The 60,948-nt window shown below is 53.5% G+C and overlaps 1 protein-coding gene and 2 long non-coding RNA genes across 6 annotated transcripts; 2 read left to right on the plus strand and 1 right to left on the minus strand.

The window, feature by feature from the left end:
* Window positions 1-22,674: 22,674 nt before the first annotated feature.
* LOC125087606 (uncharacterized) lies at window positions 22,675-27,965 on the minus strand. 2 transcript variants are annotated; one of them, XR_007123459.1, is made up of 3 exons: window positions 27,829-27,965; window positions 24,296-24,387; window positions 22,675-23,889 (listed from the first exon to the last, which is right to left on the minus strand). It is a non-coding gene; the product is annotated as an uncharacterized LOC125087606 (long non-coding RNA). The 2 variants fall into 2 exon arrangements; XR_007123460.1 differs by having other exon boundaries at window positions 24,296-24,427; window positions 27,829-27,898.
* Window positions 24,929-28,964, plus strand: LOC125087605 (uncharacterized). 2 transcript variants are annotated; one of them, XR_007123458.1, is made up of 3 exons: window positions 24,929-25,212; window positions 27,853-28,021; window positions 28,690-28,964. It is a non-coding gene; the product is annotated as an uncharacterized LOC125087605 (long non-coding RNA). The 2 variants fall into 2 exon arrangements; XR_007123457.1 differs by lacking the exon at window positions 28,690-28,964 and adding an exon at window positions 27,138-27,210 and having other exon boundaries at window positions 27,853-27,984.
* A 3,027-nt stretch (window positions 28,965-31,991) lies between these two features.
* On the plus strand, window positions 31,992-60,435 carry ITGA3 (integrin subunit alpha 3). Of its 2 annotated transcripts, none has more exons than XM_047708077.1 (27): window positions 31,992-32,122; window positions 32,554-32,761; window positions 40,512-40,639; window positions 40,957-41,036; window positions 42,745-42,994; window positions 44,704-44,790; window positions 45,175-45,382; window positions 45,831-46,027; window positions 47,674-47,762; window positions 47,890-48,026; window positions 48,190-48,276; window positions 49,423-49,490; window positions 49,561-49,697; window positions 50,318-50,467; window positions 50,565-50,662; window positions 51,014-51,161; window positions 51,425-51,493; window positions 52,323-52,402; window positions 52,513-52,590; window positions 53,122-53,224; window positions 53,364-53,546; window positions 53,749-53,871; window positions 54,629-54,742; window positions 55,728-55,826; window positions 58,839-58,964; window positions 59,356-59,497; window positions 60,232-60,435. In XM_047708077.1, the coding sequence occupies exons 2-26, from the start codon at window positions 32,556-32,558 to the stop codon at window positions 59,464-59,466; spliced, it is 3,156 nt and encodes a 1,051-aa protein (XP_047564033.1). In that variant the 5' UTR covers window positions 31,992-32,122; window positions 32,554-32,555; the 3' UTR covers window positions 59,467-59,497; window positions 60,232-60,435. The 2 variants fall into 2 exon arrangements, with proteins under 2 accessions (XP_047564033.1, XP_047564034.1); XM_047708078.1 differs by lacking the exon at window positions 31,992-32,122 and adding an exon at window positions 32,125-32,249.
* The last annotated feature ends 513 nt before the right edge of the window (window positions 60,436-60,948 follow it).

The following is a 60,948-nucleotide window of genomic DNA, read 5'->3' on the forward strand; positions in this document are numbered from 1 at the left end:
GCTTGCAGAATGACAGAAAGGGGAGGCGTGGAGCCGGCCCTGGCGTCAGGCTACCTCCCTCCAGGGTAGAAGTAGCAGCAGCTTCCCAGATAGGGCCATGTGTGACCTCAGAGGGGCCCCGTCAGGTCACTGGGACTGGGGCCACCTGCCTTCGCCCAGGACCCTGCAGGCTCAGAGTTGGCGAGGCAGTGGGAGGATGTAGTGGTATCAGTGCTGCCCAGTGCACCTGCTCTGGGCCAGCATGATGAGCAGGTGTCAGCCGGGCCAGAGTCCTGCCCCTGGTGCTGGGATGCTGTGGGGTGGTCTGTTGGGAGTCTTTGCGAGGCTGGCGGGACAGAGGAGCTGTGGTCCATCGTCCACCCTCTCCCTGGGCATGAAAAAAGGTAGACTGTTGAAGCAAGCTGCTTCTTGGAACCCAGGTATCGTGCTCTCTGGGCATGGCCACAGCAACTGGGCTCAGGAGGTGCAGGATCCCAGGGGAGGAACTTAGGAGGAAGGCTGGAGGCAGAGGGGTAAGCGGTCCAGCCCTTGCTCTCTCCTTTGCCTGGGGAGCGGACGCCATCTAGTGGTCGGTATTAGGAGGCCGGAGTCCAGCTCCACCAGGGAGACCTGGGAAGGGAGTTTCGTGCAAAAGCCCCACCATCATACTCAGAAAGAATATTGTCTTCACTGATTTTAGGAGCCCTATCTGCACTAAATATTCACTTTTCCTTTTTTGTTTTTAAAGATTTTATTTATTTATTCACGAGAGACAGAGAGGCAGAGGGAGAAGCGAGCTCCCTGTGGGACCTGATCCCAGGAACCTGGGATCCTAAACTGAGCCAAAGGCAGACGCTTAACGACTGAGCCACCCAGGCGCCCCTAAATATTCATTTCTCATCACCACCTTGCCTTACTCTGCAGCTGCCATTTTCCTCCCCTGCACCCATCCTTGTCCAGCCAGTGAGTCTTTCTCTTAAGTTTGTCATTTGTAAATCAGAAAGTCGATTATTACGGGGCACCCAGGTGGCTCAGTTGGTTGAGGGTCCGACTCTTGATTTTGGCTCAGGTCATGATCCTGGGATCGTGAGATCGAACCCCATGTCCAGCTCCTCACTCAGCGGAGAGTCCGCTTCCTCTCTTCCTGTCCTTCTGTCCTTCCCCTGACCCTGCACTCTCTCTTTCTGCAATAAATAAATAAATCTTTTTAAAAAGTGGACTATTAGATGGTCTCTAAGTTCCCTTCTAACTCTGATTCTAAATTCTCGGACTCTTGTCATTCAAGGGGGAACTCGCCTTCACCGTCTCACCAACCCCCTTGGACATATACCCCAGACCTCCAGTCCTTGGCCATCTGGATGTCTCCTGGAGTCCTTCATCTACCCAATAAATCCCTCCTGACCCTCTACTGTTCTTGGTGCTCGGGACAGAGTGATGAACAAAACAGACACAATACCCTCTCCATGAAGTCCAAGGTCAACAGGGGGAGTGGACACAAAAGCAGCCAGTTTTGCTATCATGTGACATGTACTGGGACAGGTGTGGCACATTCTGCTGTGACACGGTGACATGGAGGCAGGAAGATATCTGTGCTGAGACCTGAAGGATGTGTGAGATTCATCCAGAAAAAGCAAGGATAGGGGGGAAGAAGGGAATTCTGGAAAAAGTCTTTGCAAAGACTCATGGGACTGCCTGGGGCACAGTGTAGGGGAAGGATTGGATAAAGGGAAAGCTGGGATGGACCTGGAGACCCAGAGCACAGAGATCTTAGAACCCCAGAGCAAAAGAATGGGCTTTATCTAGTGGCGACAGGGAACCACTGGAAGATTTTAATCAGGGGAGAGACATGATTGGGTGTTGGTTGTAGAAGGGTCCCTCTGGCTGCTGTGTGGGGATGAATCATAATGGACAAGAATAGAACCTGGGGGGACAGCCTGGAGGCTACTGAAGGAGCCTAAGCAAGAGAGTTATTGGGTCCAGGGTAAGGAGGAGGCAGTGAGGATGGAGAGAAGCAGATGGGTTTGAGAGACAGCAAGGAGAAGGAACAGTAGTGCTTGGAAATGGACTGGAGGTGAGTGACCAGGAAGAGGGGACAGTGGGAACTAGTGGCAGCTAAGTGGAAAGTTAAGGCCATTCTCAGTGAGAGAGGGAGTAGAACAAAAAGAAGAGGGGCTGCTTGACAAGCAGCCCTTTTTGTTTTGTTTTGCTCTTTTAAACCTTTTTGCAGAAAAGTGCACAAATCATAAATAACGAATTTGTGCAACCCAAACACAGCCATGTAACTGACAGCCAGGGTGAGAAGCGATGGTACCAGCCCTCAGAAGCCCCCTCAGGCTTCCTTCTGGTTATGACACCCCAAGGCTAAAGTCCTAGCTCCTAGTACTAAAAGTCAGTTTTGCAAGATTTTGAACTTTGAAATAAATGGAAGTATACAGTGTATACTCTTTTATGTCTGACTTCTTTTGTTCAAGATTATGTTTGTGTGAGTTTGATATTATAGGATATATTGTAGATCATTCATTTTCGCTGTTGTATGCAGGTTTCTATCATGTGAATATACCACCATTTATTTATCTGTGCTGCTGTCGGTGGGCATTTGAGTAGTTTCCTGTTTGGGACCATCGTGAGCAGCGCTACGAGCATTCTTGTACATGCCTTTTGGCGCGCACTGCTGTTGGGTACCCAACGGTGGACTTGTGAGGCCACAGGATGTATGTTTGGCTTTTAAAGATACTCCCGGGTGGGGGGGGCACCTGGGTGGCTCAGTCAGTTAAGCGTCTGCCTTTAGCTCAGGTCATGATCCCAGAGTCCTGGGATCGAGTCCTGCATCTCCCGCTCCTCTCTTGTCTCTCTCTCAAACAAATAAGTAACATCTTAAAAAAACATTTTTTTTAAAAGAAGATATTGCCGGGGCCCCTGGGTGGCTCAGTCAGTTGGGTGTCCAGCTCTTGATTTCAGCTCAGATCATGATCTCTGGGTTCAGGGTTGAGCCCCACATCAAGCTCTGTACTCAGTGTGGAGTCTGCTTGAGATTTTTTTCTATCCCTCTCCTTCTGTCTCTCCCCTGGCCCTCCCTCTCTCTTTCTCTCTCTCTCTCAAAGAAATAAAATCTTTAAAAAAAAGAAGAAGAAGATTCTGCCTAATCATTGTCCCAAGTGGTTAGGCTCAGTCAGCTCAGCTCTGACCATGCGGAGTATGACCGGCTTTGCGGGAGCTGTCCAGCAGGCAGTTGGCTCTATGGGTCTGAAAAATCAGAGTCTGGGATGGGAGATGCAAGTTGGGGGTTTGGGGCATCTTGTGGTAAGTGAAGCCACAGGCATGGATGAGATGTTTCTGGAAGGGAGGGAGAGAAGAGAGCCAAAGAGGGTTCTAGGGCGACACCTGGGAGAGAGTGGCCAGACTGGTGTCAGGCAGTGCAGAGGGCAGTGTCTGGGTGGCCCTGGGTGTGTCTGCGGGTGCTGCTGTTGCTGCTGAGGGTTTCGAGGAGGAGGGAGTGGTCAGCAAGGTCAAATCCCGCTGGGGACTTGCGGTTCAGGCAAGATGAGGACGGAGATGTGCCCTTTGGGTGACATTTCAAGGGGGGCAGTCAGTAATACCTGGAAGAGCGGGTTCGGTGGAGGGGAAGTGGGAAGGTTGTTTACAGCTGGTTGAGGGGCGGTAGGAGGGGAGGAGATGGAGAGAACAAGTGCAGGCAACGCTTGCCGCTTGCCGAGGAAAGGCAGGAGGGAGCGGAAAGCGCGGTCGCTGGAGGGTATTTGGCACGTTAGGGTGTGCGTGTGTGCGTGCATGTGTGTGTGTGTGTGTGCGTGCGTGCGTGTGTGTGTGTGTGTGTGTGTGTGTGTTTTAAATGGAAGCAAGCTTGTTTAGATGTCAATTACAGCAGCCAGCAGAGAGAGGTTCATCAAAAGATCCATCCTTGAGTAGGTGGGAGGGGAAGGATCTGGAGCCCCACCCAAGGGGGTAGACTCACAGCAATTTCTCCCTGCCCTTGAGTCAAGAGGGAAGATGCAATGACAAGGGCTGGCTTTCATGCAGCACTGACCGTGACGGGCACTGGTCAAATCTTCTACACCCGAGTTCCTGCCCCACCACTCTATAAGGTGGCCACTCTCCTTTCCACCTTTCGACAGGGGGGAAACTGAGGCACAGAGGGGCTAAGTAATTGGCACATTCAAGATTTGGACCCAGGCAATCTGCCTTTTTTTTTTTTTTTTTTTTAAAGGAAGCAGGCTCCTTGCTGAGCAGAGAGGCTGACGCAGGACTCGATCTCAGGACCCTGAGATCATGACCTGAGTCAAAGGCAGAGGCTTTAACCCACTGAGCCACCCAGGCGCCCCGGCAGTCTGACTTTTAACCCCTCTGGGATGGAGGTACGTTTGCAGGTTTGGAGTCAGAAGTAAATGGAAAAGACTTTAACTATTTTAAAGACTTTTAAGTATTTTCTTTCTTTCTTTTTTTTGACACAGAAGTTGCGGGGAGAGAGCACAAGCAGGCAGAGCAGCAGGCAAAGGGAGAGGGAGAAGCAGGCTTCTGCTGAGCCGGGAGGCCTACCTGGGGCTCGATCCCAGGACACTGGGATCATGACCCAAGCCAAAGGCAGATTTTGCTTAACCGACTGAGGCACCCAGGAGCCCCCATAACAAACATTCTTAGTCATGTTTCAGTTTCCTTGAAATGTACAGAAAGATACATGTGAAAGCACAGTGAGATTACTGATCTTATACACGTGGAAGGAGATTCTCCTTAGACACCTGCCTACAAGATGACTGTCAGGGTTGCTGTCCACGGCACAGATGTCAGAATGTTGACCTGTGAAGTCATTCTTTAGGGTGAGAGAAGAGGAATGTCCTTCTCTAATTTGGAAGCATATGAAAGACCAAAATGAAGCAAGGAGGGGTGCCTGGGTGACTCAGTTGGTTAAGCTTTTGATTTTGGCTCAGGTCGTGATCTCAGGGTCTTAGGATCGGGTCTGGGGCTGGCTTCACGCTCAGCGGGGTGTCTGCTTCTCCCTCTCCCTTTGCCCCTCCCCCCATCTCGCTCTCTCTGTCTCAAATAAATACATAAAATCTTTTGAAAAGTGAAACGGTTATCTGGTGGCTCAGTTGGTTAAGCGACTGCCTTCAGCTCAGGTCATGATCCTGGAGTCCTGGATCGAGTCCCGCATTGGGCTCCCAGCTCCATAGGGAGTCTGCTTCTCCCTCTGACCTCCTCCCCTCTCATGCTCTCTCTTGCTCTGGTGGCTCTCTCTCAAATAAAGAAATGAAATCTATTAAAAAATGAAATGAATCAGAGCAAAATGGAAATCTATATGCTATTTCTCCAAAACTGTTTGATGATCCTTGGACAGGCCATGGAGAACCTACAGAAGGATGAACTGACTGCCTTGGAATCATTCCGTATCATGTATAGGCTGTGCTAAAACTCATGCAGTAAAAAAAAAAAAAAAAAAAAAAAAAAAAAAGACTCACATTTAGGAAATGAGTGCTTCAGAACTCAAAAAAAAAACAAAAAACAAACACAAGACTTTCTTAAATTTTTTTAATAGAAACTGTAACTTATTTGAAATCAACCTTAGTCTGGGTTCTCCAGAGAACAGAACCAATATGATATCCATCCATCCATCTATCTATCTATCATCTAACTGTTTAAGGAATTGACTCATGTAGTTATGGAAGATGGAATTTCAAGATCTCTAGTTAGCAAGCTGCAGACCCTTGAGAGCTGACTGTGAGGTTTCAGCCTGAGTTCCAAGGCCTGAGACCTGGGACCATGGATGGTGTAAGTTCCAGTGTGAAGGCAAGCAAAGACGGGTGTCCCAACATGAAGATAGCCAGAAGCGAGAGTGTCTTCTCTACTACTCAGCCTTTTATCCCATGCAGGACTTCAACAGATTGGATGCAAGGACCTCCCTCCGCCCCACCCCCGTCTGCCAACCACGAGGATGGGGACAGTAATCTTTACTCAGTCTACTGATTCAAATGCTAATCTCATTCATAAACACCCACATGGACACACCAGAATAGTGTTTCGCCAAACACCTGGGCGCCCTTGACCCAATTCAGCCCACAGAAAATTAACCATCACAGAATCCAATTTGGATTTCACACTACAGATCACCTCTGTGGGTTTTATTAAAGATTTACCTATTATTTGAGAAGGGTAGAGACAGAGGGAAAGAACCTCAAGCAGACTACCCACTGATTGTGAGCCCCACACGGGGACTCAAACTCACAATCCTGGGATCATGACCTGAGCCCAAATCAAGACAGACGCTTTAACTGACTGACCTACCCAAGTGCCCCAAGATCACCTCTGTGTTTTAAAACCATTTTTCCTAAGAAAGAAGTCAACCAGGGCACCTGGGTGGCTCAGTCATTAAGCATCTGCCTTGATGACCTGAGGATCCTGGGATAGAGCCCGCATCAGGCACCCTGCTCAGCAGGGAGCCTGCTTCTCCCTCTCCCACTCCCCCTGCTTGTGCTCCTGCTCTCGCTGTTTCTCTCTGTCAAATAAATAAATAAAATCTTTAAAAAAATGATGGACATTTTAGTCGTGGCTAGTCTATATGATTAACTCATAGACACAAAGGACCAGTTGATAAACAGCAGATCTACAAAAAATAGGATTGTAGATGCAAAGTAGCTGGGCATTTTTGAGGAGCCGTAATATATTCCCAGAAGTCTAAAATCCCGCTGTTGCGAGTAAGTAGAATCCTAAGTGTTCCATGCCCATATATGTTTTTGTTGAGGACAGATTTAGTTGGAAGTTATCACACTGGAGGGACACAAGGAATCCTATCTTGAGGGCTTATTAAGCACAGAGCTGTGGGTCCAAGTGACTTTGACATTTGACTGTGAAGTTTCAGCACTACATATAAAAGGAAAGGAGGCCGTCCTGAAAAAAGGTGCAGGAAGTTCAAAGAAGTATTATTGGAATAGAAAACTGAGAGTCACATTATCCTACCATGTCATGAGTCAGACAGAAACATGCCACTGTTGTATTATTATTATTATTATTATTATTATTATTATTATTACTAAATATGAACAGTATCTGCTCCATTTGTGCTACCACATGTATGTTCTCCTTTTTAAAGTCTTAAACTTCTGTATCTTGAGAATAGGCCATCAGGGATGCCTGGCTGTCTCCGTTGGAAGTCTCTTGATCTCAGGGTTGTAAGTTCGAGCCCCACATTGGGCATAGAGATTACTTAAATAAATGAATAAACCTAAATTTTTAAAAAAGATTTTATTTATTTATTTGACAGACAGAGATCACAAGTAGGCAGAGAGGCAGGCAGAGAGAGAGGGGAGAAAGCAGGCTCCTCAAGGAGCAGAGAGCCCAATGTGGGGCTCGATCCCAGGACCCTGGGATCATGACCTGAGCTGAAGGCAGAGGCTTTAACCCACTGAGCCACCCAGGCACCCCTATAAACCTAAATTTTTTAAAAAAGAATACACTATCATATAGCTCATAGAATTTAAATGTCCAGCAAAGAGTTCTTAAAGAGTTCAAATAAATTTTCCTATATCAGATAAAAAGAGATGTCCTAAAAATATTGTTATATTTTTGTCACACATATTATTTAATTGGTCCTATTATCATTCAGCGCTAATTGCCTCTTTTAACTAGTCATATTATTTCATTTAAATAACAGCATTGGGGTGCCTGGGTGGCTCAGTGGGTTAAAGCCTCTGCCTTCGGCTCAGGTCATGATCCCAGAGTCCTGGAATCGAGACCCACCTGCATCGGGCTCTCTGCTCAGCGGGGAGCCTGCTTCCCTCTCTCTCTCTGCCTGCCTCTCTGCCTACTTGTGATCTCTCCCTCTGCCAAATAAATAAATTAAAATAAATAAATAACAGCATTTATGGACCAGGAAAGAAAATAATAAGAAAAAACATAATTTCAAATAACTCCATACTTTTATGTTAAAGACATAAAACATGCTTAGATCAAATTTTCCAAGTTTTCTTTTTTTTTCTGGTATGGCTGCATTCTTCTAGAAAGATTGGCCCTCTGAAAAGCTAGTCACTGTGGTTGAGGGCCTTCACTGCCTTCTGGAAGCCCGGAGCTTCACAGAGCTCAAATGAGGTCTACTCATCTCTCTCTCTCCATCTGCTTTCTATGGGGTTCCCCTCGCCCAGGCTTCTTCACATAAAAATCCTAGCCAGGAAAGCGCTTCTCCAGACACAGTCTTGGGATTGGGTCTCAGTCGGGGCCCTGAGTTCACACGCCTGTCCCTGAACCCCTTACTGTGTCCAAAAGAGCCTGGGTTATCAGCTCTCCCCAGAGCGGGAGGGAGCCTGTAGGAAGCCAGCTCCCTCAAAGACAGCTAGGGGATAGAGAAGTGGCAAAGGGAAACCGGGGACTCTTCCCAGAAGAGGGGAGAGATGCCGTGCAGGCAAAAGCATCTTTAGCTATCCATTACCCTGCTGGTGGCCAGCCAAAGTGCTTTCTCCTAAATCACTTTGGGCCAGCTCCCCGAAGCCAAACAAACATGCATCCTTTTTATCACTTACCATATTATATTGAGATGATCTGTCACTGTGTCTCTCTTACTGATTGGACAGTGAGTTTCTCAAGGACAGGGGCCACCCCTGATTCCCGCTCTGTCCCCTACACCTTGCACCCACCCGGGCACGTCACGAATGTCCTGGGATCCCATTCTTGGCTCTGTTCTCAGCCCTCGGCTCACTTGTGCCTGACATGATCTCTTCCGCTCCTACGGCTTTCGATGACAGTTCCAGCACAGGTCTCCCTGGGTGCAGGGCTGGGTCTCCTGCTGCCTTCCGGATGGTCTAAGTTGGACATCTCACAGACAGCTCAAACTCTTTTGGAAATGGAACCTCCCATCTTTATCCCTAAACACTAAGCATTCTCCTCCTCCATTGCTCCCTTTCTCAGGGACCATCGGTCACTCAATTTACTTTGCTCTCACCTGCCACCATCAGTCTATCCCCATGTGCTTGTTGGTTGTTTTTGTTTAAAGATTTTATTTATTTATTTGTCAGAGAGAGAGAGAGCACAAGCGGGGGAAGCAGCAGGCAGAGGGAGAAGCAGGCTCCCTGTTGAGCAAGGAGACCAATGCGGGACTCGATCCCCGGATCCCAAGATCGTGACCTGAGCCAAATGCAGATTAACTGACTGAGCCACCCAGGACTCCCTCCCTTACATGTTTTTGATCCTGCCTCCCAGATATCTCTCAATGTCCCGTCTCTCTTCATCCCACTGCCCAACCTCAGGACGCCTCCCCTGATGGTACAGTAGGCCTTCTGCTCCAGACCTCCCCCAGCCTGTCCCTCGGTGCTCAACACCTGTCACCTTCACCTCCCAGCCGCACCAGCAGCACCTGCAGGCTCTGGGCCAGGGGCTCTGCTGGTTCTCTGAGGCTCTAGCCCTGCCAAGGGGTCTGTCCTCCTTCTCCAGGTGGCTCGCTCCTTCTTATCCTGGGAGATCAGTCCAAGGAGAAGCCCTCTATGTGGCCTCAGCCCTCAGCCGAGAGCCCTGTGCCTTGCTCTTCCGTGCTTTCCAACCCCTTATTCATTCAGTCCTCCTTTCAGTGGTGCATTTGACTGTGTGGCCACTGTGGGACTTGACAGCAGTTCGACAGCCTGTGGTAAAGCCTCTGCTTAGACAGGTGGTCTCTTTGCTGGCCGGTTTCTCCCTGTAGATTGTGAGTGTCCAGGGAGCAGCCTCCGTGTCCCTTATCTCTGTGACTCCAGCCAGAGTTTATCCCGGGACTGGCACGTAGTAGGTGCTTAGCAATTGCTCCATGAGTGAATCAGCAGGGTGGCTCCCACAGAGGTTGGCAGACTTGAAAAGGGCCAGGTAGAAAGTATTTCAGCTTCTGTAGGCAGTGTGTTCTCCGTTACAACGTTACAACGAGAAAGCCATAGAGGATATGCAAATATAACACTGTATTTACAAAATCAGATGGGCCACCCTGCCTCAGGCTGGCCTTCCAGTCTGGGTGAGGGGAGGGGAGCCTTCTGATTCTTCCTCTGCCTTGAGGACAAAAGGGAAAAGAGGAAAACATGAAGGTCAGCCATAAGTAGGATTTTCTAAGAAACAAAGGTCAGGGAGGAATTTCTTTCCTTGGAAGTTTTATTTTTTTTTTTGAAGATTTTATTTATTTATTTGAGGGAGAGAGATTAGGGGGTTGCAGAGGGAGAGGGAGAAGTAAGCTCCTTGCTTGCTGAGCTGGGAGCCTGATGTGGGGCTCCATTCCAGGACCCCAAGATCATGACCTGAGCCGACTGAGCCACCCAGGCAGCCTGGAGGTTTTAAAAACAAGAGAAAACTACTGGATTATAGCTGAAAAACAAGGTGGTGAGGCCTGGGGAGGTGCGAGGAAAGTGTTAGAATCCAGGCTTGTGCCGTTGAGCGAGGGCGCTGCTGCAGTTAGCACAGTCGCCACCAGGTGGCAGGCCTGTCCATTTCTAAATACTGAGGACTCTGGCTGCTGGGAACTCAAATTGGTTGATAAATTTATTTATCCATCATTTATTCATTCATGATTTGTATTCCCTAAGCACTTTGGACTCCTCCTATGTGCCATCAGGCATTGTGCTAAGTGTGGGGAGGAAGCAAGTGGCAAGACTAAGACTGTGTTCAAGGCATCTGCCTAATGCCTCCCTACCCAGCGGCAGGTCAAATGCCCAGATGAGGGTCCGTAGTGGGGGTTAGATGTCTGTGGGGCAGGCCTGCTGCCGGGGTCTGTTCCCACTGAAGCCTCGTGGAATTGTGCCCCTTGCCCTCCGTTCTCATTCAGCAAGAGCCAATGGGCAACAGGCCCTGAGCGAGGTTTGGATTGCCTCCCACCCCGATCTCAGGTCGCCCACAACGGGTCTCAGGTGCAGCCACACACTGGTCCCTGGGGCTGAGGTTTTCTCCATCTCTGTTCCTCTTCCAACCAGGCCCAACCTCAAACCACCAGTTCCTCCCCTCCCCCGTCCCTCCCTTCCTTTTGCTCCGTTCTGGCAGCTTTTCTTCTAAGTGCCCGTGCAGAGAGCAGGAAGTGGGCACTGGAGCAGGCCCACGGCCTGGGTGTCTTGAGGTCACTGTACCCCTTCTACCAGAGGGAGGCCCCACAATCCACAGAAAGGCAGGGTGGTCGGGGGTGAGCTGGGAGGCTAAGAACACACCTGAGATAACTGCCCTAAATTGATTCCTTGAGGACCTCAGGAGCCCCCGGCTGCTCCTTATGCACTGGGACTCCAGACCCAGCAGGGATGGGGTAGCACCTACAAGGATCACTTTTTGGACAGGGTCCCCCGATGGCTTCCTCGGCCATCAGCCAGGGAGCTCAGTCCTCTGGAAGAGCGCCAGCCACTGTTGTGCCTTATTTCCTTCTCCCCTCTTGTCCTGCCCCAGCTTCCCTGGCAACTGGGAACCCCCTCCTTCAGCCCAGTCCCCGTGCCTTCTGACTCACTGTGCAGCTCAGCTGAAAAGCATCTGGCCATGCCCATGGCTCTGGCATCCAGCCCATTGGTCCTGCCTGAGAGATGCCCCTTCCTCAGACCTTCCACCAAGTGCCTCCATGAGGATTATGTCCATTGAAAACTTCCCCACCTCATCCCCAAGAAGAAAATCCCTTCTGATAAGGGGGGGTGGCAGAGCAACGCCCCCCCCCCCCCCCGCCGCCGTATCCTGTGCCAGGTGGAGTGGGAGTCCCAATCTTATCAGCTCATCACATTCTGAACATTCCTTGTGGGCGGGGGGGGGGGGGGAGGGGTGGCCAGAAGAGGAGAATGCTGCTGGACAGCTTGACTCCAATATCCCTGGTCTTGGGGTACGCCAGTTTCTCCCACCACCCAGGGCTCAGGTGCCTCCCAGCTTGGTCTCTGTGTCTATCTCCTCATCCTCTTCTGATCTGTTCTGTTCTTCCTCTCCCTCCATTTTCTCTTCCCTCTCTCAGCCCAGGAATTTGCAGTAGAAAGTGAGGGGACCAAGCTAGGGTTCTCTGCAGGGCCTTTGTCCCTGTTCTAGGCAATCAAGGACTCAGGGTTTGGTCCAGCCCCAGCTCCGCCCCACTTCCCTGTGCATCCTGAGTCTGGAACTTGCCCTCTCTGTTCATGGGCTCATCCTACCGCATGAGGGCTGGTGTTCTACACCAGCCTCTTTCCACAAAGCCTCTTTCCAAACTGCACAGGACCAGAAGTGAGAGCCAGCTCCTCCATTGCCTCCCACCTCCAGCCCAGGCTCCCTCCCTCTCTTGCTGCCCGCCCACCTTCTTTACACAGCATCTCTCGGTATGGGTCCAGTACTGGGACAAAGTTTTTCTATTCCTAGAACATATGCACATTCCCCTGACTTCTGGCCACCTCCCAACTTCTGACCAGAGTGGTGGTTGAAGGGGGGCTGGAATCCAGCAAACCTGAGTTCTCATGCTGGGTCTGCCAGTAACTTACTGCGTGATCTGAGGCTAGTCACCACCGTACTCTGAGCTTTAATTACCTGAGAAATGATGGGAGTGGACTGGTCGTCTCATGTTCCAGAGCCAAAGGGGAACACCCGGGGACCTAGACTGAAGGTTAGATGGAGGACCTGAAGGGGAGTCATCATGGCGGTCCTTCCCTTCGGAGACAACTCCTTTTTGTTTTTTGAGTGCTGAGCAGGCTACTCCCAGGGGCTCCTCTCCCACGAACTGTTCCCTACCCCAAGCCCTTAGAACATTCTCTTATCAGAAAAATGTCCAAAAGTGTATTACTATGTAGAGTATGTCCAAACACACACAGCCAGCATCAAGCTTAATGGTGAAATATTGGAAGCTTTTCTACTGAGATCAGAAACCAGACAAGAATCTCCCTATCCCCACTTCTGTCCAGCGTGATACTTAGAAGACCCAGACAGGGCAACATGTCAAGAGAAAGGAGTTATGAGAATTGTAAAGGAAAAAAAAAAACTACCAATATTTAGATAACATAATGGCACACACAGAAAATCCAAAAAATTATACAAACTATTGGAATAAATACGTTAGTTTAGCAAGGTCCCTGGATACAAGTTCAGTATAAGAAATCAAATGTCTTTCAAGGAACTATCATTGCACAATTAGAGAAAAGAATTCAAAAGAAAATCATTTACACATCATAAAGATATCATTTCTTTTTTTTTTTCAAAGATTTTATTTATTTATTTGACAGAGAGAAATCACAAGTAAGCAGAGAGGCAGGCAGAGAGAGGAGGAAGCAGGCTCCCTGCTGAGCAGAAAGCCCGATGTGGGGCTTGAACCCAGGACCTGGGATCATGACCTGAGCCGAAGGCAGCAGCTTAACCCACTGACCCACCCAGGCGCCCTCATTTCTTTTTTTTAAGATTTTATTTATTTATTTGTCAGACAGATATCTCAAGTAGGCAGAGAAGTAGGCAGAGAGAGGGGGGGAAGCAGGCTCCTTGCCGAGCAGAGAGCCCAATGTGGGGCTTGATCCCAGAACCCTGAGATCATGACCTGAGCCAAAGGCAGAGGCTTAACCCGCTGAGCCATCCAGGTGCCCCAAGATATCAAATTCTTATTGAGAAATAAACCTAACCAGAAGAGTAAAATATCACTCAATATACAGAAAATCATAAAACATCATTGAAAAATACTGTAAAATATCTACATTAACAGAGGGGTATACAGTGTTCATGGATTGGAAGACTCAATATTGTAAAAGTATTAATTCTTCACAAGTCAATCTATAGATTCAATGCAATCCCAATCTATAGATTCAATGCAATCCCAATCAAAATCCTAGCAGAAATGTGTGTGAGTTTATATCAACAAGTTGATTCTAAAATTTATATGGAAATACAAAAGACCAAGAATAGCTAAGAGACTTTTTTTTTTTTTTTTTTTTTTTTTTTTTTTTTTTTTTTAGAGAAGGGAGGGCAAGGGTCAGAGGGAGAGGGAGAATCTTCAGCAGGCTCCACACCAGTCTGGAGCCGGACAAAGGGCTTGATCTCACAACCTTGAGATTATGACCCGAGCTGAAATCAAGTGTCAGATGCTTGGGGCGCCTGGGTGGCTCGGTGGGTTAAGCCTCTGCCTTTGACTCAGGTCGTGATCTCAGGGTCCTGGGATCGAGCCTGCATCTGGCTCTCTGCTCAGTGAAGAGCCTGCTTCTCCCTCTCTCTGCCTCTCTGTCTACTTGTGATCTCTATCTCTGTCAAATAAATGAATAAAATCTTTAAAAAAAAACACTTAAATACAGAAAAGTAAAACAACTAGAAGAAAACATTAAAATGTCTTCAGAAGTTTGAGGTAGGCCAAGTTTTCTTAAATAGGACACAAAATTCACTAACCATAATGGAAAAAAACTTAATAAATTATTCTCCATCAAAATGAAGGATTTCTGTTTATCAAAAGTCACCATTAAGAAAGTGACAATAAAAGCTACAGAGTTGTAGAAGATATTTGCAACACATAGGGATTGTATCCAGAATATATAAAGAACTCTTACAGATCAATAAAAGTAAGATGAAGAACCCAATGGAAAATGGGCGAGTGACTTGAACAGGCACTTCACAAATAAGGCTTTTCAAATGGCCTGTGAACCTAAGGGAAGGTGTGACATCACGTCAGTAGGAAAATGTAAAAATCGCAATGAGCTAAAATGAAAAGACCAACGGAATATGGCAGGGCTATGAAGCATATAGCACTTTCATACCCGACTGAGGGAGTATAAGTTGGCAGAACTGCTTTGGAAAATCTTATGACAGCATCAATTAAAGCTGAACATATTCTGCCCCTATGGTCTAGCATTTCCACTTCTGGGCATGTGTCCAACATGAAAAGCATACATTATGTTCCAAACGATACACACAAGGATGCCAGGAGCCCTGAACTAAAACACACCCAGATGTCCGTCGGCAATAGACTAGATCAACAATGGGTGGTCTATTCATATGACAGCATATGATACAATACGAAGGAACAAACTTCAACTGGAAGAAGCAATACAGATGAATCTTGGGCAGCGTGGGTAGGAGGAGACAGAGACGGACACAGCAGAGGACAGAGAACCAACAAGATCACAAGACAATAGGCAACCAGGGTGAGATGGAGCATGGCTGTGGGAGGAGGGGCAGCTGGGTGCTTGGACACCAGTGGTGTCCGATAGTCAGTTGTGGGTGGAAACGTAAGCCATCTCCCTCCTTTATCACCCCCACCCTTCAGAAATAACACCCTCCCTCTCCGCTGGTGAGCAGTATTTAGGGAGGAATTAAAGAGGGAGGGCCTGACCATGGGCAGAGCCAACAGCCCATGGGAGAGGGGCAGAGAGGACACGCAGAATCTGGCAATTGGTGGAAATCGGAGGGAGAGGGGACGCCCCAGGTCCCTCAGGGTGAGGGCTGAAGCTTGAAATCCCAGCATGGATTTTTACATGAGAGGGGCAGACTAAGTCTGGAAGCCTAGAGAGCTCATGGACCTGGGCGATCGACCCTGGGGTTTCATGTGAAGTGAGCAGGGGAGAGAAGTGTGGCGTAGGGCCCTCTGCTCCACGAATTTCCCCCTAGCCGCTTCCTGCATGGGTGCAGGGCTGCAGAAGGCCAGTCCCTCTCAGGCGGACAGGACATGGACATGTGGAGGATGTCAGTAGCCAAAGGTCAAGACGGCTGGAGGAGGCCACTGAGATTCACCTCAGTGACACTGGGAAGCGTGAAGGAGAGACCGCCCCTCCGAACCCGCCCTCCAAGTCTTTGGGTAGAAGAACTCTGAGCTCCCAGTCCTCTGCAGCCCTTATTTAAGCTGCTTCCCTCCAGGGTCTTATCTGTGGGGAGGCACCTTGGAGGAGATCTTGCCTGCAAGGAACCATCGCCAGCAGGACCCCAGCTGATCAGCAGGAAAACCAGCAGAGGCGATGTCTCACTACCTCTGTTGCGCAAATGAGGCTCCATCCCAGGCCCAAAGTGCCCAGCTGGGAAGCCGTGGGGGTGGGGGTCCTTGGAAGGTGGGGGGGCTGTAGGGAAGAGGCGGCACCCTGGGTGAGTTGGCAGGAAGACAGGGAGCAGGCTCTGCTCCTGTGGTCAGGGAGGCTCTAGTTCAGCGTGGAGGTGAGGGGGCACAGGGCTGGATGGAGCCCCCAAAAGGGATAGGACCCTCCTCATCAAGACCCATCTCCAAACACCACCTTCTCCAGCAAGCCCTCCTAGATGCCTTCATCAGAGAGGCTTTCCCTAGTCTCATCCCCATCCCCAACCTCCCCAAAAGTAGAGCACACCAGCCCCCCACCTGAGTGGGACACCTGCTCCTTCTGTCTCCCCACATAACTCGTGGACATCTGTGCAGCTGGGGCCGGGGCTCCTCCAGGCTGGCCCAGAGCCCGGGCTCACCAGCACTTTCTGAGTCAGCCGGGGAGGAGTCGGCTCCACCTGGAGGACTTCTTAAGAGAGGGGGCCCTGGAGGCTGGGAGAAGCCAGAACACCTTCCAGATGTTGAGGGGAAAGGGAAGAGAGAAGAGGGAACCTGCGTGCTGGGAAGGAGTGCTCACAGCTGCTGGGACAGCCACATTTCCCACCAAACACCCCAAGTCTAGGGCAGACCTGCTCTTGCTGCCCTGGCCGGGAACCCCCAAAGGTGTACAAGGACTGGCCTATTCCCCTGACCAGTCCCAGGCAGGGAAGCCCAGATCTGGGCAAGGAAAGGCCATGGTGAGCCAGAGGGTTTGTCCTTTATTGGTGAGCCGGACCCCGGGGGACCTGAGCGTCCCTCCCAGCACTGACCATGAACAGATGGGGGCTCCCCCTGGGGCAGGTAGCAGCTCCTCCCATTGTCTTCGGGGGTTGGGGTGTTTGCCGGAAAGGGGAGCAGGTGTTTACTTGGTCAGGAGAGACTTGGTCGAAGTTCAGTCTTAGCTACTTAAAGCAGACTGTGAGGGGTAGAGATGCTGTTTGTTCCTGTGCTGTTGCCCCAAACCTCCCAGGCACGAGCAGGGACAAGCAGACACAGAGAAGGCCAGGGGTCTAGGCTCTCCACACTTTGGGAAAATCCGCAACCACTTTTCCTGGCCCAGCCCCGCTCCTCCCCGCAAGCCTTTTGGGTGGGCTGCACTTGGGTTCCCGTCCTAGCCTGTCTGTGCAGAGAGATGAGAGATGAGGACTGGGGACACTGAGACACAGAGGGAACCAGGACAAGAGGGTGGAAGTAGGGTGATGGAGGTGAAGGGGGAGTAGGGAGAAGGGTCCAGAAGGGCCCTAGGAGTGGGGCAGGGCAGCCCTTCATCCTGGCCCAGATGTGGGGAGCTGCACAGGGCCGGCCCCTGTCCACTGCCCACGACCTGGGTCTTCACTTTCCTGGGGCCCGCCCCACACTTGCAGGTGGTTCTGGGCTTGTGTCCAGGGGCTGTCGTGGGTGATGTGACCGTACTCTGGGAGGTGGCTGCCCATCGGCCCAGGGCAGCGCCAACCCCCCTTCTGTCCAGCTCCTTGATTATCTTTTCCCGTCAGCTCTGCCTCGAGGGACAGCCTCCAGCCCAGGATGGAAGGCAAGCAGCAGCTTATCTGCTCCAGCCTGGCCCGGGGGGAGCCCCGGCTCCTGGGGGCCTGGATAATGTGAACCAGGGAGACCAGAGAGATGGCTCCCACCCCCATCCTGGGAGCCTGGGAGGCCCCCTTGCTGCCCACAGTTTCCCAGTGGCTCCTCTGAGAGCAGGCCTGAGGCTTCTGGGCGGCAGCCAGATTCCTGCTGGGAGGGTGGGCTGTGGGAGGGATCTCTGGGCAGCCGCTACCGTTCTTCTATGTGTCCCATCCCCCATGTGGGGTGAGCCAGGCTCCTGCCTCCTCCAGCTTCCCTCCCACCCCGTGTCCAGAGTCTGCTGGCCCGTGTGAGACAAGAGTAATGGACGCAGCCAGGGCCTGACCCGAGAGTCTTGGCTCCCGGCCCAGCACTAGGAACTCTGTCCGTAAATATTTGGGGAGTGAATGCTGCCCGCTCCCCTCCGCACACAGCCGACTCTTGACTGCAACCCCACTAGGCTCGCGGGAGCAGGAGGCCTCCGCCTTGTGCATCCCTCTGCCTCTGAGCTGGGATCAGCATCAAGAATCAGCTGGGGGGCGCCTTGGTGGCTCAGTGGGTTAAAGCCTCTGCCTTCCGCTCAGGTCATGATCCCAGGGTCCTTGGATCGAACCCCGCATCGGGCTCTCTGCTCAGCGGGGAGCCTGCTTCCTCCTGTCTCTCTGCCTGCCTCTCTGCCTACTTGTGATCTCTGTCTGTCCAATCAATCAATCAATCAATCAATAAAACCTTTAAAAAAAAAAAAAGAATCAGCTGGGCCCTCAACAGGTCCGGTCACAGACAGGATCCCCATCTTCTTCGCTGCCCACAGTGGGACCACTTCAGCCATCCCCTGCCTCTGGGCTGGACAGAGTCTGCTCCAGCTGGGAGACCCCAAGCCTTCTCTCTTGGGTGCAGAATCCTTTGCTGATGGGCATTCTTTCTGAAATCTAGCTGCTGCCTTTCTGGGAGCCCTTGGCTTGGTATTGGGATGGAAATAAACCCCGTCTGGACTTTGGGAAATAAACTTTGGTCCTTATGCTGCTCTATTATGCCCCTTTCTGGAGAGCTGTCTGCCCATTGTCACCCTGGCTGGAAGGGCTGATATCTGGGCAGATGTCCTGGAACTCCTTGGGAGTCCCCTCCCCTGCCCCACCAGGAGCCTGGAGGGGGACACGCAGGGGGACCTCTCCACTTTCCTGCAGAGTCAGATTGAGAAAATGAGGATGTCTTTTGGAGGACATCTCTGGACAGCTCCCTCACTAGGCAGCTGGGAGTTTACCTGCCGCAGGGGGATGGCAACAGTGGTCTCGGGGTGCTCCCTGCCCACACTCCCAGGGATCCAGGAGAGGCTGTAGATGCGGGGCTGCCCGGGACTGGACCGTGGGACAGGAACGCTGGGGTCGTGGCTGGGAAGAAGGCAGCTGCGTGGGCTTTTCCAGTGTCGCTCCCTTGTCTAGAGCTCGCTATCAAACCTCATTTGGTGAGACTGCCTTGGCCCGCTGTCTCATTGTGTAATATTAGGCAAGTTACTGCAATGCTCTAGAGCTCAGTTTCCTCATCTGTAAAATGGGGGTAATAATAGTACCTGCTTCATGGGATTGTTTTAAGGAGCAGATGAGGGGAACTTAGCATGGGATAGAGTATACGCTAAGTATGCAATACATGTTAACCATTACGACTGAAGCTTTCAAGTCTTAAAAGCCAGGTTCCCCCATGTTCTCACAGCCCTGAGCTCTGGGTGTGCTTCTCATGGCCTGGAGGAGGGGGGACTATGCAGGAAATAAGGTACTCTGGGACAGGACCGGATCCTGCTCCAACCATGTTCTGATCAGGTCAACCTGCTCCTACCCTCTATTGCCCCCCACCGCCCCAGCTCCTCTAGGTCTCCAGATCTAGGTCTCTCCCAACCCCCTCCAGCCTTGCCAAGGCTGATGCCCAGCCCACTTCCAGGAAAAGGGACATAAACACAGCCAGGATGAATGAGAGCCCCCAGCATCCTCTCCGGAAGCGCCAGGGTGGTGGGGAGCTCCTGTCTGGGTCAGGGAGGGTCTGGGAATTCCTAGGGCTTGGGTGGGGGAACCCAGGGAGGAGGGAAGCACCCTTTCCAGGAGCCAAAGAGAGATGAGGCAGGGTGGCTCTACAACCACACCCCCCCCACACACACACACAACCAAGGTCACATTCAGACCCCTGCCCCCTGCCTGCACATTCAGCAGGTGTGAAGTGGTATCTCACTGCGGTTTTGATTTACATTTCCCTGATGACTAATAATGTTAAACATCGTCCTAAGTGCTTATTGGCCATTTGTGTATCTTCTTTAGAGAAAAGTCTATTTGGATGCTTTTAAACCATCTCTCTGGCACCAAGTCCCTAAGCTGTCCTTTCTCCTTCCATTCTCCCTACCGCCGCCGCCCGTTCTCCCTCAAAGCCCAGCTCTGGCCAGACCCTCTCCCACTGCGTGAACCTGCAATGGCTCCCCATTCCTTGTGGCCAGACTTCCCAAACTGTGTTCTGTGAAACGTGTTTTGGAAAAACCAAAGAGAAGTTCCTCTGAAAACGGTTCCATGGTAAACTATGGTCATCCTCTTGGGAAATGCTGCAAACTCAAAGACACCCCCAAGTTTGCCAACACATGTCGGCTCAAAGCTTTCCCCAAGCAAAAACTCCCCTCCCAGACCCAGAATTTCCTAAGTAAACATGACGATAGCTTCGCACCCTGCCTTATATTTTCCTTTTTACAGCTTTATTGAGATACAATTCACATGCCATACAACTCGGTCAAAGTGTACAGTTCAGTGGTTTTTAGAATATTCACAGTCAAGCAACCCTCACCGCAATTACTTTTGGAACGTCTTCTTTACCCCAAAAAGAAACCTCATACATGCCCTTTAGCCTCGTCCCCAGCCTGCACTCCCAACCCTCCCCCTGGACCCCAGGCAGCTACTAATGGGCTCTGTGTCTCCCTATTTGCCAATTCTGGACATTTCATATAAATGGAATCATACTATATATAGCCTTTCGTGCCTGGCTTCTTTTGCTCAACAAGATGTCTCCAAGGTTCGACCATACTGGAATGTGTATCATTTCATTCCTCTTTGTGGCCACATAACAGTCTGGTGTGTGGACATGACACATTTTGCTTGTCCATTCATCAGTTGATGGACATTTGGGTGAGTTTTACTTTGGGGCTATTATGAACAACACTGCTATGAACACCCGTGTACAAGCTTTTGCGGAAACGTGTGTGTTCGTTTCTCCTGGGTGTACGCCAGGGAGTGGAATTGCTGGACCAAAAGGTCACTCTATATTTAACTCTTTGAGAAAATGCCAGACTGTGTTTTGAGGCAATTGCATCATTTAACATCCCCACTGACGGTGCACGACGGCTCCGGATTCTCGGCGTCTTTACTGAAACTTACCTAGCTCTTTGGCTGTACCCATTCTTGTGAGCATGACGTGGTGTCTCCTTGTGGCTCTGACTTGCATTTCCCTAACGACTAGCATCTTCTTCTAGGCTTGTTGTCTCTCTCTATGCCTTGTTTGGAGAAATATCTATTCAAACCCTTTGCCCCTGTTTCAGCTGAATTCCTCATCCTTTACTATTGACTCTTAAGTGTCCCTTGTGTATTCTAATACTGATCTCTTATCAGATACATGATCTAGAACTATTTTATTCCATCCTAGGGATTATCTTTTTGCTTTCAAGAGGTGTCCTTTGAAGGACTTTGAGGTTTTATTCATTTTTTTAAAAGATTTTTATTTATTTATTTGACAGATAGAGATTACGAGTAAGCAGAGAGGCAGGCGGCGGGGGGGGGGGGGGGGGAAGCAGGCTCCCTGCTGAGCAGAGAGCCACATATGGGACTCCATCCCAGGACCCTAAGATCATGACCTGAGCTGAAGGCAGAGGATTAACCCACTGAACCACCCAGGTGCCCCAACTTTGAGGTTTTAAAGTATGAGGCACAGTGCCTTAGTCCCTTCTGGCTGCTGTGACAAAATACCATGGACTGGGAAGATTGTAAACAACGGACATTTGCGGCTTGAAGTTCTGGAGGCGGAAGGGGAAGCTCAGGGTGTGAGCATGGCAGGGTGAGGGCCCCCTTGCAGGGACAGATTTCTCCCTATATTCTCACATGAGGCTAGGGCTCTGTGGAGCCTCTTTTACAAGGGCACTAATCAGGCACCTGGGTGGCTCAGTGGCTTAACTGGCTGCCTCCCGCTGAGGTCAGGATCCCAGGGTCCTGGGATCGAGTCCCTCATCAGGCTCTCTGTTCAGTGGGGAGCCTGGTTCTCCCTCTGCCCCTGCCCCCACACTCATGCTCACTTGCTCTCCTTCTCTCACAAAAATAAAGAAAATAAAATCTTAGATGACAAATAAGGTACTAATCCCAATCCGTGAAGCTCTAGGCTCTCAACCTAATCACCTCCCAAAGACCCCACCTCCTAATATCACCACGCGGGGGATTAGCTTTTTAACATATGAATGTCAAGGCCAGGGATGAAAACATTCACACCTGGCACCGGGTTTCCCTATATTTTCTTTTGTTACTTGTGGTTTCAGGGTCCTCACATCAGAATCCATTCCCAAATCCAAGATGACAAAGACTTACCCCTGTGTTTTCTTTGGAGAAAACCTAGTTTCATAAGTTTAGTTCTTGCATTTAGATCTTTGATCCTTTTTGAGTTCATTTTTGTCTGTGATCTGAAGTAGGGGTCCAGCTTCATTCTTTCGCATGTGGACATCTAGTCCTCTCCGCCATTCCCCCTTGTATATATATATTTTTTAAGATTTTATTTATTTATTTGAGAGACAGTGAGAGCTGGAGAGAGAAGGGGAGAGAGTACACAAAAACAGGGAGGGAGAGAGAGAGAGAGGAGCCAGGAGCCTGATGCTGCCTGATCCCAGGACCCTGAGATCATGACCTGAGCCCAAGGAAGGCGCTTAACCAACTGAGCCACCCAAGCTCCCCCCACACCTCCCCTACCTCCCCTACCTCCCCTACCTATGTTTATAAAACATCCAGTAGCAGTTCATGGAACTCTGGGGGAGCATCAGTTAGGAAACGCCAATCTACAAGGTCAGATCCAAGTTTCCTAGCCTGACCAAAGCGCTTCACCATCTGCTCTCCAATTAGCTCTTTCCACCTTGTCTGGACTGGCCTCTTGCTACTCTTTAGACTCCTACTGGGTTTTCCTGCCTCTGTATCTAAGGACACACTGTTCCCATGCGTCCCCCCCCACCCCACCATAAGCCCTGCCCATACACACGCCACCATCTTTGCCTGCTGAAATTCATGCATCTCTAAGGAATAATATAGCTAACATTTGCTGGGCACCTGCTATGTACCATTTTTCTTTATTCACATTATCTCATTTAATTTTTACAATAACCCCATGGAGTATATACTCCTATTATCTCCCTCTTACAGATAAGGAAGTTGAAGTTCAACAGGAGTAAGGGACTTGCCCGAGGTTACTCAGTCAGCAGGTGACGGAGGGAGAATTTGAACCCAGGCCACCTTGCTTTTAACAAATCACCGCCCCCCCAACAGCCTTTGCTTATTACCGCCGCTCTGCTCACCACTTCATTAGTTCCCAAATATACTTACTGAACTGTACTATGTATTTCGCTGAAATAACAAGTTCGTGCGCGAGTCGAAGAATTAATAGACCTGCATTGTCAGAGTTGGAAGGGACCCAAGCTGTGATGGGCATTCCAGGATAACGACTTGATCTGATGGATAGGGAGGTTCTGAGACTCGTCCAGGGCCACGAGGCAGGGGTGGGGGGGTGGGGGCAGGAACTGGGTCAGGACCAAGTCTCTTCACCTCCATCCTGATGGTTTTGACGCCACACTTGCCGTCCTTCCTTTCAACACACATCTTTCCGAGTGCCTTATTTGCGCCCCGCCCCAGTCTGAGCTCCCGCTGAGGCAGACAACACAAGACCTCGAGGATCCTGCTCTGTGTCTCCTCCTGGGACCCGGTGGCAGCAGGGGGTGGGGGTGTGATGGTGGCTAAGGTCTGGTAGGGCTCCCCTCCGGGGCTTCAAGACCCTCCTGGCCATCCCTGGCCTCTGGCCCAGCTTTCTCTGTTCTCTTACAGAGAGCACCAGGAATGGGAGGCAGCCGTTGGCCAGGGGCACAGGGCGGGCCGGGAGGAAGGACCCCAGGTCCAGGTCATTTCCTGGCACCCTTGTTTGCCGCGTGCCCCTGGCTTCTGGTGGCTGTTTCCGCCCCGCCTACCGCCTCCCTGGATGCGTGGGCAGCTGGCCCAAGGCTGGAATTCTCCCACCATTCTCAGCTTGGACTGCCTCTAGGCTGAGCCCTCCCCTCAGAGCCCAGCAGATCAGGATTAGAATCTTGCTCCCCTCAACCGGTGCTGTGATCTTGCACATGTCACTTTGCCAGTCTGGGCCTTTGTTTTCTTCTGGAAAAGGGGATAATAGGACTGAGGTCACAGGCTTGTCATGAAGAATAAAGATCATATAGGGCTTAGCCCTGTGAGACTCCCAGTGAAAACGGCTATCCCTTTTCTCAGCCCAGTTCTCTCCATTTTCCTCCTCCAAGAAATCTTCCAGGATGCTCACTCTCCACTGTCTCCCCATCCCTGTCCCACCCTGGGAGCCCTGGGGAAGGCCAACTAGGCTCCTCGGGGTTGGGGGTGTTGTGATGGGGTTCCCTGCGTGCTGATACCTCCACTAGCTCTCAGGGGTTCACTTCCTGGACATAGAAATGTCCATGTCCCACAGGAATGGAGCCAAGAGGAACCCATAAGAAGCACTATGAGTTGTTTGATGGACCAGAGAAGATTCAATTTGATCCGTATCATTGACCTCCACTCCAAGCAGAGAACTGTAGCAGGAACTATGGGCAAGGTGGAGAGAGGGTCTGCGCTTGCTTTTCCTTGCTTTCCCTGGAGTCAGGGCTGTTGGGAGACAGAGAGCCACTGTCACCCCCTTCACCATCTTAATAAAAAAATAGCAGGGCGCCTGGGTGGCTCAGTGGGTTAAGCCGCTGCCTTCGGCTCAGGTCATGATCTCAGGGTCCTGGGATCGAGGCCCGCATCGGGCTCTCTGCTCGGCAGGGAGCCTGCTTCCCTCTCTCTCTCTCTCTGCCTGCCTCTCCGTCTACTTGTGATCTCTCTCTGTCAAATAAATAAATAAAATCTTTAAAAAAAATAGCATTTATTGGGGCACCTGGGTGGCTCAGTGGATTGGGCCTCTGCCTTCGGCTCAGGTCGTGATCTCAGGGTCCTGGAATCGAGCCCCATGTGGGACTCTCTGCTCAGCGGGGAGCCTGCTCCCCCCCTCCCGCCCCACCTGCCTCTCTGCCTACTTGTGATCTCTGTCAAATAAATAAATAAATAAATCTTTAAGAAAAAATAGCATTTATTGACCTATTCACTATGTTCAAGTGCTGCGCAATTCCTAATTACTCTCCACAATGACTGCACATTTAGCGCGTGGCTGTTCACTCCAGTGTGTGGTGGAGAGACTGAGTCACAGAGAGCTTAAGCAATTTTGCCCAAGCTAATAAGTGACACAATGGCCCAACGTGACAAGCACTCTACCTGAGGGAAAAACAGGGTTATCCTGGAACAGAAAACATCTGTGGAGGCCCAGGGAGCCTGGAAGACGGTAGACCTCAGTTGACTTTGACAGAAGGGGAGCTGTCAGTGGGCAGAAAGGCACTGCGGTCAGTGCTGGTTGCAGGTGGAGGGAGCACCCTGGACAAAGCTCTTGAGAAAGAGGTGAGCAGAATTTGAGGGGTGAAGATCTTCCCCTACCCCACGTCCCACAGGCTGAGGCCATGGGGAAAGAACGGGAGTGTGGAGGGCAAGGACCAAAGGTAAGCAGTGGTCTTGGAGGATCTCAAGCCCCAGGCTGAGCTGAGCAGCTGGTGTTTGAGGCTTGATTCTGCAAGCTGTCCAAGGTTTTGGGTTTTTTGTTTGTTTGTTTTTGTCTTTTTGCTTTTTAAGATTTTATTTATTTGTTTGAGAGAGAGAGAACAGGTGCATGAGTGGGCGCAGGGGAGGGCAGCAGAGGGAAAAGCAGACTCCCTGCTGAGCAGGGAGCCCAACTAGGTGCTCGATCCTGGGACCCCAAGATCACGACTTGAGCCAAAAGCAGATGCTTAACTGACTGAGCCACCCAGGTGCCCCCAAGGTTGGTTTTGAATAGGGTCAGGGTAGGAGAGCCTCTGAGCCAGGTAATGATTATTTCAGGGAAGAGAGGGGAAAGGTCTAGTGTCTGGCCCCATGCCCCATGTTCTCCAGATACGCTCTCACTCAGTCTCCCAGCTGTCCCCAGAGTTGGGCATGATCATCACCCTTTGCAAAGAAACTGAGGCTCAGAGGAGACCAAAAGTGAGTTAGAGGCCAATGCTCACAGGGGCAGCGGGTCCCCCTGCCTGGCACCCTGGCAGTGAGCGAGGGGGTACAGTGTTCTGAAGCCTAAAGTTGTCTACGGGAGTAGAGAGTAGAGAAGGCATAGAATGAATGAAGTGCAGGCCCCTGGGGTTGTAAATGGGGCCACCAAGAGAGCGAGAACAACAAGGGGGCTAGACAGAGCAAAGGACAGAGCTGGAGGACCTGGAGTCCCGGGTGCGGGTGGCAAGGGTCTGAGGGAGATGGTGCCCCAGGAACCATATCCAGAGACCCTGCTGTGACCCTGGCCTGACCACTAGGAGCCAGACTGCCGTGGCCCTGGTCAGGTCCAGGCTGAGGCTAGTGCTTCTGGGGAAAGGCCCCTAAGAACTTCCCTCTGCTGGTAGGTTTGGAGTGCACTACTCTGGGGTCCATCCTCTCTCCACCCCTGTCCTGGGGTCCCCGGCAGATGGCTGGGGCGTTCTGTGCCTCCACCTAGGAGTTCTTAGATGTCCTGCAGACTCACGAACCATCCCTGCCACTGACTTCTCCTCGAGTCCCCTGCACCATCTCCTGCCCCCACCTCACCCAAGCATCTCTCAGGTCCATGTCCATCTCTGCAATAGGGCAGGTCCTCACCCTTCCTCAGGTCCCTCCCTGCATCAGCCCCAGATGGATCTTTGGAACCCACAAAGGCTCTCAGCTCACTGCCAGGTGGGAACCTATCCGTTCCCTTCCGTTCCAAGGTCGGCACGCTGAAGCCTTTCGGGAGCATGTCCCTTCCAGCCTCTGTCCTTGTGATCGCTGCCCCGCTGCCTGGCCCATGGCATCTCCCAGGGTCCGTGCCCTTGTGTGCACCTGCTCATCCTCCCCTAGGCTGTAGCCCTGCTTTCCGTCCATCTGGCTCAGCGATCGAGCCTCCCAGCTACCATCAGGACGTTGCCCAGAGCAGTTCTGCCACTGAAGGAGTGAGTGGTCTTGATGTACCTGGCTCAGAGGCTCTCCTAACCTGACCCTATTCAAAACCAACCAAACCCAATGACTCTTTTCTTCAGAGGATCCCAGGACAAGGTGGGGAAGGGGAACTGCCGAGGGAAAAAGCCAGGACTCTAGGTGTTGTTTTGCAGGAAAGTGAAATCCCTTCCTCATTACCCTATCATGCCAACCCTTAACCAGGGAGGGCAGTGCCAGGGGTCTGTCTGGAACCCCTGCCTGCCCCTCCCACATCCATGAAGTTATTCTTTGTCCCAGCTCTGGCCTTTTCTCCCCCTCCCCCTACCTTCATGCTGCCTGAATCATTTCTCCCCCAGGGCGCTGGTTTCTGTGGGCGATGCTGTAATATCCTGCCATCTCCGCCAGGGAGCCCACGTGCTGCCCTGCCAGGTAGAGCTCCCCGCCTTCTCGTAGGAACCTTCAGGAGACAAGGCCTTAGGCTACAGGGAGGTTGCCTAATGGTGAGAATTTCTGTGATCCTGGCAGGAAAGGAGAGGGCCCTTAATAAAAAGGGGAATTTCTGCTACTTCCCAGATCAAGCTCCAGAGGGTGCCCTGCCTCGCACATCAGAGTGGGGAGCCTGAGAGCAGGGCCTCTGCTCCCCCAACCCCGCACCCTTCCTTGCCCACACCCCCACTGCCCTGTAGTCTGCTCCTTAGCTCATGGAAACCTGCAAGCAGATTGCAAATCAGGGGTATCTGGCCTCCCTGTCCCGCTGCAGCCTTCCACCGCAGGGGTGAGGTCCACAGAGAGGCCCCAGGGGGGTCGGGTGCTGGGAGGAGGAGCAAGGGCAGGGAGGAGGCTCCAACCTGTTCCTCAGGGCCCAGCTGGGTCCGGAGTGGGTGGGGAGGAGGAAGTGAGTCAGTGGGCCCAGCGATTCATGCCTCAGAATTCTGACTTTCCTTTTCAACCCACTGAGCCAAGACATTTGTCCCAACAGGATCCCAGGCTTGGGGAGGGGACAGGGACAAGAGGATATTTATGAGACAGAACTGGCCTTCCACTCACCTCTCCTGGGTTCTCTGTTTTAAGGCCATAAAGAACACGTGGCTGGTTGAATTCGGCTGGACATGCAGTGATTGAAGATCTCCTGTATCCAAGGGACTGTCATGGCTTCTGGAAACACAGCTGCCGTAAACGGTGACACAACGACCACGTCGTGAGCGACTTCTGGGCCCCAGTTCTATTTTCCCACAGACCTGTGAGTCCATAATCACAGGACAAGCCCAGACTAGAAGTCATTGTAAGGGCTGGAAGATTCGAGAGTGACTGCGGGTCGCCCCCTCTACCCCCCGACCATTGCCTCCCAAGCAGCAGCCCTAAAATACAAAGTGGTAAAGGTTTAGACTGTTTACATTTGAGAGCTCTCCAAATGTGGGGTCCAGATGAAAGCTTGGCCTCCCCCGAAGATGCCCTGCTTTATCTTTGACACGCCTGGGGCTCCCAGCTCTGGGCCGGTACACAGGGGCGTGTCAGTGACTGTTTGAGGCTGGCAGATTCCAAGGCAGGGATGGGGCATCTGCCTGAATGTATCTAGGTCGCAGGAGAAAGGAAATCTGATAAACCCATTCATGCTTCATTGCTCCTCCTTCCCTCCTCAGTAATTTGCATTTTCAACTCAGATCACAGATAGAGACCAGAGTCTTAATTCAACAGCAAAGATTTGGTCCACTTAGTTCCACAAATCTTAGGAGACTTGGGATACATGGGCTGCCGGCTGGGGAATAAGGAGATATTTCCTCCAGCCCTTTCATGGTGCAGATGGGGAAATCGAGGAAGAGAGTAACTTGCCCAAGGTGAGAGGGCTGAAGAGAGCCCATGCCCAAATCACAAGGCGCCTTAATTCTGCTCCATCTCTCTCTCCTCCAGCCGCCCATGCACAATCTGTCTGCACTCAGAGCTTCCTGTGAGGAGGGAGCTAGCAAGCGGAGTGGTCCGGGGCTCTGAGACAGCGATATGGGGGGTGGGTCCCCCAGAGGAAGGCTAACACAAACCTAGCAAGCATTGAATAAACTGAGTCACCTTGATAGAATCTTGACATTGGGGCACCTGGGTGGCTCAGTTGGTTAAGCGACTGCGTTAGGCTCAGGTCATGATCCTGGAGTCCTGGGATGGAGCCCCGCATCGGGCTCCCAGCTCCATGAGGAGTCTGCTTCTCCCTCTGACCTTCTCCCCTCTTGTGCTCTTTCTCTCTCTCTCAAATAAATAAATAAAATATTAAAAAAAAAGAATCTCGATGTTGTCATCATTGTGACTCATAAAACTTCACCCCAATCCAGACCCCAATACCTCTTCTTCTTTCTTCTCTCCCGAGGTTCTGTCCTACTAGTCCTTCCCTTCTCCCTTGTCCAGATACTCCTCCTCCAAGAAGCCTCCCTTCCTCCACGGCAGAACCCACAGTTGACCTGTTTTCACCGTCCCTGGCAGAAGCAGACAGACCCCACCCAAGGTTTTGCTTGATGTCAAGACTGATGACGTCACACACAGGCCAAGAGGGTATTAGAGAGTTTATTGTTTACATAATCGAGGTCTCTGGGGGAGAACAGGGCTGGCCTGTTGAGCAAGGTCTGAAATGGCTTGAGAGAGCAAGGAGAGGAGAAAGCCTCATTGTGGTTAGGGACTGAGATCAGGGTGAACATTTGTGCGGGAAAGGGGTTCAAATCCCCCGTGGCCACCAAAGAAGGGAACATGCCCCCCCCCCATGGGCTTTGTTATCAGTTTGTGCAGGTGTAGGGCACAGGGGGAGGAGTGGGGCTTATAAGCGTCAGCAGCTAAACATCAAAAAAAGGACTCTGATTCCTTCTCACGCATGTTATTCATGTGCCCTTGTTTCTCTCTGTCTACCTTTCTAGGTGGGCCCTTTTCCACGGAGAAGAGTTGCCATGACAAACTCAACTGAGGTTTGAGATCAGGCTGTGGATGGTATGTCACGAACCAGGGGACTTCAGACCATCGTCATGAACTTGAGGCTTCTCTTTCTGCCTCTCTCCAGCTCAGAGACCCTTCCAGTGTCCACATCTCCCTCCATCCCCGCTCCGTCTCCCCCAGATCTCCCTGACGGTCCCCCACATTCCTTCGCTCAAGCCCTCCCCCGCTCCCAGGCAGTCCTGCTCCCACTCCCACATTCCCTCAGGATACTCCCCTGGAATGGAAAAACCATCCCTCATCCCTTTCCTGCTCCCAGCCCTGGGATCGGACATACTGGTCATTCCTGTTTGGGATGGCCAAAGAGATAACGCCTGGCATAGAGCCCATCTGTCATCACAGGATTCTCAAAGCTGTTTCAGGTGGGACTCCTTGCCCACACAGAGCGTCTGCCCTGGCCCCTGCCCTCCTGGCCCCAAACATCTTCTCTTCTCCAGGAATAAGGCAGCTGTGACCCAGCAGCCAGCCCAAAGGAGAACAAGGTAACTGGTCAACCTCCACCCAGGTCAGTTTTCTGTTCCTTATTCCCAGATATCTCCTAACCCCTGCAGGCCATGGGCCACAAGGCAGACCATGGGGAGAGGCTGGGTGACTCTGGGAGTCACAGCTTGGGAACCTTAGAGAACACTGTTGTTGTAGTTGCTTTTGCTCTAATGCATCTGGTTGTGTGACCAACATCTGTCTGGGACTTGTCTCTTACAGATGCAGCTGTGGTGAGTAGCTTCCAGTCCTAGTTCTGCCCCCTCCCTCACTCTCACCCCCGTGAGCCATCTGAACTTGGACATTGGAAACCTTGGGTTTCCTCCTAAGTTAAATGAGGATGATAATCCTGACCTCATAGGGAAGATAGGAGGATGATATAGGAGTCTGCACGTGAAATGATTCATAAACTATAACGTTCAAGTTCCTGTCCAGGGTGTTAACATAATTTTGTACTCCGAGTCCTTCTTCCCTTCCTTAGGGAGGTGCCAAATGGTACAAGCTTCAGGTTCCCCCAAACCTAGACCTGCCCTGAGTATCATACCAATGATAATGATTAGCATAAGGGGTCAAGAAGGACTCCAAGGTCAGATAATCCAGAACTAAAATCCAAGCTGTGTGGTCTTCACCAAGTTGCTTAACCTCTCTGAACCTCGGGTTTCTCATCATAAAGCAGATAACCCTCAAAGATTGTAGTGAAGATTGAATCTAATAATCTCTGTAAGGCACTTAGCATAGTTTCTGCTGAGTGAGCACTTTCTTTTTTTTCTGAGCACTTCCTACACAGTAGTTTTCTTTTTATTATTATAAACTCTCAGAGACAGGGACTCTAAATCAAACTGCAAGAGAGTGAGGGCTGAAGGCTGAACTTCTGGGCCAAACAAAGTTCCTTCAGCCTGGAGAAAAGAATGTGCAGGGGAAGTGAGTCTCTGTGCTGCGGTATGAGAAATCTGAGTTCGATTCAAGAAAGTACATAGTTTCCTCTTGAAGTTCCCTTTCAGTTAGTTTCTTCTGAGGATGACTAGAGCTTTGGGTCCCGCCCACCTACCTCCACCTGGGGCCACCCACTACACACCTAGGGAGGCTGGCAACACTCAGGCTGAGCCTGGGTAGGAGGAGGAGACCTCTGCTGGGCTGGGCCCTGAAGGCAGGAGTGGACGAGACAGGGTTAGAGTCTAGGCCCCGCTCCCGGGCCACACAGTGCATTCTAAGGAGAAGGGACTCATTTCCACCCCGAATGGTTTATAAGGGATACCAGAAGGCGGAGCCTTTTGTGGGGAAGCGCTGTCTTGCGGTCCATCACAATTAGCAATGCTTGGTTAGTACGACTGCTGAATATCCGTCTGGCTTTGCGGAGGGACAGTATCCAGCCCGGATCAGGGTGGGTAGGGAGGGGCGGGCAAGAGAAACACATCCCGACAAGGACAGCGAAGGGCCTGGGTGCGAGGAAGAACGTCCAGAGACCGCCAACAGCCTCTCAGGGACTCACAGCGCTGCGGAGGCGAAGCCGGCTTTCCACCCAGAGGCGCGCGAATGTCGCCTCCCAGATGCGCCAACGCCGGGGTTCTCCAGCGGGCCCGCAGAGGTGGCCGCGCCAGGAAAGGCCTTTCCAGCAGCGGTAGCCGCCGGAGCAAAGCAGCCGGACAAATCCCACCCCCTGGCCCCGCCCGTCCAATCCATCTTGCTCGGGAGGTGACGCTCCCTAGGAGAAGCAAGGGGCGGAGAGGGGAAATCCAAGCCTTTGGGGGCTCCCGACAGGTGTTTGGGGGAGAGGGCGGAGCCTGGTTAGGGAGGATGAGGAGGGAGGGGCGGTGCTGCCCCTTTAAGAGGCGGTAGCGGAGCCGGGACCTTTTCTCTTTCCCCGGAAGGAAAGCGGAGCCCCGGCTGGGCGCGCAAGGTGGGGAGGTGCGGGCTTGGGCGTGGGGAGGCGGGGCACGCGCGGAGGGACCTCTCCCTCTCGTCTCTCTTGCGGTCGACCGGTCTGCGTTCCCAGATCCGCCGCCGAGCCGGGATCGAAGGCTACAGTGCGGCCAAGGGGGCGCGGCCGGGACGAGCTGGGGGCAGGGTGCCGGGGACGGGGGAGCCGGTGACCCGCCGGCCGGGCAGGCGGGAGAGTAGACCCGCGAACCTCGAAGAGGAGTCTGAGAGTGCAGACCCTGAGCGGACGTGAAACTGACCGGGGCTGGGGGCCAGAAACTTCTCAGCGCTGCGGGGCTCAGCAACGCAGCCCGCCCAAGTGCTCTCCAGTGGCGCGGGGAGCAGGTGAACAGGTCCTCACTCCCAGCTGCACGCCCTCACGCGCTCTCGCCCCGGCCCCCGCCCCCGCAGCCATGGCCCCCGGCCCCCGCCGCTCCGCCTGCGTCCCGCGCCGGATGCTCTGTGCGCTCGCCTTGATGGTGGCCGCCGGCGGCCGCGTCGCCTCCGCCTTCAACCTGGACACCCGATTCCTGGTGGTGAAGGAGGCCAAGAACCCGGGCAGCCTCTTCGGCTACTCGGTCGCCCTCCACCGGCAGACGGAGCGGCAGCAGCGCTACCTGTAAGTTGAGGTTGGTGGGGGGGTGGTGAGGGGCGTTGGGCGCGGGGAGAGAGTGTGTGTGCAGGGGTGCGGGTGGATCCAGAGCCGAGTCGCAGCGCGGCTTCCAGGCCCGCGAGGCGCGGGCTCTAGTGAACGGGTATTAAGCGGGGTGGGGGGAAACCTGGGCAGGCCTTCCCTACCCAGGTCTGGCGGGAAGCAGAGGGATTGGGTGTGGGATGGGGTCCGCAATCCCTGGCAAGTGCTGACCCAGCCAGAACCTGTCTAAACTCAGCCCCTCAGCCCTGTAAAGCTGTCTTGAAAGTAGAAGTGGGATCCCCGTTTCCTGAGCCTCCTCCCACGCCGTCGACCACGTACCTAATGTAGGAATACTTCTCTCCAGGGCTGGGACCTGGGGAAAACTGCAAGGTAAACACCCAGTGGATCCCTCTTCCCCCTTAACTGGGAAGAACCTGTGGCCCCTTATGTTTAAGCGCCAGGGCCTTGCCAGCCACACCCTCTGCAGATCCAGACTGGAGGGCCTTGCAGGCGCTGGGAGCTTGGTGCTTGGCGGGTGCAGGGTGAGGTGATGGGCGAGTCTGGGCCTTTGGAACTGTCCAGGAGCTTCCTCTGACCCCTTGAAGATGGGGAGGTAGAGGGAGCTGTCCCAACTCCTGCTTGCACTCCTGCCCCCCCAACCCACCCCCCACAGGGACGCCCTCCCACCAGACATCTTCCCTGCATTCCACAGATTCATGTTGAATCTTCAACCCCGAGTGTGTTTGTTTTGGTTTGAAGAGGGAAATGGTGTTTTTCTCCTCTGTTCGCCTTCCCCGACAGCTGTAAGGAGAAGGAGGGGGAACAGCTACCCATAGGGGAGAGGAGGGAAGGAGATTGCATCCAGCTGTTTGTGTTTCCTATTACCCCCCCCTCCCACGCCCCCCCCCCCTTGCCACTGCCACACTCCTGCCTAGAGGGCAAGTCTAGGTTTTAGAAGTTTCTCTGCCCTGGGCTCAGATGCTGAGGTTGGCAGCTGGGGAAAAAAGGCAGCTGGGAGAGGGGAGGCTACGGCAGAAGGGAAGGAGTTGGGACAGGTGAGGCAGGTCCCACCTACCTCTTTGGGCCGGGGAACCTATCAGACATCTACCCCTACCTGGTGTCTAGCTCCATGAGCAAGAGGACGGGGTTTCCTACAAGGTGTATTGAAAGCTTTCCCAGCTCTGGCTGGGGCCTGCAGAAACTTGAGGAAGCTTGGAATATCCAAAGTCCAAACTCTGCCTCAGTCTTGGCCTCTGCCCTGCTGGCCCAGCCCTGGCCCAGTCTACCTACCTACCTGGCCTCCATCTGGCTTTTGCAGAGGCTAAGGCCACCACACCCTTCCCAGCACAGCGCCAGCAACTGTGGGCTGCCCTTGACCAGCCCTTCATCTTTAGGAGACCCTGAAAGTGGCTATCAGCCCGAATTTCTGTTTGGCACTCTTTCTGCCCCAGCTCAGAAAAATATTTTTAGAATTCCTTTTTTTTTTTTTTAAAGATTTCATTTATTTATTTGAGAGAACAAGTGTGCATGAGCAGGGGGAGGGGCAGAGGGGAGAAGCAGGCTCCCCACAGAACAGGGAGCCGGATGTGGGACTGGATGCAAGGGCCTTGAGATCATGACGTGAGCTGAAGGCAGCTGCTTAACTGACTGAGCCACCCAGGTGCCCCAGATTTTTTTAGACTTCAATACTGAATCTGCATGATATAAGACAACACAGTGGAAAAAGAAGGTGGGGAAAACGAGAGTGAATAATGAAAATCTGGAGTAGATAATGGCCTCTGTAAACCCCACATCCAACCCCCTACCCGCTATGTGACCTTGAGCAAAATATTTCCCTTCTCGGGGCCAGTTTTCTCCAAAGAGAGGTTGGACCTGGATCTATGTCCTCCTTCCTGCCTCTGTTGGCCTATTAAGAGGCAAGCAGATGCTGGGGAGGGAAAAGAGGCCCCTAAGTCCCCCTGCCAGTTTCCAGTCTTGGATCTGTCGCTAACACCTGAATCTTAATGTCCCCACCTGTCAAGGGTGAGGGGAGGACAACATGCCTTCTTCATGAGGTGCCAGTGGGGCTGTAGTGAGACAGTGTGTATACATCACTTTGCATGTGCCTGTGTCTCCGGGGAGCAGCTCAGGGCTCCCATGCCCAAGCCAGGCCCTTGTACCCATGGGTCTCACCCTAGATGGCTGAGCAGAGGAGCTTTACTGTTCTTCGTGGGCAGCTAGAGATCACATTAGGCCTGCTGAAAGCCCAGAAGGTTCTAAAACTAATGAACTGTGGAGAGGCAGGTAATTCTAGAAGTTCTGGGCCATTCTCTCAAGTAGTGTGTCTCTCCCTGTGGTTCTCTATCTTGGCTCATCTCCTCCTCTCGCTGGATTCTGCCCCTTGGCCCTTTGGGAGGGCCAGCTGGGCCAGCTGGGCTAAGCTGCAGCCAGCTGTGTAGCCAGATGTGAACAGCTGTCTGAGCGCACAGCTTCGGGGAACCAACCAGTCAGGTATTATATTCTGTTAGCCTACGAGCCCTTTTGGAAAAGGGGGGAGGTCTCCTGGTCCTGAACAAACTCTTAGCCTCAGTTCACAGAAGGTCTGCAGGAGGTTTGGGCGGTGGGGGGGTTCCTGCCAATACTCGGAAAATCCTGCATCTGTGCGTCCTTCGGGGGTAGGGGGAAGGGAAGAGCACGGTTCTCATCCTGTTTTCAAAGAAGGCCTTATTCCAGAAATGGTTAAAACCCCAGGTCTTTATCTCGTTCCCATCGTCTTTATCTCTGGACCCGAGTTAGGGAACTCCCACATCGGAGTTCACCCCAACCCAGGCCCCGGCTTCCCTGTCGCCGGAAGTGCGGGTGAGGAAGAGGGCCAAGGACCAAGGTGCTTCGGGCTTCTGGGTAGGATGTGTGACGGGCCCTGGGGAAGCAGAGCAACCATTCCTCTGGGAGCTGGTCTCTGCCCCCCCGGCCCCCAGTACCTACTCTGTGGTTCCCTCCTGGGAATCCAGTTGTCCTGGTCCAGCGTGACCTTGTAGACTACAAAGATACTTCTGGAGCTCTCTCTCCCCTTTGCGCTTGCATGAACTTGAGGGTGTCTACGGAGCCTGGGGCGGGCATGGCTGTGCCTCTGGCTGATGAGGTCATATCTGAGGTAGGCAGGAACCGGGCTTACCTGCCGTGCTCTCCTAAAACATGTTTCCCTGGGCAGGGCAGGCACCTGGCAGCCTCCAAGGCTCGTGCTGGAGGAGATGGGCAGAACAGTTGTGGCTGCAGGCAGGCCTGCACCGTGGAGCGCCTTGTTCTTGGGCTCTCTCCAGCGACCCGCCCAGGACAAGGAGCTTTAAATGGGGCAGGAGGCAGGGGAAGCCTGACTTTGTAGAGAAAAAAATGAAAGGGGGTTGCCCCGAGCTAAGCTATGGAGGAAAATGTCTGTTGCAGCTGGAGGGATGGAGAATAGATAACAGGGAGAACCCCCCCCCCACACACACACACACCGCAGGGGATCAAAAAGGGAAAAGATACTAAGGAGCCAGCAAGAGTGAGAAGAAATGAGAAAAACAGCCTTGTTTGGGGCCAAGGCCTCTTTCTCCTGTCCTCTCTCATTCTCTCGCTTCCTCCAGCCTGTTGCTCTGGTTCTTGGGCTGAGTCACCAGGAGGGAGAGGGGGCTGGGTGGGCAGCGTCAAGGCGACGTAGGGAGGACGGAGAGGGCTGTTGTTCAGCTGCCACAGGAGCAGCCTCTAGGGAGATGGCTAATTCGGGCGGCACTTTGGGCACAGAGCTGGGACCCAGCATCCGAGGGCTGCCTGCACCTGCACCCCTGGTCTCAGTGCTGAAGCGGCGCCCCGTGCCACCCACCCGCCTCCCGGCCCAAGGGGGCAGGGAACCCTGAGCAGTGCGGCGCGGGGGCCTGTGGTCTCTCTGCTGGCCCGTTACCCTCCAGGTTAACCGGAAGCTTCTGAGGTGCCCCCCTGAATCGTACAGGCGGTTTCTCTGAGCATCACCCCACCCCAGTGCCCCCCAAGGAGGCTTCTTCTCTTTGGGGTGAGCCAGCCTGGTGCCTTGAATGCTCCTGGGCCCCATTCCCCAGCCTCCTCCACTTCTGCTGTTTTCGGCTTGGCCATTGCATTAGCTTTGAACCCTCCCCCACCACCCCCACCCCAGGAAGAATGATGGAATGGGGGGTGAGGAAGTGCTTTTATGCAACTTGGAGTTCAAGGGCTCCCCAGAGGCCAGGAGGGGCTGTCTGGCTGGAGCCAAAGACGAGGCTGAGGAGCTGTCAGAAAGCCCTTGAGAGGTCATTTCATCCATCCCCCCAGTCCCGGAGGGGCCCAGCCCGGCTCCAGGAGAGGGAAAGTCAGATCTCCTTTCTTCTGTGCTCTAAGAGCTGGGCAGAGCATCCTGCTGGCCTCCCTTCTGACAGCTGCGTGGAGTTGGACTCACTGGTGATCTGGGAGGGGTCAGCTTTTGGACCCACTGCTCTGGAGCAGCCCCAAAAGCAGGCAGCAGAGGGGCGTGTTTGCATTCTATTTTCCATTTCATTTCTGCACCAGGAAGACCTCTCCCACACCTGGCTGTGGCTTGAGGGATCTGGACCTGACCCTCTGCACAGGCCTTCCCCCATCCAACTCCCAGTCCCCTGGCCGGGGACCCATTGGATCCTGGGCTGGGAGCCAGAGAGCCTTAAAGGGCCTCTGAGCAGGCCAAGTAGGAGCTAAAAATACCCCAGGAGGGTTAGAGGGGGGCTCCCCATGGAATCTCTGGGGAGGGAGGGGCCTGGGATGTGGGGCTGGAATTTAGGGCACCCGCCCTGCCCCACCGCCCATCAGTGGGCACAAGGCTGGGGCAGGGTGACGGCTGAGTGAGTATGGACGGCAAACGGATTGATTTCAGTCCCAAATGCTACTCATGGCTGGCTTTCCCTGAGCGGTACCCCAGGAGGCTAAGAGGAAGGGTCCCTCAGCCCACTACCTCTGAGATGAACAGAGCTGGGAAGTCATGATTACCCTGCTCCCCAGCCACCCCATGTCTCCACAGCTTGGTCCCCCCTGCCACCCAGCCTGATGCTGGGGGACAGCAACACTTCCACTGCGTGTCCCACCCTGGAATGCAGCTTGGGCTCCCGAGGGACACCTTGCCCCCTGAGGCCTGGACCTACCTCTTCAAGTTCATTGTAGCCAGTGCCCTCCCCCCCCACCCAGTGATTCTCCCATCATGGGAGGACTCCTAGGTCCCATCCTCAGCTCCCTCTAAACAGCCAGTCTGCTCTTTGCCCTCTGTTCCAGACTCCCTAACCAGGTGAGGCAAAAGCTCCTGCATGCTTGGAGGAACACCTGGGGGTGACGGAAGTCCAGTCCCTGATGCCCCCAGAAGTCGGACTAAGTGCTCACATTGGCCATGACGTCATAGTCCAAAAGCCCTTCTGAAGCATGGACCCGTTTGTTCCCCTCAACAACCCTGGAAGTTGGTGGGACAGCCGTGGTCCCCATTTCACAGAAGAAGCACTCACAGCTCAGAGAGGGAAAAGAAACGTCCCTCCCGAGGAAGAACCAGACCCTTCAGTTCTTTTCCTACAGGCTGAGACGTTTCCTTTTCCTCGGGCTTTTGCCTCCCTCTCTCACCTGGCAGTCACTAGGGGGCGGGGGGACCTGGGTGGTCAGGCAGTGGACTCACCAGGCACCCTGTCCAGGCCAGACAAAGGGTGACTAATTGGGCCCAGGCTGCCACCCTGGCGCCCTGCCAGCCCTCCTGCCCGCCCCTCCTAGCGCTGCTCTGCTTGGAGAAGCTGCACCCCTGCCCCCAGGGACACTTCTCAGCTGAGGTTGGAGTGGAGAAGTGAGGTGCAGGCAGAGGTCCCACCCCCTTCCCAGCACCCTCAGGCAGTGCATTCCTGACAGCCAGTGGGCGGAGGCACCCCAGGTCCCAGCATGCCCAGGCCCAGCCCTGCCCACTCCCCCGGCTGCCCTCACTCATGGGTCCCAGGCAGGAGCTGTGGGCGGGGATGTTGCTGTGCTCCTCCAGACTCTGGCAGGTAGCCCGGAGCCCAGTTCTGAGCTGGGAGCCTCGGGATGATGGTGGTGCCGGGGCCAGACAGAGGGGTACCTAGGAGGTGCCTGCCACCCAGAAGGCTGTGTCCGTCGGGATCCGGGAGGCCATCCAGGCAGAATGTCCACAGGCTATAGACAGGGAGGTGATGATCAGGGAGCAAAGGGGGTAGAGCCGTCTTGACCTGAGGTGCACAGTATTTGTTAAATAGGCTGGTTCTGGGGTTCCACCTCCAGGTTCAATTCTGATGGTCTTCCGTAAGCTGAGGAGTTTGCCAGTTTTTAACAAATCGGCCAGGGATTCCTTTCCTTTCCTTTCCTTTCCTTTCCTTTCCTTTCCTTTCCTTTCCTTTCCTTTTTCCTTCTTTCTTTCCTTTCCTTCTTTCTTTCCTTCTTTCTTTCTTTCTTTTTTTAAGATTTGATTTATTTATTTGACCGAAAGAGAGAGAGACAGCAAGAGAGGGAACACAAGCAGGGGGAGTGGGAGAGGGAGAAGCAGGCTTCCCGTGGAGCAGGGGGCCCGATGTGGAGCTCGATCCCGGGACCCTGGGATCATGACCTGAGCTGAAGGCAGACACTTAACCAGCTGAGCCACCCAGGAACCCCTGGCCAGGGATTTCTGATGCTGGTGGGCCAAAGACCATCTTCTGAGATACTGCTTCCAGGCTGATCTGCCTTCCTGTCCTCTAGCCACCTGTCTGCAATGGGATGTGTGACCAGGGCCCTAAGCACCCTTCTAGGAACTTGCAGTCGGTGTCCCCAAAGATGGGTCCTGGGCATGCTGGGGGCAATCCCCGCTCTCAGGCCCACCTGCCAAGAACTCAGCCCTGCGGCCCCATTGTCCACAAAGTGTCAGGTGCCCATCCCCTCGTAGCTTGTATGCCTGTCTCTAGGGGGTGGTAGTGCCGTGCGGCAGCGGGCAGGGATAGACATCACCCAGGTCGCTTAGGGGCCTTGCTGACCCCAGCTCACCTGGCTCTGCTTTCAGGGACACTCCCTGCATCCAGTGTCACCTTTCAGTGCTAGCCCCTGGGCCCGAGTCCTCATATAATTTAGAGAGGAAGGACTGATGCCTCCTGAGTCCTCTCCTGCAGCCCCTACCCCCCACCGGAAGTTGAAACCTGCACCAGGATTCCCCCAGTCATTCTCTCTTCCGGTCTACCTTTACCTCAGAGGCCAAAGCACCCCTTCCAAAACCCAGATCTGATCATGTCACTGCCTTGCTTGAAACCCCCTTCCCACCCTGCCCCCCACCATGTTCCTGGCTCCCACCACACTTAGGGCTGTGCGGATCCTGAGTCACACTGCTTGTTCATGCTTCCTGGCCCTCGTGCAGGTCATACCTTTGCCTACTGTGCCCTTCCTCCCTTTCTCCTGGTGAGCCCTGGCCGTCCTCAGACTCAGTCCTGTCCCCTGTCTGTGAGCCTCCTGCACTACTCCGCATGCTGCTGCCTCTGGGCTGGTTTGTGCCCTGCTTTCCTCTTTGGAGGCACTGACTGCAGATGTCTGTTTTCTTGCCTCTCCTGCGCTAGCCGCTCCTGGAGGACCAGGGCTGGGATCGATTCATCTCCTGACCCTAGAGCCCGGCACACAGCCTGGCACTGGTACACAGCAGGTGCTCAGCAAACATGTTGAACAGAAAGTTGTTCAAAGCACACTTTGGGGAGTCTGAGCCCAGGCCCGCCAACCTCATTGGATCCTCCCTACCCAGGCTTCTGGCTGGTGCTCCCCGGGACCTCGCCCTGCCTGATGGCTACACCAACCGGACCGGCGCCGTGTACCTGTGCCCTCTCACTGCCGACAAGGACGACTGTGAGCGGATGGACATCTCAGAGAAAAGTGAGGGGAGGGCGCTGGGGGGTCAGCACTGGGGCAGGCGTCCGGTGGAGGGGGTAGCATGGAGGGTGACCTGGAGGAGCTATCCAGCTTAACTGGGCGGTTTCCACTCCCTTCTTTTCCCTCTGGGAGGAGGGAGCGCTAGAGGAAAATGGGACCACGTGGCATCTGTGGAGCTGAGATTAATGGCGGGTTGGAGAAGGGCATAGGGAGGGTGGCCTGCAGGAGCGGAGGGCCAGGAAGACCAACTCCTACCCTCTAGAGGCTCTGAGCACTGGGAGGACAGGCGCCCCCGCTCATGATCCCTCCCATGCCCACAGGTGACCCTGACCATCACATTATTGAGGACATGTGGCTCGGGGTGACAGTGGCCAGCCAGGGCCCTGCAGGCAGAGTCTTGGTAAGTGGGCCTTCACTGTCAGCTCCCCCCAAGCCAGTCCTCTCCTTCATCTCCCAGGAGCTGGTGGGGGAATCAGAGGGCAGGAGAGGGGTCTTCGGTGAGTGAGCTGGGACCTTGCAGATGTCCATTTCTGTGGCTGGATGTCTCCACGGTCCTGAGTGCCTCCTCCATCTGTACTTCTGGCATGCTTCCAGGGCCTGGCAGGGCCTGGGTCCTATCTGAATCACCCACTTCCTACCCCCCCACCCCCTCCCAGGGTGCTCACCCTGCGTGGGAACGAGCTGAGGGAACTGTGAGGAGGAAAGGGCAGAGAGAGCCTGGGGCAGTGCGGCCTGGGCCCTCTCCTTCCTGACAGGCTGGCTGGCGGAAGAGGCACAGCCCTGCTGACCCCAGCTCACCCCTGGGGGCTTGGGGGCCACTCCCTGCTGTCACTTGTCACTTCCTGGCTGCCTTCTTCAGTGTTGGCCCCTGGGGTCTCAATTTCTGAATCCCAGATAGGCAATTTTTTTTTTCATTTTTTAAAAATTGATGTGAAATCTACAGACAGTGAAACATACAGATTTTTAAGTTTTAAGGAGGTCTGACCAAGGAAACACCTGTGAAACTGACACCCATTAAAGAGATATTGACATCACTCCAGAGAGTGTGCCCCCATCCAATCAATGGCCACCCCCATCGTCATCTCTGTTACAGTTTGTCACCTTTGAACACCATCGTAAGCCCCGGGTTTGCCTCAGTTCACGGAGATGCTATTTTAGGACTGTGTTATGGAAGGCCTCTGTTGAGGGTGGTTCTAGATCCCAGGGCCTTCTTCAGTTGCAAGCATACCCGCTCCACAGATGGTCAGTGAGCACCTACTGTGTGCCCCCCTTCGGCTAGCACCAGCAGCTTGACAGTGACTCCGGCCTGCTGCTGGGGGAGCTCACGGCTGGAAGCAGACACAGAAAGCAAGCAGACCCAGTTCCGGGTTTCCCCTGGCCCCTGGCTGTTTTACAAACACCCTTTTCTGATCGATTTGTCCCCCAACTGTTTGTCGAGCCCCTCCAGTGTACAGGGAGAAGCTACAAGAGAAGCAGGAGCAGCCTAGCACTTAGGAGCTCAGACTTGGGAGCCTGACAGCCTTGGTTTGAGGATTCTCTGTGTCTCTCTAGATGTGGGATCTTAGAGACTTAGTTCTCTGTGCCCCTTATCTAAAATGGGGGGTTGGTGGAAATTATCCCTACTCCGCAGGGGTGTGTTGGGAAACCTACTGGAGTTCGTCTGTGAAGAGTTTAGACTTCTGTCTGCCGTATAAGAAGCACTCAGTAGGCGTTCGTTGCTATTATTAACTGGTGTCATTGCTATGATTATTTTAACAATGGTCCATCCATTAAGAGGGCACAGCAGAGGTTAAGTTCCTTCATCTGCTCTGTTTAGGCCCGAGAGCCCGGGCCCCATATCCCCTCATCCTTTCTCCTTTTCCTTTTGCCAAGATCTGTAAGCCACTCTCAAATCCAGGACCTCCTGGCCTTCCCAAAAAGTGTTCCCACCCTTCAGAGCAGATTTCCGAATCCTGGAAAGCAGACGCAGGTCCAGGTGTCACTTTGGCATGGCAGAAAAGCTGGGAGACCTCTTCGAGCTCCTCCCCGGCCAAGCCAGCGGTGCCCAGGGCCAAGGAGACAGCTGGCCTTCGGTCCCTGCTGCGGGCTCAGGCTGTGTGTGTCCCCAGGTCTGCGCCCACCGCTACACCCAGGTGCTGTGGTCAGGGTCGGAGGACCAGCGGCGCATGGTGGGCAAGTGCTACGTGCGGGGCAACGACCTCGAGCTGGACCCCACTGACGACTGGCAGACGTACCACAATGAGATGTGCAACAGCAACACAGACTACCTGGCCACAGGCATGTGCCAGCTGGGAACCAGCGGCGGCTTCACCCACAACACCGTGTATTTCGGCGCTCCGGGGGCCTACAACTGGCAAGGTAGGCGCCTCGGGGGGACGCCGGGAGGAGCAGAGACCACCCGCTCCCAGGGGGCAGAAGAGACCTGTTTGCCCCTCTCGCGCCTCAAGCGCTTATTATGTTCATTAGCCTTAAACTACCCTCACAAGGCAAAGCGTCCTTAGACCCATTTTCCAGAAAACTGAACCTCAGAGAAATGAAATCAGTTGCCCAGGGCCAACGGTAAGTTACGAAACCTGAACTGGAATTCAGGTCCGTCTGACTCTGCTTCAAGCATTGAAAGACTTATTAAGACAATAAAACATGCTCCTGGTGCAGCTACTAACTGGGACAGTAGGATTTGGTGACACAAAGAGCGAGGGTGCACCTCCTTTCCCACCCACCTCCCTCGTCCTCTTTCCCGGTGCAGACTACCGAGTGTCTTGCGGAGCCTCTGACTTATTTTAGAATATATAGATATCTTGGGGCACCTGGGTGGCTCAGTGGGTTGGGCCGCTGCCTTCAGCTCAGGTCGTGATCTCAGGGTCCTGGGATTGAGTCCCACATTGGGCTCTCTGCTCGGCAGGGAGCCTGCTTCCCTCTCTCTCTCTCTCTCCGCCTGCCTCTCTGTCTACTTGTGATCGCTCTCTGTCAAATAAACAAATAAAATCTTAAAAAAAAAAGAATATATAGATATCTTTATTTTTTTTAAGATTTTATTTATTTATTTGACAGAGAGAATTCACAAATAGGCAGAAAGGCAGGTAGAGAGGGGGAAGCAGGCTCCCTGCTGAGCAGAGAGCCCAATGCAGGACTCAATCCCAGGACCCTGAGACCATGACCTGAGCTGAAGGCAGAGGCTTTAACCCACTGAGCCACACAGGCGCCCCTAGAATATATAGGTATCTTTAAAACACACAGACACGCACACACACATAGGATCACACTCAACACGCTGTTCTACTTTCTCTTTTCCACTTCTCGATGAGCTGGGGCATTTTTTTTCTCATCGGTACATAGAGGGCAATCTTTGGGGGGCCCAGGGAATATTTTCTTTGGATCAAGAGCCGTGCTTATAAATGCTATGGCCACGCTCAGATACTCGGGTGTCTGAGGCTCACAGCCCCTCCATCTCTGCCTCTCTCCACCAAATAGGTTGTGGTCCCAGTGAGCCTTCTCTCCTTTCTGCATCCTTGTTAATTGCAGAATCAACAGGCAGAAGGAGCCCCGAATCTCCTCCTCTTGACCAACAGGTAGCCCAGGGTGTAGTTGTAGAGGCAGACACCAGAGGCTGAGGGCTCTGCTCAGTCCTCTGGTCCTGCCTCCCCCCACCAACCCCTAGTCCTTTAGAACCTCAGTAGGGCAGCAGGTGCCCTCCAGCAGCAGCCCCAGGGAGCAAGGATCAGGTGGACAGCTGAGTTTGGGGCAGGACCAGGAGATAATGGTGTGGAGTCTGGCTTCAGTGTCTAGAGCGAGAGCAATGTCATTTTGTGTCCAGCAGCCTAGATGACCAGATTCCAGCCCTGGCTCAACACCTGCTCCCTATTCCTGAGACTTGCTTTTCTTATCTGCAAAATGGGCATTGTCGTTCTACTTTACAGAATTATTAAAGCAGATGTGATTTGCCAATGGCAGAGTGCTCAGAAATAAAAGGGGTTATTATGTCCTTATTGTGTGGGGGTGTCAGGGGGACTTGGACATGGTGGTTGAAGGGAGTGGTGATTTAAACCCCTTCCTCCCCCTCCTGAAAGGAAATAGCTACATGATTCAGCGGAAGGACTGGGATTTATCTGAATATAGCTATAAGGACCCAGAGGACCAAGGAAACCTTTATATTGGTGAGTTGAGCTGTGGTGGGTCGTGGGGTGGTGGAGGAAGGAGGGGGCTCAGTTCCTAGCACGCTGGCCTCTCACCTTCAGTGCCTAGTGGAAGAGTGAGGCCACGGTGCATGTGTGACTAGTACCATTGAGCTCAAGTAGCACACAGTTATTGAGCACCACCTGTATGCTAGGCCTGTTCTGAGTTCCCAGAATTCACAGTCCCTACCTTCATGGAAGTCACAGTCTGGTGTGCAGGCAAGACTGGAGGCTGGGCATCCAGGGTCCACTTTCTTGTCCAACTTGGAATAAAGGAATAGAAGATATTTGGGAAGTCTTGGGGGGCAGAGTGGAAGGGGACCAAGTTTACTGGGCCTTGACTGACTACCTCCCCACCCATCCTAGGGTACACAGTGCAGGTGGGCAGCGCCATCCTGCACCCCAAGGACATCACCATCGTGACAGGTGCCCCCCGGTACCGACACATGGGCGCTGTCTTCTTGCTGAGTCAGGAGGCGGGCGGAGACCTGCGGAGGAGGCAGGTGCTGGAGGGGACGCAGGTGGGCGCCTACTTTGGCAGTGCCATTGCCCTGGCGGACCTGAACAATGACGGGTGAGGATCCAGGGACAGCCTCTGGGGCCCCACAACCCTGGGGAACGGCCGGGGGACAGGCCTGCCCAGGCCTGGGCAGAGCGATGGAAGGTCATGATTGTCCGATTGTCCAACTGTCCGTTTGTTTGCCTGCTCCTTACTGGGATTTGCATGTGACTGCACTTAGTCTTGATGACATTCTGGGTGTTTCCTCCATGTCAATTGCAGGACACCTGCATCTACTTTTGTCCTCGTATGGTTCTTGGGGATGTGGATTGTCTGGGTGTGATCTGCGCTCCCTGTCTTTTCTGTGACGTGTGTCTTCTATCAGACGGGTCCTGTTGACATGGCCACGTCCTTCCCAGGAGCCACGGCCAGAGATGCCATTTGTATAGCCTTGGACCCTGACACAGTTGTGCCCACTAAACAAGAGTTATGTCCCATCTCTCCCTCCTTCTCTCCCGTGCAGGTGGCAGGACCTCCTGGTGGGCGCCCCGCACTACTTTGAGCGGAAAGAAGAGGTAGGGGGTGCCCTGTATGTCTTCATGAACCAGGCAGGCACCTCCTTCCCTGCCCACCCCTCCCTCCTTCTCCACGGCCCCAGTCGCTCCGCCTTTGGCTTCTCCGTGGCCAGCATTGGTGACATCAACCAGGATGGATTCCAGGGTATGAGCCAGCGCTCCTGCCCCAGCACACCCATGGACCGGGTGCCTGCTGCATACCAGGCTTGACAGGACCCAAAGAGAGGATGGGATGGGGCCCAGGCCCAGGGAGTTCATGGCAGTTATAGAGAGAGGCCGTGCAGGGGGCGTGACCTGTGGTAAGCTCGGTGGGCCTCCCGGAGGAGTGGCTGTACCACTGGGATGAGTGTGCAAAACAGAGGGGAACCAAAGGGGCCCCACGTGAGCGTGGGATACTTGCTCAGTCTACCCAAATTTAGTGGATGTGGGGTGTTCACATGAGAGATGAGTGAAGCTGGAGAGGCAGTGTGGAGATGGGGGTAGATGCTTTGAAAGCCAGGCAGAGGAACTGGGGCTTTACATTTGGGTAATGGCAGAGGGGTAGGTGTCCAGAGGAGGTTCAGGGGCAGGGGTGTGATATGATAGCTTGGTACCTTGAAAGATGGTTCTGGAGAGTGATATGGGATGGATGGGGGAGAGTAAGCTGGGGGTGTTAAGGTCACGAACGTATTCTATCAAGTGTGGGATGCTAAGGGCTGGGACAAAGTGGGTGCCCCAGATATGGAGGATGTCCAGGGCTCTGCAGGACTTGGGGATCAATCAGATGTGGGGTATCAAGGAAAGAGACAGATTAAGGAAGAGCCTCGTTGCAATGACAACCCCTGGCTTATCTGGAAACCACTTTTCCCGATGACCTCAATATCCCAGAACATCCCTGAGAACCAAAAGGAAGGCAGAGGCGTCGCTGAAGAGCGAAAATTGGTGCTAGAAAGTTCAGTTAGCAAAGCCCAAGCATTTACTGATAGAAGAGCCGTCCGGTTTCTACTCAGGACCTACTTACTTTTCCTTTACATACTTTTCTAACAAGCTTGGCCTTCCGGTTACCTAGGCTTTATCAGATCAAAAGCGGCGAACTAGAAAGGGTTTAGTAAAGCTTAAGAAGATCATAAAACTTGGTGGGGTTTATTTGTGGAAACAATGGTTAGAATTTTAAAAGTCTAAAATCTAAGGAATTTTTAACAAGGAAAGTGATAGTGTGCTTAACATTCCAGCCCCCGGTATTAGACAGACATGGACTCAACCGTCCCCTTTCTACTCATTAGCTGTGTGACTTTGGGTTTTCTGAGTCTGCTTCCTCCTCTATACGATGGGACAGCAGTACCCAACCCCAGCAGTCTTGTCAGGATCAAAGGAGATCAGTGCTTGATAACTACCTGGCAAAGTCACCAACAGGGAACACTTGCTTATGTGACCCTGCTGGTAAATGCCACTGGAGGAACCAGGCGTCTGGAGGGGAGTCTGGTGGAGGAGAGGGAAGGGACCATAGTAAGGAACAAACACTGGGCCAGTGCTCAGGAGTGTAGACCTGCCTGTCATATTAACTTGTGGCATGACTCTAGGTAAGTCCCTTGTCTCTCCTAGACCTGCTTTCCCAGAATATGAAACAAGGCAACTGGGCTCACAGCGGTCCCAGTTTTAATCCTGAGTGGTAGAGCTCTGTTCTCTGATGTTCTGAGCGCTGCCTGGCAGTGTGAGGTCTGTTTCCTGCTGGACCCTGTGCCTGGAGTACCAGGTCGGGGAGACATGGGGCCCGCAGGACTCAGGGTGACCTGTCCTGCCTCTCTTCCCCAGACATTGCCGTGGGAGCTCCATTTGAGGGCTTGGGCAAAGTGTACATCTACCACAGCAGCTCCAGCGGGCTCTTGGGACGGCCACAGCAGGTATGGGTAGACAGGAACAAAGGGGGCTTTCCCTCCTTCCCCACACCTACCCTCTCCCTATTTCCCCTGGGTGCCGCTCCCCAGAGCTCACCCTCAGCCTGTGCCCGCTGCTTCCCCCTTCCCCCAGGTAATCCAGGGGGAGGAGCTGGGACTGCCCGGCTTGGCCACCTTTGGCTACTCACTGAGTGGACGGATGGATGTGGATGGGAACTCCTACCCGGACCTACTGGTGGGGAGCCTGTCCGACCGCATTGTGCTGCTGCGGTAAGCCAGGCCAGTGGTGGATAGGGGCCTTTCTCCCCTCCAGCCCTGTCTGCACGGAGCCCCAGCTCTGTCCACCTTCAGCACTGGGTCCACGCAAGCCCGAGCCCTGGGCTTGGCCTGGCAGGGGCCAGGCAGGAAGCACTGATGTCTGTTTTCTGTGCAGGGCACGGCCTGTCATCAACATCCTCCATAAGACCTTGGTGGCCCGGCCATCCGTGCTGGACCCTGCGTTCTGTACAGCCACCTCCTGGTGAGACTCTCGGGCCCTTCTCTGTGCATGCGCTCCTCCTTATGCATGGGCAGGCCAGGAAGGGAAACCCCTCCCCTGGCAACTCCTGCTATCCCACCCGTAGCGGGTTGATTTCTGGGATAAGCGTTGCCCCTTCTACCCAACCTCATTAAAAAGCCAACTTCGTTGCAGGAGGTAACGGGCAAATACTGGAGGGGCGGGAGAGTGTGGTGGTTAGGAGTGGGAGCTCCGGACAGCCTTGTTCAAATCCCAGCTCTGCCCTCTGTAGTGGTAGAGGTGGGCTCTGGGGAGGGAGGTCTCAGAGGAGGAGGGAAGAAGGAGACACTTAGGTGGATGGGAGAGAGCCACCTTGAACAAATTATCTCTCCGAGTCTCAGATTCATTCCCTATAAAACAAAGTTAATAATAATAACGAATTTATGGGATCGTTGTGATAATTAAATGCGATAAAGTACAAAAAGCCCTTCACATGGCACCTCGTCCACCTGAAGTGCTCAGAATATGGTAGTTGCTAACATGGTCACAGTAATGATGGCGATGACCCCGAGGCCTTTGTGTGAATGAGGCCTGGATCAGAAGGCAAAGGGTCCCAGAGCAGAAAGCAGGGGTGAGTGGGAGAGGATCTGGACAGCATATCCTGTACCAGACTGGGCAGGGCACCAACCAACTGATGACTTCAGGCAACTCATTCTTGCTCTCAGGGCCTCAGTTTCCCTATTGGTGACCTCTAACCCTGTTTTCTTTAAATTTTAAAAAAGATTTTATTTACTTTAGAGGGAGGGGGACCTGCAAAGGGAAAGGGAGAGAGAGTCTCAGGCAGACTCCACGCTGAGTACAGACCCCCCCCCCACCCCCAATGAGGGGCTCGATCTCATGACTCTGAGCTCACGACCGGAGCCAAAACCAAGAGTCGGTTGCTTAACGAACTGTGCTACCCTCTAACCCTGTTTTCTATGGCTTTCAGGGGAGGGGGGAAGGAAGACACCAAGGGCACCCCAAAGCAGCTCTGTGGATCCCCTAGGTTTGCCCCTGCCTTTCCTCCTAAGGACCTCTGTTTCCCCTGGCCCAGTACAGGGTTGAAGGCCAGGGCCAGGATAACTGGGTCCCACCATAACCTCCCCTTCTGTGTCTCCCGCCTCCCAACAGCGTGCAGGTGGAACTGTGCTTTGCTTACAACCAGAGTGCCGGGAACCCCAACTACAGGAGAAACATCAGTGAGTGTGGGGGTGTGGGGGGGGAGGGGCATGCTTGCCCAGGTACTGATAACACCCCGTCCTCCCCCAGCCCTGGCCTACACGCTGGAGGCCGACCGGGACCGCCGACCGCCTCGGCTTCGCTTTGCCCGCAGCCAGTCAGCTGTCTTCCATGGCTTCTTCTCCATGCCCCACACGCGCTGCCAGAAGCTGGAACTGCTCCTCATGGTGAGGGAGGGGTCAGGGCAGGACATCAGCTCCAAGATCTGGAGGAGGGAGGTAGATGCCCGGCCAGGTGAGGGGCAAGGGACTGGAGTCTCCCCAGAGACAGAGGTCGGGGAGGTGGACCTGGGAGGCTATAAGTGTGCAGAGGGTACAGTGAACAGAATGTGGTAGAAAGAGATAGGGCCTCGGAATGGGGATGGGTGCCAAAGGGCTCATCACCTTTTACAAAAGTGAGGGGTGTGGGACTGTTGGCTTAGTTGGTGTCTGGTGGGCAAAAGGGGCCCGTGAGTGTGGGACCAGCTCAGCCCCTCTCTAGGATATCTAGGTTGAAAGAGCTCATCCTGGGGACCCCAAGGATGAAGGGAGGCTCTACAAACCCCACCCCCAATATATCCCCCACCCCCAACTCTAGAGAGGAGGAGTCCCATCACCTTGCTTGCAGATCGAAGTTGTAGGAAGGGGGTCAATTTGATGATCGGACCAGAGGGGGTTTAGCCATACTGGGGTTTTTCAGGGTGGGTGGAGGCTCAGCTCTTCCTTGAGGGTTCAGGGTGGTATGAAAAGTCAACTTGGGGAGGGGGAGGGGAGCGCAGTGCTGGGCTCAGCTCCCCCTCCTTCCCCAGGACAACGTCCGTGACAAACTCCGTCCCATCATCATCTCTATGAACTACTCTTTACCTTTGAGGATTCCTGAGCACCCCCGGCTGGGGCTGCGGTCCCTAGACCCCTACCCGGTGCTGAATCAAGCGCAGGTTCTGGAGAACCACACGGAGGTGAATGGGGCCGGGGCATGAAGGGCAGGGACTGGGAGGCCCGTGAAGCCAGACGTCGCTGTGCCCGATAGATCCTCACGCCTCTGGCCACCCTCAGGTCCAGTTCCAGAAAGAGTGCGGCCAGGACAACAAATGTGACAGCAACTTGCAGATGCAGGCGGCCTTTGTGTCGGAGCTGGGGCAGCCGCTGAGCAGGTGAGCTCTGGGCCACGCTGATTGGCCAAGGGGCTTCATTGTGTGAGGGGCGGGGCCCTGCGGGTCTTGAAAATCCTAGGGACCTCGGAAGATCTGAGGGGAGGGGCCTCAGGGAGAGGTGCGCTGAGAGCAGGGATGCTAATTGGCCAGGTAGATGCTTCTGGCCTTCACTGGCCAGGAAAGGGGCTTTCTTCTCCAAGAGAGGCTGGAGGGTGGGGCTTGGCTATCCCCAGACGGAGACCAAACTGTATTTACTCAGTAGACCTGAGGGGCGGGGCCTAACTGATCAGGGGCAGGCCTGGGGCGGAGCTCTGGGCTCAATCCTGGGGGTCCTCCCCACTCCACCCCCAGGCTGCAGTACAGCAGAGATGGCCGGAAACTGCTCCTGAGCATCAATGTGACCAACACCCCCAGCAGGGAGCGCGCTGGGGAAGACGCCCACGAGGCACTGCTCACCCTGGCAGTGCCTCCCGCCCTGCTGCTGTCTTCAGTGCGCCCCGTGAGTGCCCCCCGCGAGTGACCCCCACAGGGCTCAGAGCCCAAACAGGGCCCCGGGAGCGTTTACATCCTTATATGCATGTCATTTACATGTGTTCCCATTAGTCCCGTGTTCATCCCGCTTCCTCTCTGCGGGGCTTCCTCAGGTGCTTGTGGCGGCTGTAATGCTATAGGAACCTCTAGGCATCAGACCCAGTGCCACAGGGAAGGGGCTGGAGATGCCCAACTCTGACCACCCACTCCCGATTTGTCTACTTTCCTCAGGCTGGGACATGCCAGGCCAACGAGACCATTGTTTGTGAGCTGGGGAACCCCTTCAAACGGAACCAGAGGGTGAGTGTGGGCCACATCTTTCCAGGCCTATGGGTCCCAGGCTGCTACACTGATGAGCTCTTTAACCCTGCTTCTGTCTGCCTGCTTCCCAGGCTTCCTTGAAGGAAAGAGCCAGGGTAGGAGACAGGGCAAGACAGGAGGACATGGGGGGAGGCCCAGAGACTAAAAAAATGGGGCCATTGGTGATGCACAAAACTAGAGCAGGTGGAGGTGAGGAACTTGATTTTGCTGTGCACCTACTGTGTGCCAGGCCCCAAGTCCAAGACTTCACACTTTTTTTATGCTGCAGTTCTCACAAACTTTTGAGGAGGTAGATGCTGTTTTACAGAAAGATAGTATAGGCTTAGTAAGTTACAGTAACTCCGGTGCCTGGTAGCTCAGTCAGTTAAGCACCTGACTCTTGATTTTGGCTCAGGTCATGATCTCGGGGTCATGAGATCAAGCTCCCCTTGGGGCTCTGTACTTGACACGGGGTTTGCTGGAGATTCTTTGACTCTCCCTCTCCCTCTGTCCCTCCCGCTGCCCATACTCTCCCTCTCTCTAAATCTTTCTTTAAAAAAGAAAGTTACAGTAACTTGCTCAAGGTCATGTTGTTGAAAGGAGCAGAGATGTCATGGACAGAGAAGAAGGGGAAAGGGGAGCCGGATGAGGCTAACAGGGTGAAAGTGTGGACAGAGGTGGCCAGGAAGAGACTCATTGCCCAGAACGGGGGTAGGGAGGAGGCCAGAGAACCAACTCCCTTGAATAGAGTTCAGCCCCTCTCTCCCCCATAGCATCACCCCTGCCCGGCCCCACACACCCCTCTCTGCCTTCCTTGTCCTCATGGCAGATGGAGCTGCTCATTGCCTTCGAGGTCACTGGAGTGACCCTGCACACAAGGGAGCTCCAGGCCCAGCTGCAGCTCTCCACGTGAGTGACCTCAAGAAGCCAGTCTGTGGCAAGGGTGAGACACCCTGGGACCTCCTGCAGCCCCAACCTTAGCTGACAGCTCTCACCTATCCCCTGCATTCCCTCCTCAGGTCAAGTCACCAGGACAACCTGTGGCCCATGACCCTGACTCTGCTGGTGGACTACATGCTCCAGGCCTCACTCAGCATGTGGGTACCATCCCTCCCGCAGCCTCGCTGTGACGGTGCAGGGGCCGCCCTGTCCTCGAGGTGGCTCCCAAGCTCCTCGGACACACCCCTCTAGGCCTAGTATCCTCAGGCCTCTTCTTCCCTTGGACCACTCCTTCCCCTAACAGCAGTCACTATTATTACCTACTCTGGAAGGCAGGTAGCAGCGGAGGAATCAGCCAGCCCGGGGCCAAGGTTTCGGTGTGGCTCTGCCATTTCAAGAGAGCTCATTGTGCTAGGAATTTCACATACAGCAGCTCACCGACTTCCCACAGCATCCCCATGTTATAGCGACTTCAGTGAACTCCATTTTACAGGTGGGGAAGCCGAGGCTCTGGGAGGATACATAACTTGCTTGAGCGATAACGGGTATACAGCGAGTGAATGCAAAGCTGGGATTTATCTCAGGTCTGCCTGATGTCAGAGGGGCTGGAGTTCGCCTATCTTGGTGCCCACCCACTCTGCCAAGGCCCCTCCCATCCCCTCAGACTCCAGCATCTTTCTTACCCCTAGAGTGAATCACCGACTACAAAGCTTCTTCGGAGGGACGGTGATGGGCGAGTCTGGCATGAAAACTGTGGAGGACGTGGGAAGCCCCCTCAAGTATGAATTCCAGGTAAGGGGGCCACAGGGACCCCGGGCAGGGACTTCTAAGGCAGGGAGGGCCTGGGGTCTGAGGGTGGGCGGGTTGGGGATGGGTGAGATAGAGGTGGTTTGCCAGGAGGCAGTGGCCATAACACCCCTTGTGCCCACAGGTGGGCCCAATGGGGGAAGGGCTGGCAGCCCTGGGGACCCTGGTCCTAGGGCTTGAGTGGCCCTATGAAGTCATCAATGGCAAGTGGCTGCTGTACCCCACAGAGATCACCATCCACGGCAATGGGTCCTGGCCCTGCTGGCCACCTGGAGACCTCGTCAACCCTTTGAATCTCACTCTCTCTGTAAGGACACCACTGGGGGTCTTGCATTTACATCTCATTTGCATCATATCTCATTTGCATGCTGCAGGGCAGAAAGCCCAGTGTCTTGCCCTCCCTCTCCTCATATACCTTTAGAAACCTCCCTCTTGCCCTGCCCTTTCTGCCTTTCGCCTGACTCTGCTCCCACTCCTTCCTCCCAGCCAACATCTTCCTCCCTCCTCAGGTTCCTGGTGACAGGCCACCATCCCCACAGCGCAGGCGGAGACAGCTGGACCCAGGGGGAGGCCCAGCCCCGCCGCCAGTCACTCTGGCTGTTGCCAAGAAAGCCAAGTCTGAGACCAAGCTGGTGAGTGGCCAGGACGGGAGGGATTGTCTGCATCATCACAGGGCGTGTGGGCACCAGGGGGCACCAAAGCAAGGGAGAGAGACTGGGCACACTAGTCACCAGGAGACCCTGGTCTGATGGGGTGATGTGACCCCTGTGCCATCAGGAGCCCCTAGTCAGAGGGAGGAAGACTCATCTCTTCCCTCAGCGGGCATCCCACTGCTCTTGGCCTTGAGGAATAGCCAATCCGGGGGGCCAAAGGAAGAGACGCTGGCTTAATTTCTGAGAGCCCCATCTTTTTGGGGGTGCTATAGCGGCCCAAAGTTTTGGACATTAGAGCTGGGGAATGGGAAAGGCAGGATGGAGGGGAGGCGGGGAGATGTGGGTGGTGCAGGGTGCCCTCTGTTGGAAGGGAGAGAGGAACAGGCCTGGGAGGCAAGTTGAGGCCTAGCTGGGTGGCGAGGTAGGAGGCAGTGTCCCAGGTGGGGGAAGCTGGCATGAACAAAGGCTCAGTGTGGGACTGGGGTGGGAAGGAAGAATCAGGTGCTGGGCTGGCTGGGACCAGATTTCATGTCATCTACATCCTTGGCATCTCTATGTGCTTCAGTGTGGAAGTGTAGGGGTGGGGTGGTATGCGTGAGCGGAGGGGTGAGGTAGGGCTGCTTGGGGTCAGCCATGGGTGGGACTAAGCTAGAGGAAGAGCCAAAGGGAAGGGGTGAAGCAGGAAGAATGTGACGCCCCAGACTGTCTCATGTCCCGTTTCCTCTGCGCACCTCAGAAGTGCGGCGGTGACCAGGCCCGCTGCGTGTGGCTGGAGTGCCCCATTCCTGACAGCCCTGCCATCACCAACGTGACGGTGCAGGCCCGAGTGTGGAACAGCACCTTCATTGAGGTCAGTGCCTGGGACTGGACGTCTCTACTGCGCCCCCTCCAGGGTGGGGAGAGTAACAGGGAGAGCGTGAGGCCAGGGTCACAGCCAGGCCTCCTGCGCGTCTGTGTGCCCCTGTGTGTGCCCCTGTGTGTGCTTATGTCAGTGACAACGTCGGACTTCACCCAGGAGGCACTGTACACCTGCCACTGTAGGCCTGTCCGTGTTAGTTTGTGCATTTGTGTGTGGATGTGATGTCATGTTCATCTGCAGCCAGAACGACTGTCTCCCAGGAGTCCGTTCCCTCCTGTGTCTGTTCCTTTCCCACCCCCACATTGCTGCGGTGCTGCTCCCTCCCCCTGGAAGGCCAGCTCCCCTTCTGTTACCTCTGCACGTGAGCTCCTCTTCAGCCTTCAAGCTCTTCCCGGCTGCTTCACCACCAGTGAGGTCTTTGCTGAGGTTTCCAGCTGCAAACGACCTCTCCAGAACTTTCTCCGAAGCCACACGTGCCGCCGATCACGCTCTGCTCTGGGTCACCCTTACTCCCATGCCAGCCCCCTAGACCAGATTTTTTCTGCAAACGACGAGATTATCAATCTTTTCAGCTTTTCTGGGGCGTGCAGTTTCCGCTGCAAGTCCTCAGTCCCGCCACTGAGCACCAGCCACCGTAAACAATGTAGAAAGGAACGGGAGTGGCTGTGCGCCAAAAACATTTTATTTACAAAATCATGTGCCGGGCCGGATTTAGCCCAGGGACCTGACCCTAGACCATGACCTTCCTTGTCCCTGCTGTCCCCCGCATCCAGCGTCGGACCCGATGCATGAATGAGGTGGATTTGTGTGTGCAGATGTCCGGCTCTCGGAGCCCTTGGGGTGCTGCTTAAATATGCCGAGTAGTGGGAGGGTGCCCTGGGGAGGATGCTCAGGGTCAAGAGGGAGGCTCCGAGGGGCTTCAGATGCTTCTTTGGACCCACCCCTTCCCCCCCATCCCTCCACCCTCCCAATGCAGGATTACAGAGACTTTGACAGAGTCAGTGTATCGGGCTGGGCTACCCTGTTCCTCCGAACCAGCATCCCCACCATCAACATGGAGAACAAGACCGTGTGGGTGAGTGAGCACGTTAAGGAGCCAGAGTGCCTGGCCCGGGTGTGGGGGCGCGGGGCAGGTTTTCAGAACACCTGCACACACATTAGCTACGAGGTTCTCCATCTTAGCAGTCCATGAGACTCCTCTGGAGGGCTCCCTGCGTGTGGACTATACCCCTAAGCCATGAAATCTGAGTCCGGGGAGGTGGGACCCCAGGTGGGATATGGTTATGAGCCCCCCGTGACTCTGCTGGGGCTTACTCGATCTGCACAACTTGTCTGTGAAGATGTTCCATCTCCGTGCAGACTTGAAAACAAAGTTCTCAAACTTGATTCTGAGTTACATCGGAGAGGGGGGAAAAAAGGACAAAATTGTCCATTTTTTCATGTAAAAGCTATAGTGGAGATATGGAGGACATAATGTAGGAGATGAAGGGAGGGTTGCTTAAATGTATTGTGGTATATCTCCTAAAATAAATTGAGGTAGTGGAGGAAAGCTGGAAAGACCAATGAAACAGAAGAGATATTTACGTTAGTATCCAGATGGCATTTTTAACCAATGGAGAAAGTTGGATTATGAAGCGGTGTTAACACATTTGGAAAGTAAAGACAGACCCCTTCCCTCGCATGATAACCAAAAACTACACTGAAGTTAGATTAAATATTTACATAGAGGAAATAAAACTTAATATACCAGGAAAAAACTCAGAAAATAATTTAATAATAGTCTTTAATTATGGGGAGAAGGAGTTATTTTAGTAAACCCAGAAGTTGCAAGAGAAACATTTGGCCAATCAGATGGTATGATATTTTAAATCTGTATATAGTGAAAGAGATAAAGAGAAACTAGAAAGGCAAACGATAGGTTGCTTTTAAAAGAGTTTCCAGCATATATGACGAAGGATTGATGTATATTTTTAGTGTGTCAAGGTAAAGGGCAGCATAAACATAAACAGGCAGTGTCCACAGGGTGAACTAGGAATGGTCACTTCAGTAGTGAGGTCATAAAAATAACAGCAACAAGATTTTTTTTTCCCATCAGATTGAAAAAGATTAAAAAACACTAAGGCTGTCTGGTGCCGATGAGGTAGAAGGAAATGCTATTGGTTAGAGTATAAGTGGATGGATTGTTTTTGGATATGAATTTGTCAATATCTGTTAGAGTTTAAAACGCACACTTCCTTTGATCCGGCCCACAATAATATATCTTAAGGAGCTAATAGGACAAATATGCGAATATAAATGTACGAGGATATTTGAAAGTGTGGTTTATAATGGCATGAAATTGGAAACACTCTACATGTCTTTTAGTAGGAGATCAGTTCAATAAATTGTGGTACATTTTGGATGGCTATCCAGTCATCAGAGATTAGGTCAATCTTTCTTTCTTTTTTTTTTTTTAAAGATTTTATTTATTTGACAGAGATCACAAGTAGGCAGAGAGGCAGGCAGAGAGAGAGGAGGAAGCAGGCTCCCCGCTGAGCAGAGAGCCCTATGTGGGGCTCGATCCCAGGACCCTGGGATCATGACCTGAGCCGAAAGCAGAGGCTTTAACCCACTGAGCCACCCAGGCGCCCCTAGGTCGATCTTTCTTAACTGACATCAGGAGATGATGATTATAGCTGAAAGAGGAGGCAGGTCGGGTCGCAGGAGGGTATGTGCAGCACAGAGACCCTGCTTATGTGGAAGAAAGGACGTGTGTTTAACCTATGCATTAGAAACGATGGAAAGAGATTCACCAAAATGTTGAAGAGTTATTTCTGGGGAGTAAAATTACTGGGAACCTTTAGTTTCCTTGATATCATCTGTATTTAAACAAAAATAATAATCAAGGGCGCCTGGGTGGCTCAGTTGGTTGAGCAACTGCCTTCAGCTCAGGTCAAGATCCCGGACTGCCAGGATCGAGTACCGCATCGGGCTCCCAGCTCCTTGGGGAGTCTGCTTCTCCCTCTGACCTTCTCCTCTCTCATGCTCTCTCTCACTCATTCTCTCTCAAATAAATAAATAAAATCTTTAAAAAAATAATAATCAAAATAATTTTAAAGAAATAATAATGTATAGTCAGAAAAAATTTCCTCCCAATATATAAAAAATACATTATATGTAATATAATTTTATGTTATAATAATATATTCTATAACACTTATATGCTACATGTGTTATGTTATATTATTATATACAATATTGCATAATATGTGTTATAAAATAATATATTGTATATTATATATAATATAACACAATTGTATATATAATAGTGTTTGATTACATATAGTGTATGTAATATAATTTTATATTATAATAATATAACTATATATGTGTGTGTGTGTGTGTGTGTGTGTGTGTGTGTGTGTGTGTGTGTATCTCCACTGTAGGGGAAGAAAAATAATGGTACTATATGCTCTTCATTCTTTGTTTTTTGTAAATATTTATGGACTGCTGGTTATGTACCAGGTATTGTTCAGAGCAGTTTACTGATAGTAAACACATTTAATCCTCACCAGCAACCTATGAAGTACGTATCATTCTCATAACCCGCATTTTACAGATGAACAACAGAGAGGTTCAGTGATTTGCCCAAGGTCACACAGCTAGTGAGTAGCACAGCTGGCACTTGAACCCAGGTAGTCTGGCTCCAGAATGCTCTTGACCACTTTGCCATACCATGAGGCAGGTATTATGATCTCCTTTATTAGAGAGCATGAAATGGAGATTCAGAGAGGTGAACTTACTTGTCCAAGGCCACACAGTTCAAGGATGGAGCTGATACTTAAGCCCGGATGTGTGGTTTACAAACCCAGACTCCAGGCTGCGTCCCAGATCTGAAGCTGGTCCTCTGGGGCTGGGTCTGCGTGGAGGGAAAACCAGAGGATGGAGGGATCTGCTACTCTCAGTGGGCAGGCAGGGGCTTTTTCTGGTCCCTGAGTGCCCCCTGCTGGTAGTAGGTCAAACAGCAGGGTCCTGGGTCCGGCAGGATGAATGAGCATGGGGTCTAACTGGTCGGTCACAGGGCTGAGCCCCTTGTCACCCCTGCCAGTTCTCCGTGGACATTGACTCTGACCTGGTGGAGGAGCTGCCAGCGGAGATCGAGCTGTGGCTGGTGCTTGTGGCCGTGGGTGCCGGGCTGCTGCTCCTGGGGTTGATCATTCTTCTGCTGTGGAAGGTTAGGACCCCATACCACCACTGGGACTCCCACTCTGGGACCTCCTGCCAGCAGACCCTCACCAGCTCTCCCCTCATCCCATTCCTCATTTCCACCCACCCCCACCCTTCCCCCATGTCCCCACCTTCTCCCCAGCTTCCCATCTCACCCCTTGCCCCCCGGCCCCCCATCCTCAGCTCACCCACCAGGACATTCCTGCCGGGTTAATGGGGGGGGATCTGCAAGCTGGAAAGGGGAAGCCAGGAGCTCTGGCTTCTGGCCACACCACCAAGCAGGGGCTGGGATCCAGGGATCCAGGCTCCCCGGCCCTAAGCCCCAGCCCAAGAGTGCTGCTGGCCAGGACCCCCCCAGCGCCCCCTGATGGCCCATCCCCACCTCCTCCCCTCCGCAGTGCGGCTTCTTCAAGCGAGCCCGCACTCGCGCCCTGTATGAAGCTAAGAGGCAGAAGGCGGAGATGAAGAGCCAGCCGTCAGAGACAGAGAGGCTGACGGACGACTACTGAGGGGGGCAGCCCCTGCCCCCGGCCCACCCGGGTAACACGGCCTCCGGGCCCTCTTCCCTGAGCCCCGCAGCTGGCCAGGGCCTCTGATTCTGTCCTATCTGCTCTTCTTCCTCATGGGCTCTCTCTGCACCTCACTTGGCCCCAGCACCGCCCCACGGAGCAGGCCACTGTCTCCCTCCATACCCTGGGAGGGCTCAAGAGCTCTTCTCACTGCCTCCTCCTGCTGAAGATTTGGGGCCCCAAGAGGGAGCCATAAAATGCTCCCCGTGCCCCCTTTGTTTTCTGGGGATCAGAAAAGGACCAAGGCCAAGGCTAGACCCCATCTATAGGCCCCGCAGCAAATATCCAGAGTGATTCTGCACCTCCATTTCCACCTCCAGAGAAGGAGGGCACTAGGAGAGTCCTTCTCCTGGACCTAGTACCTTTCCTCCTCCGAGCCCCTCCAGGGTGACATGCTGGCCCCCCACCCCCACAGCGTGATCAGGGCAGACCAGCACACTTGCTAGCGTCAGCAGCCTCAGTGACCGCCACTGTCTCCAGCTGCCTCCCCACTCCTCTCTGCCTTCCTCAGCTCCTCCTTCCTCTGGGGCCGAGGGTGGGCAAGCTCGCCCTCCCTGTCACAGTGCAGGGAGATGGCATGTGTTTGGGTCAGAGGTCCTGGCTTTGAGGGCTTCTGGTTGGGGGGGGTGCTAAGCACATCTTCTTGCAACCTCAAGGGCTGGATCCTGATGCCCTTCCTTTTCTCCACCCCCTCCCGCCCCCCAGTGTGACTTCTTTAAGCGGACCCGCTATTACCGGATCATGCCCAAGTACCACGCGGTGCGGATCCGGGAGGAGGAGCGCTACCCACCTCCAGGGAACACCGTGCCTACCAAGAAGCACTGGGTGACCAGCTGGCAGACTCGGGACCGATACTACTGATGTCCTCCCCGATCCCACCCCTAGTTCCCCAGCGCCCCTTCTATTTATCATAAGTTATGCTCCTGACAGTCCATGGGGGCCACTGCCTTTGGCCGGCGCCGGCAGGTTTGGGCACACACACCCCTCTAGCACAGGCTCATGCTGTCTGGCCGCAGGCTGCTCCCCGTAGGAGGGCTGGAGCTGCGGGGCCCTGGACACATGGGGGTGCCCACCGCCTGCGGACTATGCCGGACACCACGGATGGTACACGAACATACGTGTCCCCGCCTCTGCCTGTGCCAAAACCAAGCCAAAGGGCCTCCGCCAGAGCCAGGAGGAAGAGGCCCCCTCTGTGGTGACCACCCCACCACCATTCACACTGGACCCATCTTGAGCCATAGTCACTGGACTGACTGCTACTGAGACTACTGCTGCTGACAGGGAACCACGCACCGGGATCCCCCAGCCACCGCTCCCGGAGACCCTGCCCCAGAGAGCAGGGGCCCGCCTCAGGTTGCCTACGGTGGCATTTCCAGGCCCTGGCATGCTCAGACCCAAGAGCAGAGTGGACTAGAAGGAAGG

Source organism: Lutra lutra, chromosome 16, assembly GCF_902655055.1.
Source record: "Lutra lutra chromosome 16, mLutLut1.2, whole genome shotgun sequence".
Lineage (NCBI taxonomy): Eukaryota > Metazoa > Chordata > Mammalia > Carnivora > Mustelidae > Lutra > Lutra lutra.

What these genes read in the sequence shown, in the direction of transcription:
- ITGA3 (XM_047708077.1), top strand. Translation starts at nt 32,556, where the DNA reads ATGGCCCCCGGCCCCCGCCGCTCCGCCTGCGTCCCGCGCCGGATGCTC. An exon ending in GGGGGCCTACAACTGGCAAG is followed by an intron (nt 42,995 to 44,703) that starts GTAGGCGCCTCG and finishes CCCTCCTGAAAG; the next exon opens with GAAATAGCTACATGATTCAG. An exon ending in TGGAGAACAAGACCGTGTGG is followed by an intron (nt 55,827 to 58,838) that starts GTGAGTGAGCAC and finishes CACCCCTGCCAG; the next exon opens with TTCTCCGTGGACATTGACTC.